Source organism: Lepus europaeus, chromosome 5 (assembly GCF_033115175.1).
Source record: "Lepus europaeus isolate LE1 chromosome 5, mLepTim1.pri, whole genome shotgun sequence".
In the NCBI taxonomy this organism is placed as follows: Eukaryota; Metazoa; Chordata; class Mammalia; order Lagomorpha; family Leporidae; genus Lepus; species Lepus europaeus.
Window position 1 is genome coordinate 7,733,834 of NC_084831.1, and position 69,205 is coordinate 7,803,038.

At 58.3% G+C, this 69,205-nt stretch overlaps 1 protein-coding gene across 1 annotated transcript; it reads left to right on the forward strand.

Moving 5' to 3' along the window:
* Nucleotides 1-17,648: 17,648 nt before the first annotated feature.
* Nucleotides 17,649-47,772, forward strand: DISP3 (dispatched RND transporter family member 3). The gene is made up of 20 exons (XM_062193087.1): nucleotides 17,649-18,684; nucleotides 19,134-19,353; nucleotides 31,577-31,713; nucleotides 32,504-32,638; nucleotides 33,056-33,216; nucleotides 34,247-34,386; nucleotides 35,851-35,999; nucleotides 36,174-36,335; nucleotides 37,275-37,436; nucleotides 38,963-39,076; nucleotides 39,622-39,758; nucleotides 40,402-40,586; nucleotides 42,063-42,193; nucleotides 42,273-42,445; nucleotides 43,154-43,280; nucleotides 43,660-43,805; nucleotides 45,470-45,629; nucleotides 46,078-46,191; nucleotides 46,569-46,735; nucleotides 47,410-47,772. The coding sequence occupies exons 1-20, from the start codon at nucleotides 17,649-17,651 to the stop codon at nucleotides 47,770-47,772; spliced, it is 4,119 nt and encodes a 1,372-aa protein (XP_062049071.1).
* Nucleotides 47,773-69,205: the final 21,433 nt, after the last annotated feature.

Consider the following 69,205-nt stretch of genomic DNA (forward strand, 5'->3'; position numbering starts at 1 on the left):
CTTGTCCTCCAGCACCGCCCTCCATTCAGTCTTGATCTGTCCAGCTGTCCATCCGAGGCCTGGACCTGACCCAGTCTCTGCTCAGGGGGAGCCGACTTCGTTCTCCCAGCCTTGCCTCCTCGGCTGTGGGCCCCTGACCCCTTGCCCTCCTCCCCCGATGCTTCAGCAACTTCTGCCTCCCTGCTCGATCTTCCCCAAGGGGCCAGGAACCTGGGGGTGCAGGGTTCTGCACAAGCCCCCGACCCCTGGAGCTTTGGAGGATCTGATGCCCACACACTGCCTGCCCTTTCACACCTCTCCCGCTGTTCCCAGACCCTTCATAAATTCGGTGCAGAGACAGGGCCTCAGCAAGATGTTGTGGACAGAGCCCTAGACTAGAAGTGGGGAGGCTAGATTCTAGTCTCAGTTTGACCACAGGCTCCCAGAGTCCCTTGGGCTAACCGCTTCCGTCTCTGAGCCTCGGGCTTCCCATCTATAAAAGGACAGAGCTGGGGCCAGGGCTGTGGTATAGGGAGTTGAGCCACCGTCTGCAGCAGTGCTGGCGTCCCGTAGGGGTGCCAGTTCACGTCTCGGCTGCTCAACTTCGCATCCAGCGCCCTGCTAATACATCTGGGAAAGCAGCAGAGGATGGCCCAAGTGCTTGGGCCGCTGCACCCGTATGGGAGACCCGGACAGAGTTCCAGGTTCCTGGCTGTAGCCTAGCCCAGCCCCAGGAGTTACAACCATTTGGGGAGTGAACCAGCAACTGGAAGATATCTCTCTCCCTCTCTCTCTATAAATATCTATCTATCTCTGTTTTCCTCTATCTCTCTGTAACTCTGCCTTTCAAATAAAATAAAATTTTTTAAAAAGGACAGGAGTAGCTGGGGCCACATTTAGGTCCCCTTCTTGCCCTAATAATTTGAAATATTGACTCTCTACTGAGTCTCTTGGGTTGGGGGGAGGGGGCTGAAAACCACAGTTCTAACCCCAGAGGTTGTGATACCTTTCCCTCTCCTTAGAGCATCCATCACGGGAAAACCATCCTGTCTGCCCCTGAGTGAGAGATGTGCACATGATTTCCTTCACAGGAATGTACATGCAAGTCGTTTGCTGGCTTAAGGTCAGACCACTGAAGTACAGTCTCCATGGGGGTTGGCGCTGGCTCAGTTAGCAACTGAAGTCGTCTGCGTGAAGCGCCAGTTCTTGCTGGTAGACGCTTCGTGAGTGAATGAAGAGTAGAGGCTGAAACCTGGGTCTCCTGATCCACAGATCCTTGGCATTATGGGTCCTCTGACAGTTTACACCTGCTGCCCGTATCCGCATTAGCCCTGCGTGCACCTGCCATCCAAAGGCACCTAGGACTGAGTTAAGGAGTCAGACCCCGGGCTGGTTATAGATGACCACAGGGAGTAGAGGGGCTTGGCAATCAGTCCCAAGCCCCTGCGACTGAACTGGGTAGACTGCCTGTGAGCAATCGGTTGCTAGCCGGCTTCTGTGGCTGGGGAGGGGGAGGAGGAGGGGGAGGGGAGGGGAATGGGGAGAAGGAGACAGCCGTCACCAGCACAGCCTCTTCTCCCAGCCCCCGGAGCTGGGGCCAGCAAAAGCAGTCCTCCAAGTGAGGTGCTGAAGATGAGGTGGCTTCCCTAGCGTAAGCAGCGAGCTCCCTGTGGGTCGGGAAAGCAGGCACCCAAAAACGGCGGCCGTGGCAGGTTTGCTACCGGTCCTGCTGGTGCCGTTAATGATCTTAGCCTTTTTTTAGTGGGAAGCTAAGATCAGCCCCTTGGGTTCCATTCCCCCTCTTTGAAATTGTTTCCCTGCTCGAACCCCTGTTGAACCCCTCACCCCACCCGAATATGGGGAGTTCTACTAGGGGCTGGGACACTGAGGCCGGGCCGGCCATCGTGGTCCGTCCTAGCCAAGAGAGGGCTTGTCCCTGGATATGCTTGTCTCCCATCCTTCCCTGACCTGGGAAGGGCGGGTGGCAAGTCTGGCACAAAACCCTTCCAAGCTGTATTCCAATGCGCCAAAGCCCAGGGAAAATAAATTAAGAGAGCAGTGTCAGCCCGAAATAGGAACATGCACCAAGTTCCAAATATGCATGTTTTCCAGAAGTCGCATTTCACGGGCAGGCAGTGCAGCTCATGCTCCAGCGACTCGACAAAGGCCAGAGGCAGGAACACGGCCGGGACTGGTGCAGGGACGGGGCCAGAGCCTCCTGCCGTGAGTGCGCTCCCTGGCTGGCCACAGGGAGAGCAGACGGCCGGCCAGACTCTCGCTCTGCACCAGCTGGGAAGTCCTCCGCTGGGAGGAGGGCCATGAATCTGTGTCTGTGTTTGTCCAGGCTCTTTGGAAATGGGCTGGTGGCCTCAGGTGCTCTCGGCCCTACAGTGGGAGGCGGGTGAGAACAATGCCAATCATTTTAGCTGCCGTTTGTTGAATACCTACCATGTGCAGGAGGACAAGGATCTGCTGGGATGGTCTCACCGCAGCCTCACAGCCGTCAGCCTCACAGCATGCCGGTTGTGGGTCTCACTTAATATATGGGCCAACCAAGGTCCAGAGGTGGGAAGGCACTTGTCCAAGGTCACACAGTTGGAAGAGCTCAAGTGGGGATCAGATCTTGATCTAAATGATGCAGAAGCCCCCGTTTTGCCCACTACCTGCATTGTATTTACCTGTTCATTCAGTCAATAATATTTTTGCCCAAAAAAATTATGTGATGATTTTCAAAAGGGTCTAGATCCTTCTGCCAGCTGGGCCAGGGTGAGAGGCAGGGCTGCTCCCCACCTCGACCTCTGTCCCCAACCAGCAGAGCCTGGTCGTGTCTCCTGGGAGAGGGCCTCGGGCAGGAGCTCCCCTGTGAAGCCTGGGCCGTGAACAACCCCTAACTGTCTAAGAGGCCAGGGCTGCAGAGCTGTGAGCTGCCCAGTGCCACACAGCATGTTGGTGGCAAAGCCGGAGTCTCAGAGTCCCATGAGTGTGTGGGAGGCATCCAGACGGCACCGGGGGAGGAGCAGAGCCAATGCAGGCAGAAAACCTAACAACTCCCATCAGAGCACAGAGACAAAAGGCCGCTGCTGCCACGGTGCTGTCCTCTCCGGCTCCCCCTGACATCACGCCTGCCCCATCTCCACCTGTTCATCATGAGCGATCACCATCACAGAGGCGGAGCCTCTAGCGCGTGCCAGGCACGTGCTGGGTTCTCTGTACCTTAACTGATGTGATCCACGTGGCCGCCCTGGAGGTGACCATCCCTATTCCATTTCACTGAGGCCAGAGAGGTGGAGACACCTGCTCCAGGCCACACAGCCAGTAAAGAAGCAGATGGAGCCAAGCAGAGCCGCTGCTAGCAGGTGCACCCTGGGGGTGAGACAAGGGACAGTTTGGAACAAAGCCTGGGGGTGGGGGAGGTGCTGTGGGCAGCCCCAGGATGATTTCTGTCACAGCTCCGGGCCCTGTCACACTGACGGGCACTCGGGCAGGCAGCAGCTGTGGCTCTGCCGAAACCTGAAGGAAGGAAGCCAAGTGTGGTGTCCCGTACCAGTGCCCAGAGGACATTCTCGGCGTGGAGGACCCGGGGAGCCCAGGGGAGGGAAGCCCCTGGAGCGGGCACCGGTGCACGGGGAGCCCCTGCGTGGCCCAGTTCTGCTAGCTCCACCCCCTTCCCTCTTCTTCTCCCTCTGTGGAATGGGCCAGGAGCCTGAGCAGTTTGGAAATGGCTGCAGGGTAGCAGCTTAGGGTCTTGGTGTATATGCAGTGAACTTGGCAATGGCCGCAAAGAGGCAGGGACGACAGGAAATGTCCTCGTTGGCCGTGGCTGCCGGCAGGTGCTATCCAGGCCCCTCCCAGAGGACGGTCCTAGGAGACGGCGGCCAGAGGCTTACTCTTCCGGCTCCTAGCATCGGCCTGAGCAGCCCTGGGTGCCAGGAGTCTGGCTGTGAAGTACAGGAGTCTCCTCTGTCGTTGTGGGGCTCACCACGCCCCCACCCCACCCCGATGGCTGACCCGAGTCTCCCGCTGGAAGGCACGGAGGCCCCCTGTGGCCTCTGGGGCTGAGAGGACGTGATCCGGGCCTGCGAATGTTTTCCATGCTCCGTACTCTCCCCCTGCCCCGCCACCCGCACAGCTGGGCACTGTCCCAGCTTGATGTCTTGGAGGGAGGAGGAGACCATCCGCCCAGCCATCTGCTCCAGGCGTCCGACACCTACCCTGGCACCTGGACACTTCGTCCTTGGCCAGCCCGTGGTCATGGAGGAGACGCGGCTGCCAGCTGGAAGCTGTTGAACACCTCGCTCCTTTCCTCTCCTGGCTGGCAGATTAAGCGGGGCTGAGGGTGGGGAAGGCCGTGGCCACTGGTGTTCCCAGGATGCTGGGGGAGGAGACTGTGTTGCTCCCATGGTCCAGTGCTTTGCCGTCTGCTGGAGAATCGCTCGTGGTGTTGGCAGCGGGCGGCGTGCAGGCCCATCACCCGAAGGCAGTGATGATCATAACGGTCGCCGAGCTCGCATTGTCTACTACCTGCGGGCACTGGACTTAGCTATGAATATTAACTCATTGCCTCCTCACACCTGCCCAGTGAGGGGGACGAGAAACATGAGACACAGACGGACGGAGCTGCTTGCTAGGAGGTCCCGGAGCTGGTTTCAGCCCGAGCCAGCTGCCCACAGGTGTCGGAGTCCAACCACCCCACGGCGATTAGGGCCCACGCTGCGGCCTCTCCGTGGATTGGATTTGGGTCATTAAGGATGACTGGGAGTGAAGCCTGGTACCTTTGGGTCCTCCAGGATTCTGGCTGTGATCAGTGCCCCTGGACTCAGGGACCGGGTGACCAGGGCTGACCCGACAGTCTGCTTTTCCACTGTGCAGATGTGGGCAGCAGCTGGCAGACTGGCAAGACTTTGCGGGCTCTCGTCCAGCTGTTTCCCCTTTGAGTCCTCGTGGACACAGCTGGGACTTGCATCCCCCTGGGCGCGGCTGTGGGCGGGAAATTCCCAGCTGGCGAGAGGCTTGCCAGCACGTCATCTTGTGACTTCACCGCGGCGGAATGTCGGTTTTGCTTCCTCCCTGTGGTCCTGGCCCCAGGGACATCAGGCTAAGCCAGAGAGAAAGCGGGCTTTGGGAAGCTGGGCAAGGCCGGGCTGGCTGTTGCAGGTGCCCTGCGAGGGGACCTGCCTTCCCGCCCTGGGGGCCCGGAGACTCTGAGCAGATGTCCCAGACTCGCAGAGCCGGAAGCTTGCCTGCCAGCCGAGGGGCATTCTTGGGCGTTAGTGACATGAGAATGAACTGGGATGAGAAGGATCAGGGAGCCTCCGGGAGGAAGGGAGTTCAGACATCTCCGAGTGATGTCTGATGATTTAAGCCCGCGTCCTCATTTTATACAGCGAGCGCCAACAAGTGAATGAGGTAAGGCCACCGATGAGCGAATAAATGAATTAGTGAGCGGGCTGAGGGACGGCGACAGTCACAGCTTTGATCTGGAAGGGCCTGACCCCACTGCTGCGAAGGGGGGAGTCCTGTTCTCGTCCCCTTCCCCCTCCCCCGACGCAGGAGGAGCCCTGGAGCCAGCCCTGCTCTTTAGGCGAGGCCTGTGGGTCTGGGAAGCCCGGGGCACCTCCCTTCCTGGGGAGATGTGGGGAGGCTGCAGCCAAGCACGGGTGTGCCCAGCTCTGGTGCCCTGAGGGTGTTTATTGGTCGTTGCCGGGGGTGAGGGGGTAGCTGCCCTCGCCACCATCACCAGCTTTGCCGGGGGCAGCATTGAAAGGGAGCAGTCGGCTGCATTCCTCCCCCAACTGCCTAAAAGCCCAAGTCCATTCTTTGTGTCCCTGCACATCTGCTCTCGGACCACAGCGCTGGCCCAGGGTGGGGAGGGGCAGCAGCCCCCTTGGCTCAGGGTGAGGGAGAGGTGGTCTGAGCCCTGACCTTGCCCTCTCGCTGCACACCTCTGGTCACGGAGTTTCTCCCCAATGCAGTCCCGGGTTCTGAGAAATCTGCAGCCTCCTTCACCTTCCCGGCAGGCTCGCCCTAGCCCTGGACCACCCCCATCTTCTCTCCTGCCTCACTCCTGTGTCCTGGCCCGTGGGGGCCTCCAGAGGACAGAATGGGAGGCACCAGAAAGCTTGTGGGGTCCAGCTGCCCGTTTGACAGAAGGGTAACTTGAGGCTCAGGAAGGAGAGAAAACTGCCAAAGATCACAAGCAAACAGGGGGCCGAACCTCGCACTGTAGAGAGGGAGAGACCCTGTGCCCGTCGAGCAGGATTGGGGAACAGCAGAGGTTCTGGGATTCTGGAACCCAGGGAGCGTGCCTGGGACTCCCCTGGCATCTGGGGCTGGGAGCAGCAGTTTGTGGTCCCTAGAGCCCTGTGCCTCCAAGGTATTTTATGAGAAGGGCAGCTCAGGTGCATCTAGGGGGAGAGGGGAGATTGAGGAACCACTCCTATGAGCTGGCCAGCCTGACCCTGACTCCTGGCTCCATAGGCTGACCCCAGGGGGCCAGTGTCACACTCCCCATCCTGGCTGAGGGATGGACTAATACCCCCTCCCCACTGCCCATGGCTGATCTGTCAGTCAGCAGGGTAGCCAGGAAGTCCCGCCCCAGACCTGTGCAGGTGCTGCAGGGGTTTCCACCTGGGCATCTGGGAGAGGGGGAGATGGAATGTCAGCCCCTGACATGTCCGCCCCCCTTCCCAACCCGGGCCCACTGTGCCAGTCTCCGCCGTGCCCAGACCGTGGCTGGCATGGCTCAGGGACTGAGTGTGCACGCGTGTGCACACTAGCGGGGGTTGGGAGAGCTGACTAGGGCTCTGAAGGTTTTCAGACATGTGAGACTCAAATAAAATCTCACATAGTGAGAAGAGTGCTGAGCTTATCAGAAACCAAGTTCAAATAAATCCCTTTACTTCAGCTTCAGTTTTCTTGTTTGCAAATTGGAAATAATTCATAGGAGGAGAAAACCTCCAGGAAAATGATCTGCGGGCTGGAAGTGGCTGCCGGGATCGGTCTCCTGCCGTCCGATCAAGGACGGGGGCACACGGCTCCGACCAACTCCTTGCTGTGTGCCTTGCTCTGATGCTGCCTCCTGAGCCCTCCACAAATCCAGCCAGCAGGGGCTGGGGGAGCCCCTCACCTCGAGGGACACAGATTCGCCCTAAGGGTCTCACTTTCCGGGCAGTGGCGGTGGGGGCACAGCCGCCTCCCAGAGCGCCGTCCGGCCGCAGCAGACACAGCACTTGCCGGATGTGCCTTTCCATCTTCCAGCTTCCGATTTGCCCCCAAGCTCCTCTGGGTGGGCTGGGACTGTGGGTGCACGGTTGGTGGGCTGGGTGTGTGGGCTGGCGGTGAGGGAGGGGTATCAGTCTCCAAGGCCCTCCCCAGAGCTAGGAACTGGCACGGGGCCACCCACTGTGCCCCAGCAAGGCTGGTAGTCCTGCTGGGTGCTGGCTCTGCCTCCGCACTTGGGTCACAACTGGGCACCAGCGGATCCAGAGGCTGCCTCTTCCCACCAGCCGGCTGGCAGGTGAGAGCTGCCTCTCCGGAGACGTCTGCTGACTTGTTCTGGGTCACACCGCAGCCCAGTGGCAGGACAGGTCCCTAAGCCCAACCCCTCAGGCCACTTCTGCTGCCCTAGGCACCCCATCCCTTGCTTCTCCCACCCCCCTTGCCCCTGAGCTTGAGCTCCCGGGAAGAGCTGTCTGGAGTGGAGAAGGAAGGGGAATCGCTCCACGTGTTTGTTAATCGGGTCTCAGAGAGAAGCGAGGGCTCTGAGCTCATCGGCCAGGAAAGAATCTAACTTGGCTTTTCTGGCCATGGTCATTGGGCATATATTTGGGGGATCTTTTTATTTTTTTTTATTAACCCAGCAGTCTGGGGCCCAGAAGTGGCCCCCTGGGGGCTCCAGGCTCGGCAGCTGCAGTCTCCAGCCGCAGAAGGAACTCTGGGCGGTGACCAGGATTTGGGATTAAGGGGAAGGAGGCGACAGTAGGAGGGGGCGGGGACTGGTTGGCCCAGGCAGGCTGGAAGGTTTTCAGGAACCTTCTGATCTTGAGGTCATGAGCACCTGGGAGCCTGCTCGCATCTCACGGGTTCTCTGGGTGTTGCTGTTTACTGAAGCTGCTTTGTGGGCTCCAGGAGCCACGGCTGCTGAGTCAGGGTTAGGAGGCTTGAGTTGTGCAAGGTGGAGGGCAGCTTGGGGGACTGGGGACACCCCCTTTGGCAGGAGAGCAGGGTGGCTGCAAGGACGGGCCCTGGCCGAGGCCTGCAGAGGCTCTGGTCCAGCCCCAGCCTGGAGCTGCCTTGGAGAGCTGAGGTTGGATCAGAGACGGCGTACGGAAGTGAGGCTCCTGGCACGCGCTGGAAACACAGCGGTGCTTGGTGGGTAGTGGGCCATCTGCTTGAGCCCCTGGCGAGGGGCCCGAGAGATCCCTTGGCCTTCTGTCTTCTTCCAGAGATGGCTGGCAGCTCTGGGTGGCCTGTTTGTGTCCCCTGCTCTGGTTACAACGTCCTCTTCCTGTCCCAGATGCCATCATTTCTTCCTTCCCAATGGCTGAAGGAAAAGATGCTGCAAAAAGTCCTGGCCAGAGATCCAAGGGCTGAGCCTCACATGTGAGCCTAGCGGGGAGGGGCTGGAGAGGGGCTCCCTCACCTGCTGGAGGCTGAGCAGGGGCTTCCAGAGAGTGGCCCTTGACCCCCTGCGTCAGGTCACCTAGGGAGGCTCCTGGGCCCCGCGCCCTGAGGATCTGCTCTGGCATCTGCATTTTAAACGAATGTATCTGGTGACTCAGTTCATGTTCTAACCCAGGGATGTTTGGTAGAGAGGAGAGGCGTCTGCTGTGGCCAATGTATCTGCCTGCCCCCAAGCAGGGGCACCATCTGGGGGGCCCTGGCCACTTGGGAAGTGCATAAGAATCACACAGGCAGCCAGGGCTGTGGTGTGGTGGGTGAGGCCGCCACCTGTAGTGCCAGCATCCCATATGGGCGCCAGTTCGAGTCCCAGCTGCTCCACTTCCCATCCAGCTCTCTGCTGTGGCCTGGGAAAGCAGTGGAAGATGAACCAAGTCCTTGGGCCCCTGCACCCATGTGGGAGACCCTGAGAGCTCCTGTCTCCTGGCTTCAGATCGGTGCAGCTCCTGGCTTCAGATCCGAGCAGCTCCTGCCATTGTGGCCACTTGGGGAGTGAACCAGTGGATGAAAGATCTCTCCCCCCCACCCCACCTCTGCCTCTGCCTCTGCCTCTCTATGACTCTGCCTTTCAAATAAATAAGTAAATCTTAAATAAATAAATAAATAAAAGAATCATATAGCCCCCCGGGGGGGGGGTCGTGTCTCCATCCCCATCTTATAAATACAGAAACTAAGACTTGTCCAACGCCCCTGGCTGGAGGCAGGGCTGGGATCTGAATGCGGACTACCCGGCTACACAGGCCGTGCTTAGCTCACCCCTGCCCTGACTCCGGCCCCGCTTGTCCCTGGTGTCCCTCTTAGTGTTGGGAGGACCAGATCTGCCCCCCTGAGCCCCCAAAGGGAAGTGACAGTGGTTGTTGCACCCGTTAATGTGGAGTGCCTCTGGTGCCAGCCAGGCCGCCCCCGGGTGATCTACTGCCCGGAGCACAGCTTGTTTGCCTGATATATATCGAGCTGTTGGGTTTACGAGTCAGCGCCCTGCGTTTCCTCACCAGCTGTCAGCCGGGGGAGGCCGGCCGTTCTTCATGCGCTGCGTCGCTGCAGCCCGCCCTCCCCTGAGAGATGCGGGGCTTGAACAGGCTCAGCGCAGAGCTCCCCTCCTCTCCCCCTCCCCCAGCTACACAGAAGCCCAGGTTTTTCTTTGCAGAGAGAACTGGTCACTTGCATCTGTCCAAGTTCCCTGCTTTCAAATTGAGCGCAGGATGGTGTTTCGCGGCGGGGGGCGGGGGGCGGATCTCATGGGGAGGGGGTGCTGGTGCCTACTTCAGCTGCGGCCAGGCAAGCCAGGTTCCCCGGAGGCTGGGCTGTGGAGAGGGACTTAGGGTCTTCTGTGGAGGAAGGACCCAGACAAGTGCCATACCCTGTCCTCTCTGGGTTCGAGAGCATTTCTGTTCTGTTGCCATTCTCATTTGAGATTCTGGATAGGACTTGAGACTTTTTCTTTTTCAAGGCAGAGTTACAGAGAGGGACAGGCAGAAGCAGAGAGAAAGAGAGGTCTTCCATCTGCTAGTTTATTCCCCAAATGGCCGCAATGGCCAGGGCTGAGCCAGGCTGAAGCCAGAAGCCAGGAGCTTCATCCTAGTCTCCCACGTGAGTGCAGGGGCCCAAGCACTTGGGGCATCTTCAGCTGCTTTCCCGGCACATTAGCAAGGGGCTGGACAGGAAGTGGAGCAACCGGCACCTGTATGGGATGCCGGTGCTGCAGGCAGCAGCTTTGCCTGCTCCACAGCGCCAGCCCGACTTGACACTGCTAGAGAGAAGGTTGGGAAAGGCTTTGGGGGAGGCTCCCTGCTTCACTCCCCAATTTCTCTCTGGGATGCTGCATGCCCCCAAATCATCAGGATTTTCCAAAAATACAGAACCAAGAGGATCTGTCATCTGTCTCCATCTACCTGTCTACCTATCCATCCATCCATCCGTCCATCCATCCTGGAGCTGAGAAGTTCCAAGACATGCATTCTGCAGGCTGATGACCCTGGGGAGCCAATGTTCAAGTTCAAGTCTGAAGGCCTGAGAACCCAGGAGCCAAAGGCCCAAAGCTGCAGTCCGACAGCCAACAGGCTCCAGGTCCGGACAGAGCCAGTGTTTCAGCTGGGTCCGAGAGCCAGAAAAGACTCCCGCCCGGCCATGCAGTCAGTGGGAAGCGCTCTCTCTTACTCACCTTTCTGTTCTGTCCAAAACGCGAGGCCCAGTCTGTTAGGACTGTCCCTGTGCTTTCCTCAGTCTGCTGAGCCAGATGTTAACCTCTGGAAGCTCGCACAGACACACCCAGGGTCACCTCTGGCCCCACAAGCTGACACTTGAAGGAAGGCCAAGCTTCTGAGGGTGGCAGGGACATCCGTCATCTCCTGCCCCGAGTTGTCATTCGCTGCAAGCAGGATTGCCAGGACCGAGTGATTCCAGGTCTTGGGGAGGGGTGGGGGGTGCCAGCTTGCTAAAGAGCAAGCAGTGTTGGCATCAGTGCGTGTTGGCATCTTGGTTCTCAAGAGCTGTCCGGCTTGGCAAAGGGAGTCTGGGCTTTGGGGAGTAGGCCTGAGGGTGAACTCTAGATGAGTCCCTCATCAGCTGTGTGACCACCAAGAAGCTACTCAGCCCCTCTGATTTGTGTTTTCTTCTGTGAAATGGGATTGCTCGTCATGCCTTCCTTGTGGGGCTGCGAACAGAACACTGGGCACTCGGTAGTCAGAGCTGATTGTTGTGATTCTCGTAACCGGTGTCAGAGTTCCTGCACTGAGCCAGCTGGGCTTTTGGCCCTGTGTGCATGGATTTTTTTTAAAGATTTATTTATTTACTTGAAAGTCAGAGTTACACAGAGAGAGAAGGAGAGGAAGAGAGAGAGAGAGAGGGAGGGAGGTCTTCCATCCACTGGTTCACTCCCTAGATGCCGCAATGGCCAGAGCTGAGCTGATCCAAAACCAGGAGCCAGGAGCTTCTTCCAGGTCTCCCACGTGGGTGCAGGGGCTCAAGGGCTTGGGCCATCTTCCACTGCTTTCCCAGGCCACAGCAGAGAGCCGGATAGGAAGTGGAGCAGCCAGGACTCAAACCGGCGCCCATATGGGATGCCGGCACTGCAGGTGGCAGCCTTACCTGCTACGCCACAGCGCTGGCCCCTGTGTATGGATTTTGCATCCGTTTTACCAGCATACCCCAATGCCTCTGCAGCTCTTCAGCTGTGGGCGCAGCTTGTTCTCCAGCGGCTCTGGGACCTGGGTGACGGGGGCACGGCCAGGGCTCGGGAGGGTGATGGATGCAGAGAAGATGGAGAATCAGGGTTTAGGACGAGGAAGCCCAGAGGGGCCCGGGCCCGCGTCCCTTCCCCCCTTCTCTGCCTCAGATGAGCAGAGTTCACCGCAGGAGCAGCCTCGTGGCCCCGTCTGCATTCCAGGGCTCAGTGAAGCCTTCAGCTGAGAACAGTGCGTGGCGAACTCCTGCCCAGGTCGCTCAACCCCGGGTAAGAGAACCAAAGAGCCCGAGACACGCAGGGCCCAGCGCCGAGCCAGGGAGCAAAAGGAAAGACCTGCTCAGGTCCTGATTGCCGTTAAATTGTACATGCACATTTGTGTTTTGAGTCTAATCTGCATGTCGAATGTGGGGTTTTTAAATTTATTTATTTATTTTTTTGACAGGCAGAGTGGACAGTGAGAGAGAGAGAGAGAGAAAAGTCTTCCTTTTTCATTGGTTCACCCCCCAGTGGCTGCTGCGGCCGGTGCACCGCGCTGATCCGAAGCCAGGAGCCAGGTGCTTCCTCCTGGTCTCCCATGCGAGTGCAGGGCCCAAGCACTTGGGCCATCCTCTACTGAACTCTCAGGCCACAGCAGAGAGCTGGACTGAAAGAGGAGCAACCGGGACAGAATCTGGTGCCCCGACGGGGACTAGAACCCGGTGTGCCGGCACTGCAGGCAGAGGATTAGCCTATTGAGCCATGGTGCCGGCCATTGATTATGTTTTAGTAGCCTGGCTGGGATCGGGGAATGAAGAAGGAAGGGTTATGGCACCCTTCTCCCAACAGGGCCGCAGGGAGGCCTGGCCTGGTGCCCCGTCCCTGGGCATGCCTGGGAGAAAAGCAAGGCCTGGCAGGGGCGGGGTGGTGTCAGCACCACCTCCCACCAGAGACCCTTCTGTCCAGGTGGGGAGGTCTGCATGGTTTGTCACCTGAAGAATGCCCCTTCCCCTTGCCCTCAGCAACAGCTGTCATGTTTTGGCTCTCTGGGTCCACACGCTGTCTCCTCCAGGCCAGGTTGTGTCCTAGGGCTGTCACCCCCCCAACCTGGTGATGGCACAGAATGAAAGTTCCATCCGGAGTCCAGGCCTTGCCCCCGTGAATACAACGTGGGTGTCATGACTCTACACCTTGCCGGGTCTCAGCCCCCCTGTGGGGAAAATGAACGTGTTGGGCCTCAGGGAGGCTCTGGGGTCCCATCTGGGTCCAATGGGCCATGACCCGCTTCCTGCTCATTTAAAGAACCCTCTTGGCCGGCGTGGTGGGGCAGTGGGTTTAGACACCGCCTGCAAAGCCGGCATCTCTTATCAACACTGGTTTGGGTCCTGGCTACTCCATTTCTGATCCAGCTTCCTGCTAATGCACCTGGGAAAGCAGTAGGATGCCTGGATAGAGCGAGACTCCTGGCTTTGGCCTGGCCTGGCCCCGCTATTGCAGTCATTTGGGGAGTGGGCCAGCAGATGAAAGGTCTCTCTCTCTCTCTCTCTCTCTCTCTCTCTTTGCCTTTCAAATAAATAAAATATTTTTAAATAAAAGGACCCCTCTCCCCATCCCAGGGGAATAGGAAACTCTGCACTCACTCACCCCTGGGCATGGCCAGCTCCCTCCGTCCCAGGTCCATCTGCTGCTTCCTGGGCTGGAGTCCTCTCTCCTTGGTGTCTCTCCCTGAGTCAGAGCTCCTCCCATGCCTATTATAGTAACTCCTCCAAGACTGCAAGGCTGTTAGCAAATCCCTTCCACACTTAGTACACGCGTTCTATTTTTAAATAACATTTATTTCTGATTCTAAAAGTAAAGCTGTACCTGATCACTGCAGAAAACTAGGAAACAGAAAGAGAAAATCAGAATCACCCATCACCTCCCGAGCAGAGGTAGCGCACGATTAATGGGCTTTTAAGATTTTTTCCTTTCCTGTTTCAAAGTTGGGATTCTGCTGTAGGAAAGCTTTGGGCTGCCCCAAGTCCAGGCTGGACCGGGGTGAGGGTCTCCCTTTGGAGGCTCTCCAGGCTCTGCTGTTGCCTTTCTGGAGGCTGCCTTTCCCAAGAGGAGGAAACCCCTGCTCCATGGATCTGTGTGCACCTTGGTTCCTGGGCCCGGGGAGGCCCAGAGTTTAAATGTTGACTGTGTTTGTGTGTGTGCAAGTCTGTGTGTGTGCCTGCATGTGTATGTCTGTGTGTGTCTGCATGTGTGTGCATGTCTCTGTGTGTGCGTGTCTGCATGTCTCTGTGCGTGTCTGTGTGCGTTCATGTCTCTGTGTGTGTATGTGTGTGCATGTCTGTGTGTGTATGCATGTGTGTGCGTGTCTCTCTGTGTGTGCCTGCATGTGTGTGCATGTCTGTGTGTGTGCATGTCTCTGTGTGTGTCTCTGTGTGTGCGTGTCTGTGTGTGTGCGTGTCTGTGTCTGTGTGTGTGCATGTGTGTGTGTGCGTGCGCGAGGCGGGGGCAGTGGTCACTGAAGAGACCACACTGAGCCCGTCTGAATGGGCACCGTGAAGGTGAGCTCAGAGTCCCCTGCGATCACGCTCCTACCCAGGGGCACGAAATGCCAGGAACCTCCAGAGCCTCCTGTGTGCCCTTCCCCAGCGTGGCCTGTGCTCCGCGCTAAGCCAGCCAATTCCCATGGCCTGAGAAAGACAGCAACCTTCCCGCCCGCTGTGGAGGTGCCTGTGGAGGCTGTGCTGCCGACCTCCCACCCCGCCAGCCGTCCTCATCGTGACGGTGGGGACTCCAGACCGTGCCTCCTGTCCTGCCCTTCATGCTGGGAAGTGGAAATGCCTAGGTGTCCGGGATGTCACGACTGGAGGGACACAGGCCCCAAGAGGGAGGGGACAGACCCAGCCCACAGGGAATCAGTGGCAGAGCCACACGCCAGCCTGGTGTGGTCTCCCACGTGACAGTCCTCATCTTAGGGGCAGGCATGGGGATGCGCACAGGGCATGGTGGACCGAGAACGCCTCCCGTCTACTGGCTGCCTTGTCCACCTCAGCGTCTCCCAGCGCCTGCCTGCGCCGTGCCCTGTGTGTGTTTCTTGGTGTCTGACTTCCTTTCTGTCCAGGAGAACGTTCCAGCGAATCGCTAACCCAAGTCCCCCAGAGCTTCCTTCCTTCCTTCCTTCCTTCCTTCCACAAACACCTGCTAAGCCCTGACCCCCACGCCTCCCCCGGAGTATTCAGGCCACAGGAACTCAGCAGGGCACGGGATAGCCAAGTCCCTGCTCCCCTGGCGCTCACGTCTGCCCGGCTATGGGGCTCTCCCTGGAAGGTGGAGTGGCTGTGTCCGATTCTCAGTCTCTCAACCCAGCAAATGTCATCTGTAGGGCATGGGGTCACATCAGTGGAACAGGGCTCCCCTCCCCCAATGCGGGGCTGGAGGACAGGACAGGGCACCTGGAGGCGGGCTTAGATTATCCATGGTATCTGGCCCCCAACCGGGAACACCGGGAGGCCCTAGTTACTGGATGCCCAGGGACTGGGACTTCCTGCATGTGGTCATCACGTGATCGACGCTGGCCGTCTGCCAGCCTCTGCCGGGACCCCTGCGTGTGAATGCTGTGCGTGAGTGTTCGCTCGGGCTTCCTCCCAGGACGAGTGTCCCAAGAGAGCCAGACGCAAGGTGCTAGGCTCAGTGCAAGGTCCCTGCCAGCCCCCGCCCACCCAGATGGAACTCGGAGGTGACTTCTCCGTGGGAGGAGCAGCGGAATCCCATCTGAGATCACCATGGGTGAGACTGTCCGAGCTGCTGGAACACACAGCCTGGCCCTGGGTCTTTCGGGCGCTCACGGCCTGCGCGGGAAGTAGAGGGCAGCAAAGCAGTGGTTGTCGCTCGTACAGCACTTACCCTGCAGCACGGGTACCCCCAACAACAACCTGTGGGGGGGTACCGCTATCCTCACTCTGCAGACGGGAAGACAGAGGCTCAGGAAGTCACGCTGCCTGCCCTAAGTCATAGGAGGGGATTTGTACCCAAGTCTCGTCTGCCTTCCAAGCCATAGCTCGTAACACTGTTACAGGCCTCTTTCTCTATGTAATTTGTATCCCCAGGCAAAGTGTGCTGAGGGTAGAGAGAAGCTTAGGCAGCTGGGAGTTTAGACCTGGGAAGGCTTGGCAGGGCTGACATTTGAGCAGCGCCTTGAGAGAGGAGTTGGGTTTGGACATCCGGGGAAGGAGGTGGCATTCCTGGTGCAGCAGCAGCAATGGGCAGAGGGGCCCCCATCATGCTGGCCACTGCCCTCCCCACAAAGGGGCTGAGGTGAGGGGTGGGGAGCGGGAGGGACAGACCTGGTCCCCCGGAGAGCAGAAGTGGCCCTGCCACTGTCCATCCATCCCACCCCCATCAACTTCCTCCTCCTGCAGCTGGGAGGGGGCAGAGGCTCGCGCCACCCCCTCTCACCCTGCACCTGCGGACTTGGGCTGTCCCTCAGGAGCGGGGTGAGCTTGAGCTGAGCCCCGGGGACTTAGTGTACCCCTGCAGGCTGTGCGCTCGCTTGAGGGCATCCCCAGTAGGAAGCTGGATTATCTCGGCCACAGGTGCCTTGCCTGTTACAGGTGCCTATGACACCCCTCCCAAGCCTCTCTCCGTGCACCCCTCCTCTCACACCCACCCCAGGGCCCCCCTCAGTCTCTGGCCTTTAGTCTCCATACGTGCATCTCCGTCTCTCGTCTCCCACTGTCTTCTCGGTAACTCTCCCGCCGCCGCCCGCCTCTGTCTCCAGTCTCTCCTCCCTCCTCCTCACCCTCTCTTCCTCCCTTTCTCTTGCACCGACGGCGGCGGCCTCGTCTCTGCCCGGACAGACCGTCTAATTGAAATGGAGCACTCCAGGGAATGCTGAAAGCTAAGGCAGCATTAATTAGCCAGCGCCGGCATAATTAGCTTCCTCCTTGCACGGCCCAGCCTCTAACTAGATAATGAGTCTCCCTCCGTCCACACAGAGGGCAGGCGGGACAAGGACAGGCTATGCCGGGGATGCCGGGAGGCCTCCTGCCTTTGGGCCACGCTGCCGGCCCCCTCCACTGCCCAGCCCTGCCCTCGGCTGCCGGGCCGCCCTGCTGAAGCCGCAGGAGGCAGATGTGTGGCCCTGCCCGTGCCCAGAGCTGCTGCCGGAGCTGCATATTAATGCTCTGAGCCGGTGAACAGCGGCTGCAGCTGCCGCATCTCCGGGTGGGGGGGGGGGCAGGGAGCGCTCCAGAGAGCTCCCAGGGAAAGCCAGGATAGCCCCCCGCCCCGGGGGCAATGGCCGAGCTCCCGAGCAAGCCTGCTCATGCCACGGTTCCCAGGTGGTGGCGACGGCACTGCCCCGCCGCGGGGTGCGCCCACCTCGGACCGCGTGACTGTGCGAGCCGGGCCGGCCGCCGCCTCTGTGCGGCGAGGACCTGGAGTTCAGAGAGGCTGGCTCACTGCCTGGTTGATGCTCAGGGCCTGATTCCAGGGAGCGCCGCCCGGCCCTTGCACCCCGATGCTCCCTGAAGGCACAGCAAAAACTGGGAAGTCGCGTGTAGTTCAAATTCCCCTCGAATCCCCCGAGCGCCTCTCGCGTGGTCCCCCTTCCTGACGGCTTTCAGAGCCGAGAGCTCACGGGGAGAGGCAATAAGGCGGCCGGACAGCAGGTGCGCGTGCGGCTCAGCCCAGGCGCGTTCAACGTGTGTCCCTGGTACACTTCCGTAGCACATCCGTGTCCACTCACGGGCGCGCAGGGTCGGAGCCCAGGGCCGGAGGGGGCGCCTCGGGGCCCCGTGCTCCCGTCTAGCCCGTGGCTCTCGCTCTCCCGCAGGCTATGGACTCGGAGGATGACCCCCTGCTGCAGGACGTGTGGCCGGAGGAGGAGCAGGAGGAGGAGGAAGCACCCGGCGGGGGCTGCAGGGGGTCCCGGGGGCCGGGGCCCCGAGCCGGGGCCGGCGGGCAGGGCTGCTGGCGCCGCTGGGCCTTGCCCTCCCGGCCCCCGGCCTCGGGCTTCTGGAGCACCCTGGGCTGGGCCTTCACCAACCCGTGCTGCGCGGGGCTGGTGCTCTTCCTGGGCTGCAGCATCCCCATGGCGCTGTCCGCGTTCATGTTCCTCTACTACCCGCCGCTGGACATCGACATCTCCTACAACGCCTTCGAGATCCGCAACCACGAGGCCTCGCAGCGCTTCGACGCCCTCGCCTTGGCGCTCAAGTCCCAGTTCGGCTCCTGGGGGCGCAGCCGGCGGGACCTGGCCGACTTCACCTCCGAGGCGCTGCAGCACCTCATCTCCGAGCAGCTGCAGCAGCTGCACCTGGGCAACCGCTCGCGGCCCGCAGCCAGAGCCCCGCGCGCCGCTGCAGCCAATCGGAGCGGGCGTCTTCGGCGCGAGGCCCCGCCCCCGGCAGGTCTGGCAGCCAACCAGAGTGAAGCCTCGCAGAACGCGGGACCCGAAAAGAATGGGCGGCGCCAGCCCAGCGCCCCGCCCCCTGCAGGGACCGCGGCCAATCAGAGCCGCCCGCGCCGGGGCGCGTCGCGCTGGGACTACTCGCGTGCGTCTGTGAGCGCCAACACCCAGACGCATGCGCACTGGCGCATCGAGCTCATCTTCCTGGCGCGCGGCGACGCCGAGCGCAACATTTTCACCAGCGAGCGGCTGGTCACGATCCACGAGATCGAGCGCAAGATCATGGACCACCCGGGCTTCCGGGAGTTCTGCTGGAAGCCGCACGAGGTGCTCAAGGACCTGCCGCTCGGCTCCTACTCCTACTGCTCGCCGCCCAGCTCGCTCATGACGTACTTCTTCCCCACCGAGCGCGGCGGCAAGATCTACTACGACGGCATGGGCCAGGACCTGGCCGACATCCGCGGTGAGCAGGGCCTCGCCCTCCCTGAGCCCAGAGCGAAGGGAGCGGTGCTGGGTGGGGGGCTGGAGGCTGGTCCCGGGGGAGCGGGGGCGAGACCCGGGCTGAGGGGACACCAGGAGGGGCTCGGGCCTGGTAAGTCAGGCCGGGGGCCAGGGGCCTGGGGCCGGACCGGGGGGCGCCCTGTGAGAGGAGGGGCAGAACCCCGCGGGGCGCCACCCACGGAGACCGTGCAGGTGGATCTGGGCCTGGAGACACCCCCCAGGTCACCAGGAGCGGGGTATAAACGTGGGGTACGCCGCCTGAGCCCTGGCTCTGTCCCTCTCAGTAGGGACCCTTCCAGGCAGCCCGAGGAGGGTGTCCTAGCCCCTCGGGGTGAGGGGTGCAGAAGTCTGCTGGTCACGGGCCTGCTGAGCTCCGTGGGCACCGCCCCTCCCCCTCGGCCACCCCTGCAGGCTCCCTGGAGCTGGCCATGACGCACCCCGAGTTCTACTGGTACGTGGACGAGGGCCTCTCCGCGGACAATCTCAAGAGCTCCCTCCTGCGCAGCGAGATCCTCTTTGGAGCGCCCCTGCCCAACTACTACTCAGTGGATGACCGCTGGGAGGAGCAACGGGCCAAGTTCCAGAGCTTCGTGGTCACCTACGTGGCCATGCTGGCCAAGCAGTCCACCAGGTAGGAGGAGGAGCCACACGCCTGCGCCTACCGGGAAGGCACTGTCAGGCCAGGGGACCGGTGTCCAGGTGCCTCCTGCTCGTGAACCCCGGGTCTCCTCCCGACGGTTCTTCCCCAGGAAATATTTCTTCCCAAGTCAGGGGCAGAGCAAGATGTGTCCTTGCTGTCACTCTGACGAGAGACAGGCCTGTTTTCTTGGTCAGTTTGACAGCTGTGGGGAGGTAGGGCGTCCTAGAACTTTCTGGAAAGAGTTCTGGTCAGAGAATAAGGACTTCCTCCCTGCCCCTAACGCCCAGGGGGACAGTGGGCAAGTCACTGCCTCTCTGGACATCACTGTCCGTACTGGTGAAATGGGAGCCATGGTTGCTGCTACCCTGTGCCATCCTTAGGAAGGGGCACGCAGACAGACGTGAGCGTTCTTTGGAGGGGCAGGTGCGTTGGGATGCTGTGTCCAGGACGCAGGGCACCTGTCCTGCTAGGCAGTAACTCCAGGTGGCCGCCCTGACAGGCCAGCCCCCCGCACAGGAGGAGCATTATACGTGGTGGGCACACATGCACACACACACATATACACACAGACACACAGACGCACACAGACACACACAGAGATACACACACAGACACACAGACACACACATATATACACACAGATACACACAGAGACACAGAGACACACACATATACACACAGACACATAGAGACACACACATATACACACACAGACACAGATACACACAGAGACATACACACAGAGACACAGACACACACATATACAGACACAGACACACTTAGACACACAGATACACACAGACACACAGATACACACACAGACACAGATACAGACACACACACAGATACACACATACACACACATATATACACAGACACACAGACGCACACACAGAGACACACACACAGATATACACAGAGACATACACACAGAGACACAGACACACACACACAGACACACACATATACAGACGTAGACACACATAGACACAGGTACACAGACACACAGATACACACAGACACACAGACACACAGATACACACACACATACACACACATACAGACACATAGACACACACACAGACACACAAGCCACTCTTCCCCTTCTCCTACCCTGGAGCTGCATGGAAGTGGAGGCAGCCTGGACCCCTGTAGACTTGGCTGTAGCACCTTCTTGGAGATCATAAAATAGTTTTGATTATTCCGTTATTGGTTACCCAAGAGATGGCAGCGTGCACCTTGGCTTCTTGCAGAACACTAAATGTGTCACTGTTGCCGCTTTCCTGGCGACACTGGGATTGGAGGACGCACTTGCTGCGGCTACTTCGCTTCCGTCTTTGGCGTTTGTTGCGTGCATTTTCTTCCCAGTACCTTGGAAGGCCCATAAGACGCCGCAGTGCGTCTGTGTTACTTACATTCTTCACGGGTTTATTTTTTCTGTTCTTCATTGTTTTCTGCAGTTTCAGTCCCTCCAGGGCAACTGTTTTAAGATTCTAAGATGCCATTCCATTTCCCCTGGCTTGTGCCATTTCTGTAGGAAAGTCAGCTGTACGTCCTTCCTGTTACTCTTAAATGGCTCTGTTTCCCCTCTGGTGTGAGGGTTTCTCTGTGTCTGGGGTTTCTCCAGTCTCACTGAGGGATTTGCCAGGCGGTTTTCTTGTATTTGTTCTGCTTGGTGTCACACGGCTCCTAGAACCTTGGGTCGATGTGGTCATCGGTTTGGGGACTTCCTGGGTGTCACCGGCTCCTCGCCCCGCCCCTCCCAGCACTGTCGCTCTGGGCCGTGGAGATCTTCCCTCTGACTGCCACGGGTCTGCAGCACTCTCCAGGCTTAGAGGCTGAGCTCCCGAATTCAAAAGCCCGAAGTCGTCTGAAATGTTCCAGACCTGAGACTTCGTTTCTGAGAACCACCATGCTGCTCGAAGTTTCGGATTTTGGAACATTTTGGATTTCAGACTTTTGGATTAGGGATGCTTGGCTGGTAACATCCAGGAAGATATTCTAAAATCAGAAAAACTTGTGAATCTGAAGTACTGCGAACACTCAAATCAGGGGCATTTTTTTCTGGCCCTTGGTTTGGATGTTTCAGTTCACTGGTCCTGTCTTCTGCGGTATCTAATCTGCCGCTTAACATCTGTAGAGTTTTTCATGTTAATGTTCTGTTTTTCAGTTGATAATTTCCCTTTAATTCCTTGTTGTATATTAAAATTGCTGAAATTCTTTATCTTATTTATTTTTTCCACAGTCGCCTTTTTTTCTCTTTTTTCTTCTTAAACATGCAAGGGTACTTCAAAAACTTCACAGGAAGTAGAATTAAAAGATAAGTTTATTTTGGTGCAAAAAAAATGCTTGAAATCCAAACGTCTTTTTTTTGTAATACATGTTTTTCCGTGAACTTGATGAAGACCCGTTGCATACATGGATTTGAAAATGTTGCACCAAGTTAACTTTTATCTTTAATTCCACCTTTCCTTGCACTTTGGAAGCATTCTCCTCCTAATTGTAGTTCTCGCAAAGCTCTTATCAGCTGCTTCTCTGGATCACCCGTGTGTCTGTGTCTGTGGTCGGTTCTTTCACTTGCTGTTTGGCCACGTGCTTCTGCCCGTGAGTAGTCCGATGATCGTTCTGTATAAAAACCACAGGTGCAGGGGATGCTCCTTCTTCCAGAGGAAGTTTATCCTCCCTCCGCTGGGCGGATCACCTTCAGCCATCCGTGACTGCCCCAGGTCAAGGCCCTGCGGAGTCTGTCTCGCGTGCCCTCTGTTCCCTGGGACCCCACAGAGAGCCTGTGTATTCACAGAGTCCCTTCCCTTCCCCTGACAGCTTCCAAGCTCTAATATTTCTTTGGTAAAGATTTTATATATTTGAAATCCAGAGAGAGAGCGAGCAAGCTCTAGTGTGCACACACAAGCACGATCTTTCATTTGCTCATTCACTCCCCAGATGGCCGCAATGGTGGGGGCTGGGGCAGGCCCACGTCAGGATCTCAGAACACAATCCAGGTCTGCCATGTGGTTGCCAGGGGCCCACACACTTGGCCATCCTCCTCTGCTTTTCCCAGGCCATCAGCAGGGAGCTGGGTTGGGAGCCTCAAAGCAGGGAGCTGGCGTTGTGGTGCTAGTTGGCTTCCCAGCTGCTCCACTTCCAATCAAGCTTGGGCCCTGCACCCACATGGGAGACCCCAAAGAAGCTCCTGATTCTGGTCTGACCCAACCCTGGCCTTTGTGGCCATCTGGAGAGTGAACCAGCAGATGGAAGATATTTCTCTGTCTCTCTGTCTCTCTCTCTCTCTCTCTCTCTCTCCCCCCTGTTTCACTCTCCCCTTCTTTCTTTAACTCTGACTTTCAAATAAATAAATAAATTTTTCTTAATAAATGGGATGCCAGGGTTGTAACTGTTAAACCAAATGCCAGCCCTCCAGACTCTAATCTTTGTCTCTCAGAGCTGCTTTTTTAAAAAAGAAAAAGAAAAATCCTTCCCGTCTGCTTTTCTCTGAGGCTCTCTGCTAGGGTTTGTTGCCTCGTGTGCCTGCAGAAGCGGAGGGGGACACTGACCAGGGCTGCCAGTCCCTGCCCGAGCTCTGCTGATGGGTCCGTTCCCAGCCAAGGATTTCAGGCACGTACCGCCGGGGGCAAAACAGCCGCAGATGGGCGGCTGGCCGTGCCGGGTTCTGCCCTTTGTGGTGTCCGTCCTCTGGGGTCATTGCTTCAGCTGCTCGGCCATCGTTGGGCAGGGGAGTCCTGAATTCTGCAGGACTTTCTGGTCCAGTCGCCTGTAAATCCACAGCTACTGCATCCAGGGGTTCAGCCACTGTTCTGTGGCTCTGGCACCTGGAACCCATCCCTGGGGTCCTGAGGGACAGCTGTACTCTAGGCAAGGACGCTTCTCCTTTCTCCTCGAGAGTCAAAGTCAAGACCTGTTGTCTCTTTATAGCCAGCAAATAGGACAGACCCTGGAGCCCAGAAGACGCTCCGCAAGTGTGAGCGATTGAACAAGCGGTCTAACTTGGCAGATTTTGTTCTAATGTCAGGGCGGTTGGCCCATTTAACTCGAGGTAGGTAAGGCAGAGGGCTTTCCTACTTGGCTTTCACATGTCCCGTTTGTGTTTCAGTAGCAACTTTATTGAAGTATAATTGACGTGTAGCCAACTGCATTTATAATCTGGTGGGCTTAGGAAGGTGAACAAGCTTGCCCCTCGTAACTGGTGCTGCCTGCCTCCCCACCCCACTCTGGGGAAGCACTCACTGTTTTCTCTCCGTTCTATGAGTTTTCATTTTCTGGAGTTTTAGGCACATGGCATCCTCTAGTATATACCTCCTTGGCTGGCCTGTTTCATTGCATAATGATTTTGAGTTGTGCCCACGTTACCGCGTCTACCCATAGTTCCCTCTTTGCAAATGCTGAGTGGGTGGTGTTCTGTTGTCTGGAGAGCCATGTTTTGTTCTTCCACTCACCTGTGGATGGATGATTGGATTGTGTCCGGGTTTGGCTACTACAGATAGGGCTGCTGGGAGCATTTGTACATAGGCCTGTGTATGGACATAGACTTTTCACTTAGGTCGATGCCAAGGGTAAAGTGACTGTATCATATGGCATTAACTTTATCAGGAGCTACCAAACTGTTTTCCAAATTGGCTTTGCCATCTTTTGTCCCTATCAGTGCATGAGAATTCTAATTCTTCCACGTCCTCCCAGGCATTTGATATGGTCAGTTTTAAGAATTTTAGCTACTCTGATAGCTGTGTCGTGGCATCTCACCGTAGTTTTAATTCGCATTTACCCAGTTGCTGGTAATAGTGGGCATTTTTTATGTGGTTATTTGGTATCTATCTTCTTTGATGAGCAGATTTTTTTTTAATCCATTGTATTGTATACTTCATTTGTTTTTAAATTTTTATTGACTTCAGAGAGAGAGCTTTTATCTGCTGGTTCTTTTCACCAAGTGCCCGCAATGGACAGTGCTGGGCCAGGCTGAAACAGAGCCGGGCATTCAGTCCGGGTCTCCCACGTGGGTGGCAGGAACCCGATTACCTGAGCCGTCGCTGCTGCCTCCCAGGGTCTGCATGAGCAGGGAGCTGGAGTTGGGAGCTATAGGTGGGAATTGAACTCACGCCCTCCAGGATGGGTCTCAGAGTCCTAACTGGTGTCAGAGCTGTTAGGCCAAACATTCACCCCTACGCAGATCTCTTGCCCATTTTATAATTGGATTTTTAAAAAAGATTTTATTCATTTTATTTGAGAGGTAGAGTTACAGACAGAAAGAGGGAGAGACAGAGAGAAAAGGTCTTCCATCCACTGGTTCACTCTCCAAATGGCCACCATGGCTGGAGCTTCTTCCTGGTCTCCCACGTGGCTGCAGGGGCCCAAGGATTTGGGCCATTCTCTGCTGTTTTCCCAGGTGCATTAACAGTGAGCTGGATCAGAACTGGAGCAGCATGGACTCGAACCAGTGTCCACATGGGATTCCAGCACTGTAGGTCAGGGCTTTAACCTGCTGCGCCACTGCGCCAGCCCCATGCCCCCTGTCTTGATCACAGTAGCTTTATACTAAGTTGAAATCAGGTAGTGTTAGGCTGGCACCGTGGCTCACTTGGCTAATCCTCCACCTGCAGTGCTGGCACCCCGGGTTCTAGTCCTGGTTGGGGCACCGGGTACTAGTCCCGGTTGCTCCTCTTCTAGTCCAGCTCTCTGCTGTGGCCTGGGAGTGCAGTGGAGGATGGCCCAAGTGCTTGGGCCCCTGCACCCACATGGGAGACTGGAAGTACCCGGCTCCTGGCTTCGGATCAGCACCGCAGCGGCCGTAGCAGCCATTAGGGGAGTGAACCAACAGAAGGAAGACCTTTTTCTCTCTGTCTCTCTCTCACTGTCTAACTCTGCCTGGCCAAAAAAAAATCAGGTACTGTTAGTACTCCAACCTTGCTCCCCCTTTTCAAAGTTGTTTTAATTATTCTGGGCCCTTTGCATTTCCATATGAGTTTTAGGGTCATTTCATCCATTTCTACCAAAAATGAAAGGCTGCTGTGATTGTGTTGAGTTTGAGGAGGAGTGACATCTTGCCGTTGTGGGCTAGGCCCGTGGACACGATGTGTCTGGACATCTCTTGTCAGACTTAGCCCTGGGTAGTTCATACTTCCATGCTGAGCTACATGGTGCTTTAAAATTTCCTTTTCCAATTGTCAGTTACCTGTAGATACAAATATACTTGATTTTGTGGTCTGTAACCTTGCTAAACTAACTTATTAGTTCTGGTAGATTTTTGTTTTTTAGATTTGTATTTTTTCATTGTTTTTTACATTGGATTTACTTAGCTAGTCATGTCTTCTACTAATAAAGACAGTTCTTTCCTTCTAATTTGGATTTTTAAATTTCTTTTTCTTGCCTGATTGCGCTGGCTGATGCCAGTACAATACAGAGTGGAAGTGATGAAGGTGATGGAGGTGATGGAGGTACGGAGGCAATGGAGGTGAGGAGGTGATGGAGGCGATGGAAGTGATGGAGGTGATGGAGGTATGGAGCAATGGAGGTGAGGAGGTGATGGAGGCGATGGAGGTGATGGAGGTGATGGAGGTGATTGAGGTGATCGAGGTGATGGAGGTGATGAAGGTGATGGGGGTGATGGAGGCGATGAATGTGATGGAGGTGATGGAGGTGAGGAGGCAATGGAGGTGATGAAGGTGATGGGGGTGATGGAGGCAATGAATGTGATGGAGGCGATGGAGGTGAGGAGGCGATGGAGGTGAGGAGGTGAGGAGGCGATGGAGCTGAGGAGGTGATGGAGGCGATGGAGGTGAGGAGGCGATGGAGCTGAGGAGGTGAGGAGGCGATGGAGGTGAGGAGGTGATGGAGGCGATGGAGGTGATGGAGGCGATGGAGGTGAGGAGGTGAGGAGGTGAGGAGGCGATGGAGGTGAGGAGGTGATGGAGGCGATGGAGGTGATGGAGGTGTATGCCCCTGTCCTTTTCCCGGCAGAGTATGTAGGGTTTTGTAGGTGTCCTTATCAGGTTAAGGAATTTCCTTCCCTTCCTAATTTGCTGGTAGTTTTTTAAAAATTATTTATAAATAATGCATTTTTCAAATGGTTTTTCTGCATCTAAAAAAATTTATTGGGTGGGTAGGGTGGGAAGAATCACTGTGTTCCTAAAGTTTTATTTAGGAAATGCATGAAGTTTGTATACCTTAAGTAAAAATTTTCTGGGAAAAGATTTATCTTAAAATGGAGGATGACACTGATTGAGCTGTTCATTTCTCTGGTGAGCCACCTCTGGTCATGGTTGTTACCTTTCTCATGTAGTGTTGGATTCTTTTTGTCTCTCATGATAGACATCTGCCTGTACTTTTTTTGTAAGAGCCTTGTCTGACTTGATATTGATGGTCCTGGCGTTGTAGAATTAGTTAGGAAACAGTGTCTTCCTCTGTGTTCTGGAGAGTTTGTATACAGCTGGTATTATTTCTTCCCTAAAAGGTTGGTAGAATTTGCCTGTGGAATTGTCTGGGCCTGTTGTTTTCTTTATGGGAAGATTTCTAACTACAAATTCAATCATGTTAAGGTTTTTTTTTTTTAAGACTTTTTAGTTATTTATTTGAGAGATAGCATTACAGAGAAAGGGAGAGACAGAGTGACTGATCTTCCATCCACTGGTTCACTCCTTAAAAGGCTGCAGTGGCCTGAACTGAGCCAATCTGAAGCCAGGAGCTAGGAGCTTCCACCAGGTCTCTCCCACACAGGTGCAGGGGCCCCAGCAGCTGGGCCATCTTCTGCTGCTTTCCCAGGCCGTAGCAGGGAGCTGGATCAGTAACAGAGCAGCTGGGACGTGAACCAGCGTCCATGTGGGATGCTGGCGCCACAGTGGAGGCTCAGCCCTCGGCTCCGCAGCGCCAGCGCCAGTTATTTATCTCCTTCATGAGCTTTGGTGGCTTGAGTCTTTCATAGAACTTGTCCTGTATCTTGTCACATTTGTTGTTGTAAAGTGATTCATAATATTCCCTTATTCTCTGTTTGGTATTTGTAGAAACTGTAGTGATGTCACCTCTCTCGTAGGAGTATTCCTTCCTTTTTGTCCATGATCAGTCTGGCTGTCAGCTTAACTGACCTTGAACTTTCGCTCTCATCGATTTTCTGTTTCCTTGATTTCTGCTCTGATCTTTATTATTGCCTTTCTTCTGCTTACTTTGCATTTAAGTTTCTTTTGTTCTACTTCCTTAAAATAGAAGCCGAAGTCTTTGATTTAAAATTTTTCTTCTTTTCTTTTTTTTTTTTAAAGATTTATTTATTTATTTGAAGGTCAGAGTTACAGAGAGAAGGAGAGGAAGAGAGAGAGAGTGAGAGAGAGAGAGAGCAAGAAAGAGAGAGAGGTCTTCCATCTGCTGGTTCACTCTCCAAATGGCCACAATGGCTAGAGCTGTGCCAATCCGAAGTCAGGAGCCAGGAGCTTCTTCCAGGTCTCCCATACAGGTGCAGGGGCCCAAGGACTTGGGCCATCTTCTACTGTTTTCCCAAGCCATAGCAGAGAGCTGGATCAGAAGTGGACCAGCCGGGACTTGAACCATATGGGATGCTGGCACTGCAGGCGGCGGCTTTACCTACTACACCACAGTGCCGGCCCCTTTCTTCTTTTCTAATGTATGTGTTTCATACTACAGAATTCCCTTCACTACTAACTATTTTAGCATATCTCACAAATTTTGCTATGTTGTGTTTTCATTTTCATTCAGTTAAAATATTTTTATTTTTCCTTTTTTAAAGATTTTATTTCATTTCTTTGCAAGGCAAAGTGACAGAGGAAGAGATAGAGGGAAAGGGAGCGTCCATCCACTGGTTCACTCCCCAAATGGCCACAACGACCAGGGCTGACCAGGCTGAATCCAGGAGCTGGGACTCCTTCTGAGTCTCCCATGTGGGTGGCAGGGACCCCAGGACTTGAGCCACCTTCTGCTCTTTTCTTCACGTTAGCATGAAGCTGGATTGGAATCGGAGCAGCCGGGATTCGAACTGGTGCTCTGACGTGAGATGCCCGCGTTGCAAGTGGGGTCTTAGCTCAGTGCACCCCAGTGCCAGCCACTCTCTGTTTCTTATGTTGATCTGTTTTGGCCAGTGTTATTTCATTTCATTTCCAGATATTTGGGGATTTTCCAGATAGCTTTTGGTTGCTGACTTTTAATGTAATCCCATTGTGGAAGGAGAACGTGCCTTTTGTGACTTGAGTCCTCTCCAATGTGTTAAGTTTTGCTTTCCAGTCCAGGGGACAGACGGACGGTCTGCTGGAGGCTCCCGTGTGCTTGGGAAGACGCGGCCTCTCTGTCGCTGGTGGAGCGTTCTGTGTTGCTAATTAGATCCAGGGTGGTCCTTGTGTTGTTCAGGTCTTCTCTGTCCTTACTGATTTTCTGTCTAGTTGTTTTAGCATCTACTGCAAAGGGGCTATTGACGCGCCCAGCTGTGTCTGTGGGTTGATGTATTTCTTTTTTTCAGCCCTTCAGTTTTTGTCCTGTCGCTGGCTCCAAGAACACGGAGGGTTCCTGACGCCTGAGGAACCAGCCCCTTCGTTGTTCTGAAAGTATCTCTCTATCTCTGGCGCTGTTCTTTGTCTTGGGGTTTACTTCATTTGCTCCTGACGTAGCCACTTTCTTTTGATCCCTGTTAGCACGGTGGATCTTTTTCCGTCTCTTCACTTTTAACCTATTTCTGTCTTTGAAATGGTTTTTTTTGTTTTGTTTTGTAGGCAGCTAGATCTGGACTTTTTAAGTCTACCTGAGAGTTTCTGCCTTTGATCTGGTGTGCGTGAGCCATCCACACTTAATGTGATTATCAACACGCCCGCGCCGCCTGTCTCACCCTGTCCCGTGTGTTCTCTGCTCGCCTTCCCTCCCTTGCCTTCTTGCGGGTGAGTGGAGTGTTTTCAGCGGCTCCATTTTTCCTCTCTGTTGGCTTTCTGGCTGCAGCTCTGTATTCAGTGGCAGCTTTGTGTCGTGCAGCACTTCCTTCTCACACTGTGTCTCCGGTGGCGTCACCGCCTCCTGTCGAAGGGCCTTGCAGTCGCACCCCCCCTTTCTCTGCCCTTACGCTGTGTCCATCATCGGTTTTATCTGTAGGTATATTGTAAGCCGCACACTGCATTTTTAGTGTTTTTGTTTAAATGGTCAGTTATCTTTTGAAGACTTAAATAAACAGGAAGAAAATTGTATGTGTTTATTCTTGTCACTTTCATTTCCAGTGTTTTCTGTTCCTTTGTACAGATCCATTTTTTCTGTATGTTATCATTTTTCTTCTGCCTGGAAGACTATTTTTTTTTAAGATTTATGTATTTTACTTGAAAGGCAGAGTTACTGAGAGACAGAAAGAGAGGTCTTCTGGCCAGTGCCGCAGCTCACTAGGCTAATCTTCTGCCTGCGGCATCGGCACCCCAGGTTCTAGTCCTGGTTGGGGCACCGGATTCTGTCCCAGCTGCTCCTCTTCCAGTCCAGCTCTCTGCTGTGGCCTGGGAAGGTCATGGAGGATGGTCCAAGTGCTTGGGCCCTGCACCCACATGGGAGACCAGGAGGAAGTACTTGGCTCCTGGCTTCAGATTGGTGCAGCGTGCCAGCCGTGGCGGCCATTTAGGGGGTGAACCAACGGAAGGAAGACCTTTCTCACTGTCTCTCTCTCTCTCTCTCACTGTCTCTCTCTCTCTCACTGTCTAACTCTGCCTGTCCAAAAAAAAAAGAAAGAAAGAAAGAAAAGAAAAGAGAGGTCTTCCATCCACTGGTTCACTCCTCAGATGGCTACAACAGCCAGAGCTGGGCTAGTCTGAAGTTAGGAACTTTTTCCAGGTCTCCCATGTGGTAACAGGGCCCAAGGACTTGGGCGATCTTCTGCTGATTTCCCAGGCACATTAGCAGGGAGCTGGATCGGAAATGGAGCAGCCAAGACACGAACCAGTGCCCACATGGGGTGCCGGTGCCACAGGCAGTGGCTTATCCTGCTGCACCACAGCGCCGGCCCCGGAAGACTAACATCTTTTCCAGTGTGGGTACCAGAGATTGTTTCATCTGCTGGGTATAGAAGTGGGCTTTGCTTCCCCTCACCCGGCTTCCAAAAGAGGCCCGTTGTCCTCCTGGCCTTCGTCCCTCTGTGTAGGATGGGTCATCTCACTCGGCTGGCCCTCAAGATTTTCTTCTTGTCAGTGGTTTTGAGCAGTTTAATTATGATGTGCGTTGTGATTTTATTCCTGTCTCTCTCCTTGGGCTTTGTTGCTGAGTGTCTGATTAATGAGCTTAGGAATTAGCAAGTGGGGAAGCTCTTCAGCCTCGCTGGGGAGTCTCACAACCCACAGATCGGGCTGTGCTCAGCCCAGAGCCCCCCAGGGCCGCGATCCTGGGTCACCATGGGCCCTTCTTGTCCCTCTTCTCCCAGGGACCATCTTCTGCTGTCTGATGTTCAGTCGCCTTTCACATTTTTTCTCATATGATTGTAGGTGCTAGGCGGTGAGTAAATCGCAGACTGCACCTCGGCCAAAGCAGGTTTCACTCTCGCTGATGTGTTAGAACACAGTTGAGCGGGTGGCTGTTTAGCCTAGTGGCTAGGATGCCTGGGTTCAGTTCTCGTCTCTGGTTTTGGACGCCAGCTTCCGGCTAATGCAGCCCCTGAGAGGCAGTAGTGATGGCTCAGGTAACCCCAGGGGAGGCCTGGGTTGTGTTCCTGCTCCTGGCTTCAGCCCTAGCCCTGGGCCAGCCCTGTCTGGCATTTGGGGAGTGAACCAGCAGACGGTAACTCTGTGTCTTTCTGTCTGTCTCTCTTGCTCTCAAATGAATAAATAAATTTTTAAACCCACTGTTTGACCAGCCTGATTATGTTTTCCTTACTAAAAATAACTTGCGTTAAGCACACACTAGGTAGAAGTGCAAAACTGCACATCAGGAAGCCAGTTGGAGTTTAGAATTTTTGCCGTGGGTAATTGAGAATCGGAGGGTGACGTAGAACCCAGCCATGACGATGGCTGTCTGCGTGGAGCGTGGCTCCCGGCTTTGGGCATGCGTTTGAGCTGCCTGGGAGATTTAAAGCCACTGTGCGCTCAGCCTCGCCCAGAAATTCCGATCTCACTCGCCTGGAGTCTGATTTTATTTGGCCTGCACGTCAGGACGTATGGCGCCCCCGGGGGATTCTGACTTGCAGCCCAGGTAAAGAGCCACTGGTGGACCGGGTGTCCTCCCGTGTCTCCTGTTTCCCGGCCCCCCTCCCCAGCAAGGTCCAGGTGCTGTACGGGGGCACGGACCTGTTTGACTACGAGGTGCGCAGGACCTTCAACAACGACATGCTCCTGGCTTTCATCAGCAGCAGCTGCATCGCCGCCCTGGTCTACGTCCTCACCTCCTGCTCAGGTAGGCCCGCCTGGAGCCAGCCCGCGTCCCCGCCCGCAGGTGCCCCCAGCACGCCGCAATGGGACTCCGCAGAACGCCGGAGAAGCCTGGGTAGACCTGGGGCGTGGGCTGGCTCCGAAATCGTCTTCCAACCCCAGCAACAGGCAGGAGGTCCAGGCAGAGGGCCAGGGGCAAGTTGGACCATGCCCGGGGCCCCACCCTCAGGACCTCACACAGTTCCACCTGTGACCTGTGACCGTCTCTCCCCCACGATCACCCAGATCACCTCGTGCTGGGGAGTCTGGGGCGCTGGGCTCTCCCTTACAGATGATTCCAAGACCAATTCGTGGCCCCAGGTCGGCTGCCCGTCTGCCCCCAGTGCCTCCCCGGGCACACAAGCTGCTTCTCACTAGTCCGTGTTGCCCAAGTGAGCAGGAGATGTTAACCCCTCCAGAAGTGCAGAAGGCGCCCACTCATCCATGCTGCCAGTTGTCACCAGGTGACCCCTGTGTGCCAGGCTGTGTAAGGTGGCAGGGCCCTGGGCGAACCTCACAGACCCCCTGGGGACCTCTAGCGTGGGGTCAGACCCTAAATACGTAGAGTGCAGAGTTCTCTTACTGAGGAAGATAGCCGCTCAGGCCTCCTGCCCATCCTTGTTGGCGTGGAGGGTCGAGACCGGGCACGCCTCCTCCCATGCCACAGACAGACAGGCTGCTGAAGGCACCTGGTAGGGAGGACGGAGGCGGGACCAGCCGAGCTCAGAGACGCGAACGGACTGTGTGGTCACAAGGGACCCCCTCTGCCCCTCCAGTGTTCCTGTCCTTCTTTGGGATCGCCAGCATCGGCCTCAGCTGCCTGGTGGCGCTCTTCCTGTACCACGTGGTCTTTGGCATCCAGTACTTGGGCATCCTCAACGGGGTGGCGGCCTTTGTGATAGTGGGCATTGGTGAGTGGGCTTCGTGGCCGGGCCGTGGGCCTCCCACTTGGGAGCTCTGCCCACCTTGGGCCTAAGAGCGTGAGGTGTGGGGGCGGGGGGTGGAAAGTGAGTGTGTGTGGGGGGGTGCTTGGTCCATGGAGCGTGGAGAGAGCAGAAATGCCCTGAATGAAGGCGAGGGTGGTGGGGCGCTGAGGAGCTGTGAGGAGGAGGCTAGGATTTGGAAGGAGGGGTGGGGTGGCAGCAAGGACCCTGGGGGCAGGGCTTGGGCTCTGGTGGGTGGCCCAAGCTCCGGGCTGAGACGCAGGACTCCCTGGGGCCTGGCCTCTCAGGAGGGCCACAGAGTAGGTCTGGGCATAGCTTGGGCCTGACCCTGAGGGCAGCAGAATGATCCCGACTGCGCTCCGGGCCTGGGGCTCCCTCCTGTAGGTGTGGACGATGTCTTTGTGTTCATCAACACCTACCGCCAGGCCACACACCTGGAAGACCCGCAGCTGCGCATGATCCACACCATCCAGACGGCGGGCAAGGCCACCTTCTTCACCTCCCTGACCACGGCCGCCGCCTATGCAGCCAACGTCTTCTCCCAGGTGGGAGGCCCACCCCTCCGGCCCTGGCCTCTCCCTCCCACACACACCCCGCCCGTCTCTGCTTCCCACCCGCCCCCTTTGTGGCTGCACAGCCCTGGCTCGAGGTACTTGCTAAGTCTCTAGATCCTGTTTTCATTGCTAATCACCATTGTCCAAAGTTAACAAGTGGGAAAACGAGTACAAACTGTGTGTGTATGTGTGTGTATCAGTTGAAGAGACAGAGAGAGAATCCCCAAATGCTCACAGTATCCATGAGTGGCCTGAGTTAAGCCAGGAGCCAGGAACTCCATCCGGGCCTCCCGTGTGGGTGGCAGGGACTCAGTTACTTGAGCCATCGCCCTTGCCTCCCAGAGTCCGTTATGGAACCTGGCACTCCAATGTGGGAAGCACCGTCTTAACCTGTGTCAGCTGCTAGGCCAGATGCCCACCCCGACAGTGTTTGTCACTGATGGTCATTCGCAGTAACCCCACTTCCGCCCGAAAGGACACTTGAAACTCCTGAGGGGAGGGTGCTGTGGCGCAGCAGGTGAAGCCACTGCTTGGGACACCACCTCCTATCTCAGTGCTGGTTCAAGTCCCAGTTGTTCCACTTCAGATTCAGCTCCCTGCTCGTGCAGACCCTGGGAGGCAGCGGGTGATGGCTCCTGTGCATGGCCCCTACCGCCTGCGTGGGAGACCTGGATGGAGTTCCGGGTTCCTGGCTTCAAGTCTTCAGCCTGACCCAGCCCTGTTTGTTGCACTGTTGTAGGCATTTGGCTGGTGAACCAGCACTTGTTTGCTCACTCTCTCTTTGCCTTTCAAAAAAAATCAAGCTTCGTGGAGCTCTGGGCGTGGGCTGCAGAGAGACCAGAGCCTCTGCTCTCTGGGGAGACCCTTCCTCCACTGCTCTGCCTCCTGGCCCAGCCTGGCATCCAGAGTCTCCCCAGGCCAGGGGCTGGCATCCCAATGGCCTGGGCATCTGTGTCCTGCCTCCTCTGGGCATGTCTCCAGCCTGACCAGCCCCGTACTCCTGCCACTTCCCCATCTCCAGATCCCAGCCGTGCATGACTTCGGCCTGTTCATGTCGCTCATCGTGTCCTGCTGCTGGCTGGCCGTGCTCTTTACCATGCCCGCGGCCCTGGGCCTCTGGAGCCTTTACCTGGCACCGCTGGAGAGCTCCTGCCAGACCAGGTGAGCCGGGCGTCGTCCTCCTCTTCATACGCAGCCACGACGGCCTTCGGGGGCCACTCAGCACACCACCCTCTCTTCCCAAAGCCTTTGGGGTTCTTTAGTGAACACCTTGCTTATGCCCAGCCTTGGGCTAGGCAGGGGGACCCGGGAAGGAGGAGACCCATGTCCCCAGCCCTAGCCATTGTGCCCACTGCTGTGTGCCAGGAAGTAACGGCACTTTTGTGGGAGACCTTAGCTCACTGCAACCACCCCAGCCCCCTAGGAGCTGGCTCCTCTTATTATGCCCATTTTACAGATGAGACAAGCAGGGCTCGGGGGCGTCGGGCAGCTTTCTCAAGGTTGCCCACTTAGTAGGCAGCAGAGCCAGGATTGAGATCCAAGAAAGCTGACTCACACCCCACGCTCATTGTTCCGCTTCTCTTCGTGGAGGAGGTGCAATGAGCAGGTGCAGAGGGACAGGCGGTCCAGACGAGGGGTTGGGGGCTCATGGGCCTGGCAGCTGGGGAAGATTGCGGGCAGGAAGGGGACACTGAGCGAAACGGGCCCGTGGCTGCCTGGGGCTGAGGGTGTTGAGCAAGCGAAGGTCTCGGGGCTTGGGGCAGGGCATGCCGAGGTCTTGGGGCCATGACTGTTACCTGACTGAGAACAGGAGGGCCTCACAGGAGATGGGACCTGGGCCTGGGGTGGACTCCACAGTGCCCCCCCACTCCCACCCTGTCCCTTCGGGGCTGCCGTGTGCAGTGGTGCAGGTTGGGTACTGCACGGGAGGCCCTGGCTGAGGCACGGCTGTCTGCACTGGGGACACAGGTTGGACCGTGTCTACGGCAGCCTCAGGACATGGGAGTCAGGTGTCTTCAGAAAGGGCACCTTTGTCCACTGTCTGGGGAAGTCCCAGCCTCAGCGGCGCCCTCCCCAGTGACCTTCCTGGGCGCCGTGGCCCTCCCAGCTGCTCAGACGCGGGCTCCAACCTCAGCCTCTGCCCTTAGCCTCTCCGGGTCTCGGTTCCCTTTGCTGAAGATGGGTGTGGTCCCTGTGCAGGAGTCCCGTGTGCACTCAGCAGAGTAGCGCACAGGGCTCTTAGCGCCCGGCACCAGCCTTCACGAGTCAGCGGGGGGATTGTTGTCCTCGGGAAGGCCTTGTCTCCCCCACATCCGATCCATGCCCACTGAAGCCCCAGCCACGGGCTTGCTCCCCTGCTGGCTTTCTCCCTAGGCCACAGGCCACAGCAGGATGTCCCCTGCGTGGTCCCCTTGAAGCTTGGGCCACCAGGTGTGGCTGTCCCCTCTCCCTGGGGAGGGCCTGCTATCCCCATTTGTCTCCCTAGAAGGCCCCATGGTGGATGGCACTAGAAAGAAATCAGGTCCCCAGCTCCCAGAAGTCTCTGAGGCCCATCCTGTAAGAGCTGCGTCACACCAGAGGTGGTCTCTGGCCTCCGGGGCTCACCCCAGCCCGCTCTCTCCATAGCTGCCACCAGAAGTGCGGCCACAGGAGCTCCCTGCACTTCCCTGGGGACGTGTTTGCCACTCCCGAGCGGGGCGGAGGCAGCCCCGCCCAGGGTCCCATACCCTACCTGGACGACGACATCCCCTTGCTGAATGTGGAGGAGGAGCAAGGTGAGCGCTGGCACAGGCCCTGGGCCTGCCCCTGCCGGGCGAGTAACCTCTGCCATAGGGTTCCCCTGCAGGGCTGGGTGGGGATGGCCCGTGGGTGCCTGTTCCAGCACGAGGGCCTCCTGGAGAGGGTGAGGGCAGGGTGGGCCATGGCAGAGCATCACTGTGCCCTGACAGTGTCGCTGGAGCTCGGCGATGTGTCCCTGGTGTCTGTGCCTCCTGTGGGCCTGCAGCCTCCCCCCGACAGGGGCAGCCGGGGCCACCTCATCCTACAGCTGCAGGAGCTGCTGCACCACTGGGTGCTGTGGTCAGCCGTCAAGAGCCGCTGGGTGATTGTGGGTAAGTGGGCTCCTCTCCAGTGCTCGGGGTAGGGGCTGACTCCCCCCACGGCCATGCAGGCGGTGGGATCCCGCCCCTCCCACAGAGTCCCTTGCCCTCTCAGCCTCACTTCTTCCCGCACAGATGCAGCTGGTCCCACAATAACTTGCTTACTGAGCACCTACCATGTGGCCGCCGTCATGCTGGCCAAGACAGCGGAGTCTTCGTGCTTGGCTCTGGAGTGAGACCAGCTTGGCTGAGGCTTTGTGTGCTGGTTTTGACCTATTTAAGAGGCAGAGAGAAAGCTCCTATCCGCTAGTCCACTGCCCAGATGCCTGCAGCGGCCAGGGCTGGGCCAGAGGCAGGAGCTGGGAGCTCAGTCCAGGTCTTCTATGTGGGCGGCAAGAACCCCACTACTTGAACCATCGCTGCTGCCTCCCAGGCTCTGGATCAGCAGCAAGCGGAGTCAGGAGTGGGAACCAGGAATCAAACCCAGACCCTCTAGCGTCATAACCACTGGGCTCAACGCCCACCCCAGCTTGGCCGCGTTTGAACCCTGGTTCTGCCATGTTGCCACTGCGTGGCCTGGGCTGCTGGTGAGCCTGTGCCCCTAACACCCGAATGAGGCAGCCAAGGAAGGCAGCAGCCACGCAGGTCGTGGCCTTGTGCATGGCGTGCAGAGTGCCCCACAGGCCTGAAGGGCCGTCAGCCTCTCCCTTCCACGGCGCCTTGGAGGGCTGTGCTGTCAAGTGCGTGTGCCGCTCCTTACAAACTACTCGGCGCTTGGAGTGCCAGCTGGGCCATGGCTCGGTCAGATCCAAGCGACACCACACGTCCCAGCCTGCCCCAGCCTGGAAGAGCTGTCCCTAGCTCACGCCACCCGCAGTGTCACCCCTAGTGAGAGTGCTCTTGCCCAGGCGTGGGGCCGGCCCCGCCTAGCGCGGTGTCCTTTCCTCGCAGGGCTCTTCGTCTCCATCCTCATCCTCTCCCTAGTGTTCGCCAGCCGGCTCCGCCCCGCCAGCCGGGCGCCGCTGCTCTTCCGGCCCGACACCAACATCCAGGTGCTGCTGGACCTCAAGTACAACCTGAGCGCCGAGGGCATCTCGTGCATCACCTGCTCAGGTGAGGCCCCCGGCCCTCTCTGGTGCCCAGGTCTCAGGCTCTCAGCCTTGGACTTGTAAGACCTGGGCTCCCCATCGCCGTGTGGCCTCAGGAACATCCTTCCTGCTTCTAAGCTTCCGTGTCCCCACGTCTCATAGAACAAACACCTCCTGGGTGCTGGCCGTGCACTGGCTCTGGCGGTGTCTGTGGGCAGAACATCAGACTTCGTCCAGCTCAGGGAGGCCACATCCCAGCGCTGGGAGTGAGCCGTTGTCAGGGAGACGTGGGCGTAGGCCGAGGAGCATGGTGCCTCGGAAGGCGTCTTGGAGGAGGTGAGGTCTGAGGCAAGGCTGGAAGTGTGGGAAGGAGTTAGGCCACGGGGTGGAGGGCTGGGGTAGGGGAGGGAAGGGGAGGAGTCCAGGCAGGAGCCGGCCTGCAGTGAGGAGTCTGGGTTCTGTCCTGTCGCTGGAAACTGGGGTGAGGGTGGGGCTAGGCCACAATTGAGTCCCTGGGTGCCAGGTGGAGTGGTGCCGTGGGGGACCGGGGCCAGCGAGCCAACAGTGGCAGAGGAGCCGGGGCTTTTAGGCGATTTCCACAGGACTTGGTGGTGGAGCAGGTGCCAGGGTGAGCAAGGAAAGCAGTGGGAGCTGTCGCCCTGCCGTGTGGTGTCGTCCAGCCGCTGACTTTGGGCACAGGGAGCCTGGGGTCAGGGGTGGGGCCACACAGCACGCCTAGGGCAGCGAGAGAGCAAATGGGAGGCCGTTGAGTGAGAGCCTCCAGCTCACGGGAGAGGCTCCGCCGACCGCAGTAACTGCTCCCATTTAATTAGGGCGGTGTTCAGATGAACCTGGCCCTCCCTTCGGTCACGACATTCGCCAAGTGCGTGGTAATTGACCGTAGCGCAGAGAGGTGCCCCGAGAGTCCCTCGTGGATCGGAGCCAGCGCCAGCCACGTGCCCAGCTCCTCTCCCCCACGTGTGGGCACAGGCTCTGGCCCCAGCACCTCTGCTGCACAAGGCCTCCGCCTGCCCCAGGACCTCAGCCCCACTGTGGCCCCAAGGCCCCCAGCCAGGCCCAGCCCCTGCACCTCTTCTCTCTCTGAACTGGCTCTTAGAGGGACCTCTTGGTGAACTCTGGGAAGGGCAGAAATGCAGGCTCCCAGGGGGCCCTGCGGGTCACGGTCACGTGCTGTGCAGGTCACTCACGCCCTGAACCTCTGCTTTGCCTTCTATCAAAAGGTGAATGATAATGACCTGGGATGACAGTGAGCTCTCTCTGTTAAACACACACGCTAAGCCACGCTGCTTGAGGCAGGGCCAGATGGGAGCCGCCAGGCCTGCCTGCGGTCAGTCCCACTCCTCTACCACGTGTGGCCAACTGCAGGAGCCGCGACGACCTCGAGCTGAATCCTCAGCCTGTGGCAGGGAGGGGGGTGGGTCGGAAGAGCGAGACCACCCTCCCCGCCCCCTCCACTCCCGCGCCAGTCGCTGATCTCAGCCTCCGGGGCCGGCCGGGGAGGCCCTGCTGTGGCTGATGGAGCGGGGACAGGTCTGTTCCAGGAGAAGCCCCGCAGCCTGCAGAACAACATCCGGACCTCCCTGGAGAAGAAGAAGCGAGGCCCGGGAGTTCCCTGGGCCGGCCGGCCTGAGGCCGCCCCACAGGGTCAGTGCTGGGTCAGTGCTGGGTCAGGAGCTCCTCCCCGGTGCTGGGGGGTGGACGCCTGCGCAGGGAGCAGGTGGAACTCATCCTTGAGTGTCCTGTGGGGCACTCGGGGCCCTCAGCCACCAGCCCAGCAGCTCCCCCGGGCCAGGACAGCCTGGCCTGTGGAGTGCCCAGGGTGGGGCAGAGGCGGGGCCGTCCTGAGCCCTGCAAGCTGGCACTGCTTGTGGCGGGGCCCTGAGGGAATGGAACCCCCAAGGCAGTGCCCTCTGTCCTTACCGCCTCGTGGTGCCAGCACCCGTCCTCCCCAGTGTCCCCACCAGCAGCAGCCCCGCCACTCACACCACAGACTCCCGTCCCCAGCACATCTTCCCAGCATCCCTGCCACCTGTGCTGCCCGCCCTGCCGTGACCATCTCCGTCTCCCTCCAGCTGTGTAGAGAGGGCCAGGGCCAGGCTGGGGCTCAGCTGCTCGGGATCAGGGCTGGGGCGGTCTGCCCCAGGGCCCAGGGAGGCCGGTTGCAGTGACCGCCCCTTGCTTGTCCCTAGATGCCCCAGGCACCGTGTACGTCTCCAGAGTGAAGAGCAAAGGCCACCCTGCTGTCTACAGGCTCTCCCTCAACGCCAGCCTGCCCGCCCCCTGGCAGGCGGTGTCCTCCGGGGATGGAGAGGTGCCCTCCTTCCAGGTGAGCCTGGGCTGCTGTGCGCTGAGCCACAGCCACGGGGAGGGGTCCTCCGGGAAGCAGGGGCTTTGAGGACGAGGCTGCTCCGGGCAGATCAATGTCCCCACCCCCACTTCCCGCAGCCAGGCCTGTGGCGGGGACCTGCAGGGTGAGCCGCCATGGGCTCCCGGCTCAGCAGGCCTCAGTCTGAGTCCGAGACAGCTCTGTCTTTGGGGAGATGACTTAACCCCTCTGCTGTGACGTGGGGGTGAAGGAGGCAGCGGCAGCTCCTGGCCGGCTGGTGGCCGCCCTTCTCGTTTGCCACCCCGTGCCTCGCATGTGGCCCTGGCGTGGCACCAGCCTGAGAACCACAGCCCTGCCCAGCCTCTGTGCCTTGCTGGCAGGGACCGTGCCCGTGGCGCTTGCCGCCCCCTCAGGACCCGGCCCAGTGCCTGGCACAGAGTAGACACTTTGCCTCCCAGAGAGGCAGGGAAGGATTGGTTCAGCTTTCAGGCTCAAACCCAGGCCCCCTGAGCCTCTGCCCAGGGCTCTGTCCCCCACTCCGGGGCTGGGACAGGCGAGGAGGGAGGGGACGGCCCCCGAGGTCGGGCCTGCCGAGGCAGCCTCCCCGAGTCACGTGTCTTGTCTCTGTCAACCCACTGCTTAGGTGTATAGAGCGCCTTTCGGTAACTTCACCAGGAAGCTGACCGCTTGTATGTCTACAGTAGGGCTGCTCCAGGCGGCGAGCCCCTCCCGCAAGTGGATGGTGACAACCTTGGCCTGTGACACCAAGCGGGGCTGGAAGTTTGACTTCAGCTTCTACGTGGCCGCCAAGGAGCAGCAGCACACGCGGTAATGAAGCCAGTGCCCTCCCCTCGCTGTCCTGTGCCTGGGCTCTGTCTCATGGGAGATGCCAGCAGGCACCTCCAAGACATCCCTGTTCAGGTCAGATGCTTCTCTGCCCAGGACTGGGGAGCGGGGAACTTTGGCTAAGGGACCAGGCCTGGAATTTGCCCCCAACTCACCATTACTGATGTCCCTCCTGATGGCTGTGGAGGGGTCACAGGGGCCCTCTTGCTGCTCCTTAAGTGAATGCTCACCTCAGGGCCTTTGCACATGCTGTCCTCTGCCCAGCAGGCCCTTGCCCATCTCCTCATGTGGTTGACTTCTCAAGATTCAGGTCTCTAATTGGTTGGGCCGTCCCTGAGCTCCCGCCCAGTCTCCGCACGCCTCACCCACAATCCCCCCGGCCCCAGCATTGCTGAGTTCTTGCTGATCTGCGCTGTTCTCTGCCTCTTCTCACACGTCCGCCTCCTGCAGTGGCCCTTAACTGTGTCCATGCTAAGCCCCAGGCACAGCGAGGGCTCAGTCAGTGCTCGCTGAATGAATGAATGAACGAATGAGGACACTCTGTTCTCCGCCAACGCCCTTATCTACTCTGAATGTGAACTCATTCAGAAAATGCGAGGTGAGGGCTGCGGGCGGCTGCACACTCAGCCCCTGCCTAGTGCCAGGCAGGACGGAGGTGGACTTGTACACAGGAGGCTGCACTCTGCATCCTGGGACCCCCAGGCCGGCCGCAGCGTCTCTTCCCACCTTTATCCCCATGTCATGGACTTTCCTCTCTGCTCCTGTCCAAGGAGCCATGCTGGCAAGTCTGCCCCCTCCCCCCATCCCCTCGCTGATTGGACAAGCACCGAGCGCTGACTGCTGTGCTGTGCTGTGCTGGGGCTGGGGACGGTGGGGAGCGAGGCAGACATGGCTCCCGCCCCCGAGCTGTCTAGCAGGAGACAGGCTGCGACCAGGCAAAGGGCGATGTCAAAACAGACGGGGACATGTGCTCAGAAAGAGGCCGCCCGGCGCTCAGGGCCCTGCCGAGTCCTGCCCTGTGAGACGCGGGGACGTTGGCCCCTGGCGGAGGTGGCGTCAGGGTATTAAGCTGAGCACTGCGTGGGGAGGAGGGGTGCGGTTTGGAGGCGGGGGTCTGGGGGTTCCCCTGAGCTGCATCAGGCGCAGAGGGCAGCAAACGGCTTCAGCGTGGAACCCTTGCTTCGGACACCACCTTGGCTGTCCCGGTGCAGCCAGGCTGGGGGCTTGAGCAGGGACCACCACTGCTGACCGAGGGGCCCTGCCTGTCCCCAGAGGCCGCTTTGGAAGCTGCTGGGCTCCTCTGCCCCTCCCTCTCCTGCCACCTGCAGAGAGACAGACCAGGAGCTCGGTGCTGGCAGGGGCGGGCCTAGAGCAGCCTGCAGACCCCTGTGCCTGGACACGGCTGCACTGGCCCCCCTGACCCCGACCCCGGCCTCCTGGCCTCCCTTGCCTCCACAGGAAGCTGTACTTCGCTCAGTCCCACAGGCCCCCGTTCCACGGCCGCGTGTGCCTGGCCCCTCCCGGCTGCCTGCTCAGCTCCAGCCCCGACGGGCCCACCAAAGGCTTCTTCTATGTCCCTAGTGAGAAAGGTACCTGTGGGGGACACGTGGTGGGGGACCTTGGGAGCCGGGGCCCCACCTTCCCTGACAGCTCTGACTCCTCCTGTAGCGCCCAAGGCCCGGCTCTCGGCCACCTTCGGCTTCAACCCCTGCGTGAACACGGGCTGCGGGAAGCCAGCGGTGCGGCCACTTGTGGACACAGGGGCCATGGTCTTTGTGGTCTTTGGTATTATCGGCATCAACCGCACACGGCAGGTGGACAACCATGTCATCGGGGACCCGGTAGGCTGCCGGGCCCGCTCAGGGCTGGTGCCCGAGGGCTTGCCTGCCCAGCTGCACACGTGCCCGCCTGGCTCTCGGTGGCTCAGCCAGTCCAGACGGGACCCCATGAGGTTGACCCTTTAGAGTTGCCCTGAACCCAGGAACATTTGGGGGCCCAGGCTGGCAGTCTCGGGTGCGCCTTGGAGATGGGAGAGACACAAGCAGGTGAACCTCTGCCTCTCCCGCAGCCCTGGCTGCCAGCTGCAGCCGTGGTGCTTGTGAGGCCTCCCTCCCTGCCCCAAGGGGCACAGCTTGGAAGGTGCCTGCTGGGCTGGGACTGCGCCTGGCACAGAACGGGTGCCGAGGGGGGGGGGGCTCAGTGGGCAGGTGCACCACAGAGCCACCAGGCTGGGCGCCAGGCACAGCAGACAGGGCCTGAGTCGGGCAGGGTGGGGGTGGGGAGGGGGTCTGCAGAGCGAGTCTGAGAGTTTGGAGCAGGGTAGCAGGGAGGGCACAGGGTAGCAGGGAGGGCACGGGGCAGCTGTGGATGTGGGGAGCAAGCCAACTGCAGGTGAGAACACTGTGGGGGAAGCGGGGTGGGCGCTGCCAGAGGCAGAGGTGCTGGTAGGGCCGGGGTGACCGGGGCTAGGGCCACTGAGGGTGGGTGGTCCGTGGTGAAGTCCTCGTCTCACTGAGTGGCCCTGGCCTGCTTGTGTCTCCTTGGGAAAGGGCAGTGTCGTCTACGATGGCAGCTTTGACCTCTTCAAAGAAATCGGACACCTGTGTCGCCTGTGCAAAGCCATCGCCGGCAACTCGGAGCTGGTGAAGCCGGGCGGGGCCCAGTGCCTGCCGTCAGGTGCGCGGGCTCCGGGCCAGGTGGGAGGGACTGCCGTGCCGACCTGCTCACACGTTTGCGGACACAAGTCTGCACTTGAGCGTGTCTGCATGGGTAGGGGACAGGCTTGTGCCTGAGTGGGACTTGGCGCGGTGGTCACTGGGGGCGGGGGGCAGCAGGAGCTTTTGTAAAGTTGGGGGTGAGGCTGGGGTGGGGGCTGGCCGAGGCCTGGCCAGGGTTGTCCCCAGGAGGCCCAAGGTGTCAGTGTCCACCCCACTGGCAGATGGGCACGGCGGGCTTCCCAGTGCCAGTGCCAGTGCCAGCAGGTGAGTGCGTGTGCACGGGTATGGTGGGCTAGCGCTGAGCCCCTGCCCACTCCTCTCTGGCCTCTCCCCCACAGGCTACAGCATCTCCTCCTTCCTGCAGATGTTGCACCCGGAGTGCAAGGAGCTGCCCGAGCCCAACCTGCTGCCGGGGCAGCTGTCGCACGGGGCCATGGGCGTCAGGGAGGGCCGTGTGCAGTGGATCTCCATGGCCTTCGAGTCGGTGAGCCCGGGCACCCGCTGGCCCCGCATGGTGCTTGCCTCCAGGGTCGCACCCCGCAGGGGGACACTGAGGCCCAGAGAGGTGGAGAGGTTTGCCCGTGGTCACGTGGTTAGTGAGTGTCAGTGTCCAGCGCTAAACCAGGCCGCCTACCTGCTGAGGGGAGCTGTGCCCTTGCAGCCCACCGGTGCCAGCCAGCACCACTTCTGCTCCCACCCACCGCCCTCCGCCCCCGGGTCCAGGGTTCGTGTCATGTTTTAGTCTCAGGGGTTAGAGGGGCTGCAGGAGTCCAGGATGGCCCCCTCTGCCACTGTGGAAGGCTGGGGTCTGGGCCATGGAGCCTGGTGGGGCTCCCCCAGGTGGCCAGGGGAGGGCAGGCTGGAGGCCAGGGACTGGCCGTCCCGCCCATCCCCCCTCCATGGTCGCCTGTTGTGCTTTCGGGCTCTACACTGCACACACGGACACGCACACGCACGCCTCCCTGACCAGGGCCTCCAGGCGGCCCCCGCCCTGGCCCCTGGCTCCCAGGCTTGGCAGAGCTTCCTTCCTGCTGCCTCTGCTGGGTGGCCAGTCCTGGAGCAAATCTGTAGCAGGGGCAGAGGTCCCGGCCCCAGAAGCTGTGGAGACCCCGCGGCTATGAGAGCAAGCTCGGGACAGCACTGGGGAGTGAGGAAAATGGGCCGGCTCCCGTGGGGGCGCCACTGCCTGGCCTGGGCTCCAGCATCCGTGTCCCTGCTGCACCAGCACCAGGACCGCCGGCCCCAGCCACGAGGGCCCAGGCCTTCACAGACGCGGCCGGAGCTCAGGCAGCCTGGCCGGCTTGTTTATAAACCCCGTGCAGCACACACAGGAAAGAGCTGCATCTCCACCACTGTCACACACGCAGCTCAGGGCCTGACCCCAGCCACACCTGTCACCCTGCAGGGCGCTGCCACCTCCCTCCCTGCACCTGTGCCCCCGCCTGCCACCCAGCCTGGCCTCAGCGTCTGCTCTTCTGTTTCACAGTCCTGCTGGGAGGGTCCTGTTGCACTTGGCAGAGCGGACCTTGGTCCGAGTGGCTGCCTCTTTCAGGCCCAAGCCCCAGGTCCTGGCCAGGCTCAGCCTCCCGCCGGGTGTCCCTGCTCACGCTGACCCCGCGACCTCTCAGATGCGCACATGGGCATGGACAGGCTGCGTGCTGGGTTATGCTCAGTGAGAGCAGCATTGGGTCAGTGAGAGAACACAGAAGAAAGCTCCGGAGCGAGACAAGTGCCTGTCACCTCCAGGGCGGGGGTGGGCGCTGACCCAGGTGGGCTGCTCATGCCTTCTGTGGGGGCTGGGTGGCCAGGCAGAGATGAACCGTGATGGGGAGCATGACGGAGGAGCCCGAGCAGGCTTGAAAGCTGAGGAGCTGGCTGTGCAGGCCCGGGCCGGCCTGTGAAGAGGGTGGGACACGGGGGCACAGGGGTTCCGGGAGCTGGAGGTGGTGGCCTGTGTAGAGGGTGGGACACGGGGGCACAGGGGTTCTGGGAGCTGGAGGTGGTGGCCCTGGGAAAGGACAGGGAGGTGGCTGCCCACAGCCTGGCAGAGCCACACGCTGCCCCCAGAGGCCGATGGGAGCTCACTCTGGTGGGAGGGGCGAGCAGGCCACAGCCCCCGCCTGCCTCACCAGCTCGTGTCGCCCACAGACCACGTACAAGGGCAAGTCCTCCTTCCAGACGTACTCGGACTACCTGCGCTGGGAGAGCTTCCTGGAGCAGCAGCTGCAGGCCTTCCCCGAGGGCTCAGCCCTGCGCCGCGGCTTCCAGACCTGCGAGCACTGGAAGCAAATCTTCATGGAGATCATAGGCAAGCAGGGGCGGGGCTGGGCGCGCTGCTCGTCTTCTCCGTCCGGGCCAAGGGCCCTGGGAAGCCAGGGTGACACAGTAGCCAGGGCGCCCCTCAGTGGCCAGGGGTGGGTCCTGCCCTGCCTGGGGCACCTGGTCACCCTCTCTGATCTTGACTTTGACCCTCTAAAGTGTGAGTGTTGTGGCCCTCGGGGCAGCTGCATTGTGAGCCCTTCTAGTGCCAGGCCCTGTGCTGAGGGCCCAGCCATGCTGGCTCCTAAACTCCCTTGGGGTAGGTCCAGCTGGTACCCCCGGTTTACAGATGAAGAAATGAAGGCCAGAGAGGTCAGGTAGCTTGCCCAGAGTGGCACAGCTGGTAGCCCAGCCTGGCCAGCCATGCAGCCGCAGGAACCCCTTATCTGTGGGCTGGGTAGTTGCAGCCACCTGAGCCCCTCCCCTCCCCCCTGCAGGAGTGCAGAGCGCGCTGTACGGCCTGGTGCTCTCCCTGCTCATCTGTGTGGCAGCTGTGGCCGTGTTCACCACTCACATCCTGCTCCTGCTGCCCGTGCTCCTGAGCATCCTGGGTACGTGGGTGACGGGGCATGGCGGCGGCAGGGACAGGGACAGGCAGGGTGCCTGGAGGCTCCAGCCCACAAGTCTCCCCAGAGAAGGCTTCCCGGCCACCCTAGCTGGCAGGAAGGCACTGCGCTTGGTGCTGTGGTGACAGTGGCTCCTAGGACGGCACCCATAGGCTGGTGTTCCCGAGAGAAGCCAGCCCCAGCCACCCCCTCCCCCAGCAGTGTTAGCTTGGTGACTTGTTGCCACACCTGTCCCCTCTCTGTGGCCCTGGTCTTGCCTGTCCCTCCTGACACCTGAAGTGGGGCAGGACCCAGAATTCCTGCTCCCCAGGGTCCTCCAGGGCGGTGCAGGTGGGGCTGGGACTCAGACCCTCGTCCCGCAGGCATCGTGTGCCTGGTGGTGACCATCATGTACTGGAGCGGCTGGGAGATGGGCGCTGTGGAGGCCATCTCCCTGTCCATTCTGGTCGGCTCCTCGGTGGACTACTGCGTCCACCTGGTCGAAGGCTACCTGCTGGCTGGAGAGAATCTGCCCCTGCACCAGGATGAGGTGAGCCCCAGCCTGCCCCCATGATTCTCCTCCTGCCTCTGCGCAGCTTGGGGGACCCCCAAAACAACCGGACACCCCAGTAGCCGGCCAAGGTCCCAGGGCCTCAGACTCTAAGGGCAGCTGGGCCCTCGCAGCTCCATGCACACTCCCCAGCCTCAGTCTCCCCAGGTGAGCTAAGAGGGAGGGGGTGGGGCCAGGCAAGAGGATGACCGCGGAGGCTCCCTGCTCAGGCCCCCTCGGCCTCTGTGCCCTTCTGCAGCCCTGGGAGCAGGGGCTCACTGTGGCGGCTGAGGCAGCTGCGCCAAGGCCACAGCGCCTCCCCTCTGCCTGCTGCTGCTGTCCTAGTGCCCGGGCCAGCCCTGCGGCCGCCAGGGTTGCTTTGCCTTCTTTCCTAGTTGGCACTGGTGTGAGGATAACTCCCAAATCTAAAAATTGTGTCAGTTACACGTGTAGCTTGCTTTGGGTCAAAAGAACAAAATCAGTGCCCTCAGGGCTCCCACCTCGCAGACCCACGTGCAAACTCCCCGGTCCCTGTGACCAGAGCTGCCTTACCTCGCACGGCCGCGCCCCTGCGCCCCAGCCCTGCGGTCACCCACTGACAGCGGGAGCCGGGGCCGCTGGCGCAGGGCCGACCAGGACGCCAGCCCCAGCGCTCGCTCTCGCTCTGGCCGCAGGACGCGGGCGCGCAGCGCCAGTGGCGGACGCTGGAGGCCGTGCGGCACGTGGGCGTGGCCATCGTCTCCAGCGCACTGACCACGGTCATCGCCACCGTGCCGCTCTTCTTCTGCATCATCGCGCCCTTCGCCAAGTTTGGCAAGATCGTGGCGCTCAACACGGCCGTGTCCATCCTCTACACGCTCACAGTCAGCACGGCGCTGCTCGGCGTCATGGCGCCCGGCTCCTTCACGCGCACCAGGACCTCCTTCCTCAAGGCGCTGGGTGCCGTGCTGCTGGCGGGGGCCCTGGGCCTGGGCGCCTGCCTCGTGCTCCTGCGCAGCGGCTACAAGATCCCCCTGCCCAGCGGAGCCTCCCTCTAGCCCGCGCGGGGCCTCTGTGTGCCGGGAGCGGCGCCAGCAGTCCACGCTGCGCGCTGTCCACGCTGCGGCCTTCCTCGGGCGCCAGGCCCCACCCCGGGGGCTGGGCCTCTGCACTGCTCTCTTCCCGTCGTCACTGCGGGCTCACGCCCTCACCTGGCCTGGGTGTCCCCACCTGCCCACGGAAACTGAAACGCAAGACGCGGAGACTGCCCGCGGGCCTGGGTCTCCCTCCGCGCCTGCGCAGGAAGGGCGGGCCTCACCCAGGCCCTTCAGTGCCTGGCCGCAGACGACAGGGACCCAACTTTGGGTTCTGCATGTCCTACCCAGGACCCAGCCTCTGGGGCTCCTCGAAGAACCCCCCTGGGAGCTGTGGGGCCCCAGCGCAGCCTGCTTCACAGACCCAAGCCCCCATCTCCATGACCCAGCTCTGAGGGTGCGTGGGGTGGCCCGTGCCTGCCGCCTGCTCACAGCAGATGGTTCCTAATAAAGTGCGGTGACACTGCTGCGCCGCGTGAACACGGGCACTTGGACTGGCGTCGGCGCCACCACGCTCGCGAGGACTGCCTGCAGTCCGTCAGAGCCCGGGACCTGGAAGGAGGTGGGGTGGGTGGAGGGTGCCGGCCCTCCGGGAACAAGGGCCGGAGCGCTCGGGGCACCGAGCGGGAGCTGAGGCACTTGGGGCCACCTTCAGACGCCTGATGCGCCAGGCACTGGCTATTCTGGGGGGGCAGGGGGACATTTTATTTATTTGTTACTAGAGAGGCAGAGAGCTTTTCTGTCTGCTGGTTCACACCCCGGATGCAACAGCCAGGGCTGGGGCAGTCCGGGTCCCCCGTGTGGGTGGCAGGGCCCCAAGTCCTTGAGCTGCCACCACTGCCTGCTGGGGCACATTAGCAGGGAGCTGGAGTCGGGAAGCAGAATCCAGGCCCTGCCCCATGGGTGCAGGCAGCCAGCGATAACCCTGGCACAAGCACTCGTCTAAAGTCTGGTCTGTGGCCAAAGCACCCAGTCTGTGTGACTTTGTTGACAGCTCAGAAACTGAGCAAACCCAGAGACCCATGTCAGCCACTGCTGCCCGCGCCCCGTCTGCACCAGGGAGGGTGGGGGCGGAGATGGGGTTCCTGCACGATGACCGCGCAGTGCTCTGTGCCGGGCGTGCACCCGGGGAGGGGCCACAGCTGTGCAGCTCTGCCTCGCAGCCCCGGCCCCAGCTTGGGGATTGCTTTCCCGCCGTCAGGGCTCAGACCCGGCTCAGTCCCGGTCAGTCTGTATCCAGCTTCACCAAGCGTGGGCTGGGGGTCGGAGCAGCGCTTCAGACACACTTCGGGACATCCGCGTCCCACACGGAGAGCCTGAATTTGAGCCCCAGGCTCCTTTCTGATTGCAGCTTCCTGCCAATGCACACCGTGGGAGGCAGCAGGTGATGGCTCCGTCGCCTGGGTCCCTGCCACTCCCATGGGAGACCTGGATTGAATCGCGGGCTCCTGTGCAGCCAGTCGTGGCTGTTGAAGGCATTTGGGGAATGAACTGTGTGGCGTGAACCATGTGGCGTGTGGCGCCATCACTCTGGTCCCGGCAGGAGACATCGCAATGGAGCATCGTCCTGCGACACGGGGGTCCCCTGAGTGTTGTGGCCCAGGGGAAGGGCCAGCCCCTGGGCACACAGCCCTCTGGCAGCCCTTAGATGGGAGAGGCCGCCTCGGCAGGGGGTGTCCTGTGCCAGGTGCCCACAGCTGCAGAGGGGTGGTGCTCCCTGCAGGAGGCCAGGTGGGCGGGGCGGGGGAGGGGACACCCCAGAAGGTGCCTAGAAAAAGTCCTTGTCCTGACACCTTCCCAATGACCTGGTTTTGATGTGGAGGTGGGTTCATCTGCATGAATTTGCATGCAAACCAAGGGAGCCATTCCCTTCGCCCCTCCTCTTGCTTTTAAGGCGAAGCTCCTCTGCCTCCCCATCTCTACCTGCCTCTCTTTTCAGGGTGCCTGGAGGGTGGCAGGTAGGGCGAAGGGGGCCAGGCTGTGCCCCTGCCACCTCCCCCCACAGTGGCTGGGGCGCCCGGGCACCCATGCGGCTCTGCTGGGACCTGCGTGATGCTCCTGCGGGTTGGGTTCCCAGTCCAGGGTTGAGCATCCTGGGAAAAGAGCAGGCAGCACGTTGTCTTCAGGCCAGCTCACCCTGGGGGCGGCCTTCTCAGCTGCACAGCTGTTTGGCCTCAGAACTCACCTGTCCTTGTCCCCTGGGGCCCTGCAGGATGCCTGATCCGTCTGCGTCCCAGGGGCGAGGGCCAGGACAAGGCTGGGGGAGGGTGTGGGTCACAACGTAGGCGTTCTGGGGAATGGGGGCCACACTGCTGGCTGCTTCCTTGCCTGCAAATGCACCCCCCTTCGTTGTGCTTGTGACCGTGGGGGCCATGGGTCCCAGAAGCCCTGACCGCCATGGATACGACCTTGACCGACCTGTGCTACTGATGCGCAGCTCCTGGTCTTAGAGCCGTCACGTGTTGATGAGATGCCCTTGGTTGGCTCGGGCACGGCGGTCGGCCTGAGCTCTGAGGATACACAGGCAGAGCGGGGCGACGGCCGAGGACTGTCACCTGCCACCTGCCACCTGTCATCTGCCACCTGTCACGTGTCACCTGCCACCTGCCACCTGCCACCTGCCGGAGCCCAAGCTCCTCCCCCTTCCCATGGAGGCCAGCAGCCCTCGTGGACAGCCAGCCTTCCCGGGGTGCCTGCGGCCCACGTGCTCTGCATGCCTTCCCAACTCTCTCAGCAGCAAGGACTTGAACCCTTTTCACTGCTGGGGGAACGGGAGCGCTGCGACATGAGCTCTGTGTGTGTCTCCTTCCCGAGCTGACAGTGAACCTGAGAAAGGGCAGGGCTGTGCCCACCCTCTTCTGCCCAAAGAAGCCAGGTTTTGCCCTGGGCAGCAGGGGCGGGGAGGTCGGAAGATGGGGATACAACCGGAGGATTTAAAAAGCCCAAGACCATTTTATGCCTGTCTGATTGGGAAACACCCGTGCATCTGCCCACCGCTCTGTCCGAGGCTCTGGGGAAGCGGGCGCTCTGCACTGCCGGTGGGAGTGCGGGCTGGCTCTTGCGCGCAGGAGAACCCAGAGGCAGCTCTTACGTTACCATCACCCTGGCCTTCCAATTCAGCAGCTGTGCCTCTGAGAACTGAGCCCGGCCAGCACGAGGACAGGCGCCGCCAACATCCGTCAGCACCTCCGTTGCACACAGCAGGCTGTCCTGCAGCTGTCGAGGAAGCTGGAGCCACATTGCATGTGCCTGTGTGGGAAAATCACCAACGCACACGAGATGGGGAAGAACAGATTGCAAAGCCGTGTGGGAAATAGAAAGGCACTAGATTATGGGTGCAAAAAACAGACAAGAGAGAAGTATGTTCATTTGTGCGTGTGTATGCAGAGGGAGTCTGGGGGAAACTGGCACGGTGGTTCCCGAGCATGGTGCCAGGTGGATGGTAGAGATGCAGGAGACTGGCCTTAAAGACCTTTGCACTCTGGGGGCTGGGCTGCAGGAATGTGTCACCCACATGACTTCTGCAAGCAGGAGAGAGGAGGCTGTCATTTGCTCCTTAGAAAGCTCACTCTGGCTGCAGGGCTGAGGGTGGAAGGAGGCAGGGAGAGCAGTGAGAAGGAGAGAAGGGACCCTCCCCCAGCCCCCATCACAGGCGGCATCAAGCATCAGCCAAAGGGCACGGCATGGCGTGCACGCCCGTCCTCTCTGAGCCATGGGGCTGGAGTCTCGGCATGATCAGGGCGGGGCATGGCAGCTGAGGGAGGCTGGAGTTGGCCAGGCAGCCACAGAAATCATCCTGTCTCTGTCAACTCCACGGATCGGACAAGGCCTGTGCCCAGCCTTAGCCTGTTTGCTCACCCATCGTGCACAGCGGCCGGGTTTACCAGCAGCGCCTGCTGTGCCGTCGCTGCCATCCCACTCGAGATGGCGTCCATGTGCCTGGAGTTACAAAACACGGCAATCAGCAGGGGATGCTGAACGGCTCGTGAAAAACTCCATCTAAAAATGAGTATTTTGGTGTAAGACAATTTGAAATTCACGCAGATGAGGCATCTTCAAAGGGCTTCTGGAAAAGGCCTATTATGAAAAAAACCATTAATTTCCAATTTTTGCATAGAAATAAACTTACCTTTTTAGAACGATTTATTTGATAGCCAGGGAAAGAGAGCTCCTATCCACCAGTATGTGCCCCAAACACCTGAAATGGTTGGGGCTGGGACAAGCCAAAGCCAGGAGCTGGAAACTCCATCCGGGTCTCCTGTGTGGGTGGCAGGACCCGTCACCTGAGCCGTCGCTGCTGCCTCCCGGGGGCCACATTTGCCAGGAAGCCGCTCAGAAGCGGGAGCAGGGACCAGGCCCTCCAAAACAGGAAGTGGGCCTCTTAACCACCAGCCCAAACATCTGCCTGTAAAAGTGGATTCTGTTTTTCCTTTTAAAGATTTATTTATTTATTTGAAAGTCAAAGTTACACAGAGAGAGAAGGAGAGGCAGAGCCAGAGAGAGAGGTCTTTCATCTGCTGGTTCACTCCCCAGGTGGCCGCAATGGTCGGAGCTGTGCTGATCCAAAGCCAGGAGCCAGGAGCTTCTTCTGGGTCTCCCCCGTGGGTACAGGGGCCTAAGGACTTGGGTCATCTTCTCCTGCTCTCCCAGGCCATAGCAGAGAGCTGGATCGGAAGTGGAGCAGCTGGGTCTCGAACTGGTGCCCATATGGGATGCTGGCACTGCAGGCAGCAGCCTTACCTGCTGCGCCACAGCGCCGGCCCCCGATGTGTATTCTAATTTCGTATGCCACGGACTTTTTGAAGTGCCTGCATGGACCAGGCTTTCCCATCCTGGTGCTGTTGGGTCTGGCAGAGTGACTTCCACTGTGCACTGGGTTGTGACAAGAGTGAAGCAAGAGAAGGAATGGAACCGGCTTGGCCTGGGGCCTCCCCTCCACGAGAAGGTCGCGCACTGGTCCCCGGCGATGGAGGGACACGTGGAGCCTCCGGGAGCCCACCTGCGGTCTGAGCCAAGCCCAGCGGCTCCTAGCCCAGATGGGCTGACTCCAGCTGGAGCCGGCAGGTGGTCGCTCTTGGCAGCCACTATGCGTGGGGAGGCTCGGTGCAGCCAGCGGCGCCCAGGGAACGAAGCTGGACACTCTGCAGCCTTCCAGGCCCTGCCGGGGCTCACAACCTTTCTGCTTGCAGCTCGTGCCCCTGCCTCTCCTGTGCTGCTCAGGCCTCGGCCGAACCTCAGGCCTCGGTTCCTGACGCGTGCAGAGCTGAGCTGACCTCCAGGGCTGCTCCTGCCTGGACTCCTCCTGTCCCTGCTGTCCCCACCTCCGGAGCTGCTCTTTATCCTTTGAGACCCAGCTTTCTCCAGGAAGCTGTCGCGGGTGTCCCAGGTCTGGGATGTGTCCACCCAGCGCTTGGTACTTGGTTTGCCTGCCGCTTGGCTCTCTCCCCCCACTAGGGGGCGCTCCGTGAAGGCAAAGATGGAACCCCTCAGTCCTGGCCTTACGGTCCACTCACTGTGAATAGCAATTGACCTCCAATGTTTTGTCCCCCTTCAAATCTCAGTCTACCTGCCTGTAGAATTGGAATGATCTCATCAGAGCTAGGCCAGGCCCTCGCCTTGCTTCGCCGCTGGGGGAGAAGTCAGCAGGTGCCCTTTACTCTCCGGGAGCCTCTGCCCAGGGCCTCCTGGTTTCCCAGCCACCTCCCCGGCTTCTTCTCCAAGGCTGGTCAGCAGTGTCCTGCACACGTGTGCCTGTCGTGGGCGCTCTTTGTCCTGCTCCAGCTTCCGACCCAGCTGGCCTCACTGTCACTCTTCTCAGCCTGTCTTGTCTCGTTGGTGACAATAGGCAGCATTGGGGACAGGGGAGCGAGAGAGAGGGAGGGAGGCTGGGGTGTAATTGAGTTCCTTCCACGTACCTACTCCCACCCAGCTCACAGCACCGCCAGCACCCATGCTGGCAAGAAGGGACGCCCCCACCTTTCCAAGGAGGAAGTGACTCACTCCCCTTTGCCCGGCATGGATTCAAAGTCAGGCCCGCTGGCTCCGAGGTCGGTTCCCACAGGGAGCAGTGACCTGTGGTGCATCAGCGGTGAGACGGCATCGTGGGGACAGAGGCTTTGATCCACTATTACGACAGAAGGGAGACTCTGCTGACCGCGAGTGGCTGTCACGTTCCCAATCGCACGGGCTCCTCGCAACTTTGCAAGGCAGGTACGGCACAGAGCAGGAAACCGAGAGTCAGGAAGGCACAGTGGCTTCTCCTGGGGATCACTGAGTTCCAGAGGTGCCACCCAGGGCACTTGGGCAGAACCTGAGAGCTTAGGGACACATCCTGTCCCCGGGGTGTGGCAATCAGACGTCAGCCTCCCTGGGTCCCGCCTGCAGCTGTGTGACCTTGGGTAAGCCACTCAACCTCTCTGAGGCTGGGGGTGTCAGTCCTCAGCTTGATAAACCGATTTGAGATCCAGTGGCTTGGGGGCCGGGCGCTGTGGCACGGGAGGCAAAGCCTCTGCCTGCGGCACCACTTGGGACACCCACATCCCGGGTTGGAGTGCAGGGTCTGAGTTCCACCTCTGCTCCAGGCCAGCTTCCCTGCACCCTTGGAGGCAACGGGTGACAGCTCGAGCATGTGAGTCCCTGTCATCACCACGTGGGAAATCCGGCTGGAGTTCTGGGATCCTGGCTTCAGACGGGCCCAGCCCTGGCTGTTACAGACTCCGTGTATCTGCGCCTTTCAAACACAATGAAAATTAATTAATTAGGACGGGAAGGCCAGCACACATCCGCTGTGTTCTGGTGATGTCCGTCACAGGTCAGCCCTGATTCCAGGGACGGGGAAACGGGCTCCATCTCCTAACGGGAGGAACTTCCCAGTGTGGGGCAGAGCAGTGGGGATACGAGGGAGGGAGCAGTGAGGGCCACGGCTGCAAACAATGGACGACTTGCCGTTCCTTCATCCGTGCAATGGGCCAGTGCCAGACAGAGCACAGCACCCAGTGAGAGCTCCCGCAATGCGAGTGATACGCGACAACCTGCACCCCAGGGGGCACGGGAACATGGACTAAAAGATGATACACTCAGGGCCGCCACTGGCGATGCTGGCATCCCGTGTGGGCACCAAGTTCGAGTCCCAGCTGCTCCGCTTCCGACCCAGCTCCCTTGTTAATGCACCTGGAGAGCCGGTGATGACCCAGGTACTTGGGCCCCTGCCCAAATCGGCTCCCGCAGGTGTTTGGGGAGTGAACGGTGGACAGAAGATTTCTTTCTCTCCATCTCTCCCTGTCTCTCTTCCTTTCATGTGAAGAACAATTTTTTTAAAAATATGCTAAGTTTATTTTGGTGCCACACATTTGGGAATCCATGCATAATTTTCCGTAAGATGCACTCCCTGGGGGTTTTTGAGGGCAGCCTCCCTGTCCACCGTGGAGCTCCAGTGTCGTGCACGGTGCCGATTATGGACAGCAGCTCAGGAAGAACCTGAGGATTGGGAGTCCCTGCCTGCCTGCCAGCAAGGGCCGCCCGCGTGCCAGTCACACCTGAAACACCGGCCTCGTCCACTGCATTTGCTGCCGACAGACACCTCCTGGGCCCTCACCCACTCTGAGCTCACTCGGGCCTGTGCCCGCCTCCCGTTCCAGACAGGAAGTGACCCACAGAAAAGAGGGCACGGCCACCTCCCCCAGGCAGAGCCAGCTCCAGGCAGGTCGGCTCCTCGGGCTCTCTGTGCAGCTGTCGCGATGCAGGGGGGAGGGTGTAGGGCACAAGCCTCTGTCCTAATTGTCCCAATGCTAGAGACCTCTGGGCAGCTGCCAGGTCACAGGCGCAGACCTCGAGACGGGTGATCGGGCTTCGTGCTAGAGGAGGAGAGCCGGCGAGGTGCGCGGCGAGGAAGGGCGCACGTGCACGAGTGCCAACCCCGAATGCAATTCATAACCGAGAGATCTGGTGTGGCATTCAGCTAAATTAACCATTTACAGATAATTCACAATGCTCATGCCATTAAGCAAATGCACTTTAAATTGATTTCAAATTAGTGGGCTAATGATTTCCTCCAGGACCAGTCTCCGCCAGCCCCCAGTGCAGGGTTGTTAATAAGAGGTAGGTGTGTTCTAACAGCCTCTTCTTTCCATAATTGAGGCCATAATTGAACTTGAGGTCATTTCCAAGGACCCCATTGATCCGCATAGAGCAGGAAAGTGCTGACGGGGACCATCCGGGGGCCAGAGCGGGGCGGGGCCAGGGTGCAGGGAGATTCCTGCGGCCATGGCAGGTTCAAGGCCATCTTCTGCCCGACCCGCAGGCAGCCTTGACGGCTGAAGGGGGGGATTAACTGACCTTGAAACCTGGAAGGGTTTCCATTGCCAGTCCTGGAGGCTGGCTCAGAGCTCCGTGAAGGCAGGCGAGGATCTAGGTGACCCCGAAATGTTCCCAGGGCCCCAGGAGAACTCTGCACCCTCTCTTCTTCACATGCCCTGCCTGTGTTAGGGGACGTGAGGGGGCTGGGTCTTGTCTTCACCCAATAAAGAATGCAGAGCTGAGGCAGAGAGCAGTGGCGAGCAAGGTAATGAGGTTTAATGGGGTCCAGGGCGTCCAGAACAGATGGCCACCTCTCCAGGCGAGTCTGGGAGCCCAGGCGGGCAGCTCAGGAGAGAACTCAGAGAGCTGAGTGCCAGGGCGTATACAGGAGTGGGGCCAGTGCTTCCCGCCGGTCTCCCTCTCCCCTCCCCTTCTCCTGGACAAAGGGTTTGCTGGGTGAATTGCCCCTCAGGCTTTATTGCCCAGTGCTGTCAGACTAGGTCGCCCACCTGGCACCGGGCAGCAGAGTCCCCCAGGGTGCTTTCCTTAGGGTGAGCCTAGGACCACCTGTAAGTTATCGGGGTGTGGCCAGGACTTGGTCGTAAAAATACTGGGCAGCTTCTGCAGGTGCTTGGTTTTCGTCTCCCACACAGGAGCTGACTTCTAACTTCCTACCTAACACCTGCACCCAGACTCTCAGGCCAAGGGAAGCTGAGACAGGATACCCCACAAATGTGTTCCCTGCCACCTCTTGGTCTTAAGTTCCAAGTCCTTTAACCCCCAGCCCAGCCAAGAGCTCCCCTGACGCCAACCCAGAAAGGCAGGGGGGAGGGCCAAGAGCCCCCTGCTCTCACCTCACGAAGCACAAAAGCGGCCCTTATCCCCTGCTGCCCCGACACCCACCCACCCAGGGGCGTGAGAGCCAGGGCTGTCTCAGGAGGACACAGGGCCCTCCTCTGACTCCACAGCAGCCACTGTGGCTGCTCCGAATCCAGAGATCTCCTCTCCAAAGGGCACGGCAGAGAGGAGGAGTCGGGAGAAGAGGAAGCCGAGGGGGAGAAAGCGAGACCCAAAGGAAAGGAAGAAGGAGGCCGGAGACCTAGTGGGGAGAGATAGACGGGAAAGGCAGTGAGACACGTGCATGAGAGAGAGAGAGAGAGGGAGAGAGAGAGAGAGAGAGGGAGAGAGAGAGGTGGATTTCACGGGGGAGCTAGTGCGTACGCCCCCATGTCAGAGAGTGGCGCGGTGTGAAGAGGTGCTGGGGCCTCTTTAACACTGCCCAAACTTCAGCCCCTAAACCCTGTACAATCTGGGGAAAGGTGAGAAGGGAGAACAAAGGAGAAGGAACTGGCTCTCTGCCCTGCTGCTTGCCCCCTCCTGTGTCCGGAGCATAAAGCCCCTGGCACTTGTCTTGTTTTGTTTTTGCCTTTGAGTATCTGGAGCCCCTGGGACTCTGCATGGGCACTGGGGGTGGGGGGCAGACCACGCCCCCAGCTCTCCTTGGCATGCCGCAGCCTGGAGTGTGGAGGAAGAAGAGGGCATTACCCATCCCCAACCCTGCACCACCTCTTTTAGATTCCGTTGCAGAGTCTGGCATCGCGATAGCCAGAGAAGAAAAGGGAGAGAGGAGACTGCAGGCGGAGGTTAGCAGGGAGCAGTCACCGAGTCGATGCCGATCAATCAAGCCCCCGGCAGAACTCTGAAGCACAATTATTGAAACAGAGCCCCTCCCCAGGACACCTTCCTCATTGATCCAGAGAACAGAAAAGACAAAACCAGGAAGGATTGAATAGTTTTTCAAAAAACGACCGTCAGTGGATACACCTGTTAGTGGAGATGGTGGAACAGAGCTTCTCGTTTTCCCACAAGAAAGAATTCAGGTGTGAGATGGACAGGCGTGGTCAGCGAGGTGGCGAGGTTTGAAGGGGGCGGGGCACCTGTCAGAATGGATGGGCGCCTCTCCAGACAGAACTGGAGAGGGGCTTCCCAGCCCTTCAGCCTGGGGTAAGCGAGAGAACACACCTGAGAGTCCAGGCAGGTATCTCAGCAGAGAACGGAGAGCTGAGGGCTGAGCTGCACCTGACAGCTGGGCAGGCATCTCAGGAATGAGCAGAGCACCTGCTCTGTGTCCAGATGAGGGCTTAGAAGGGAATGAGGTCCAGTGCTGCCTGCATTTCTCCTTCTCCCGGACAACAGGTTTGCTGAGTGTGGAATAAGTTAAAATTCTTCCCAAGCTTTTATTACACGGTGTCATCAGGCTGAGTGTCCCACTTGGTGCTGGGCAGAGAGAGGATTCTCCTGGGGTGTGCTTCTTGGGGAAGAAGGCTGGGACCGCTAACGATGCTACTGGGGTGTGGCCAGGACTCTGAAGTGTAAAATACCGGGCTGCTTCCAAGGCACGTGTCTGAGCTGCTGCGTCTCTTTCTGTGGAGGCTTTGTTTGCCTTAGGGGCCGCTCACATGCATAAGTTAATTGTTTTTCTTTAAGATTTATTTTTTTATTTATTTGAAAGGCAGAGTGGAGAGAGAGAGAGGTCTTCCATCTACTGTTTCACTTCCCAAATGGCTGCAACAGCCAGGGCTAGGCCATGCCAAAGCCAGGAGCCAGGAGCTTCCTCTGAGTCTCCTACATGGGTGCAGAGGCCCAAACATTTGAGCTATCTTCCACTGCTTCCCAGGCACATTAGCAGGAAGCCGGATTGGAAGTGGAGTAGCCGAGACTCGAACCGGTGCCCATATGGGATGCTGATGCCACATAAGCTAATTTCTACTTTCCTACCTAACACAATTGCTTTAGAAACATATACACTATGACCCAGCAGGTACACTCCAGGGTTTATACCCAACACAAATGTGTGCTTTGTTCATAAAAAAAAAAATCTGCACAAGAATATCCACAGCTTTGCTTATAATACCCTCAAACCAACAACCCAAATGTCCAGTGAAACAGATGAACAATATGCTTTGTTCAAAAAAAAAGAGTATTATATAGCAATAAGAAAGAACAAGCTACCAAAAGGCAGTAACATGGATGAATCACCACAATGTTGAATGGAAGAAGTCAGGCTCAGAAGAATGAGTATTGAATAACCCCATTTATATGAACTTCAAGAACAAGAAAAACTAATCTGCGTAGGTTAATATCAAAAAAGTGATCACTCATGGAGCTGGAACTGTGATGTAGTGGATTAAGCCACCGCCTGCAATGCCAGCATCCAATATGAGTGCCTATTTGAGTCCCAACTGCTCCACTTCCAATCTAGCTCCCTATTGCGAGTTTGAAAAATCAATGGAAGATGGCCCAAGTTTTGGGGCCTTTGCCACCCACATGGAAGACCTGGATGGAGCTCCTGGCTCCTGACTTCAGCCTGGGCCAGCCCCAGCTGTTCAGCCATTTGGGGGAGTGAATGAGTGTATGGAAGATTCTCTCTCTCTCTCTCTCTCTCTCTCTCTCTCTCTCTCTCTCTCTTCCCTCTATCACTCTGCCTTCCAAATAAATAAAATAGATATTAAAAAACAAAAGTAGGCACACATGATGGAAGGTGCTGCTGGCTGGTGCTCGAAGCATCGGGAGTGTTGTTGTCTGGACGGCAGTTACAGTACACATCACTTTCTGTAAGGTGTGCACTGGACATTTGCATACTTTCTATGTTATACCTCCACACTTAGCAAATATTTCTAAACAGCTGCCCTGTCACCCCAAAGCGTAAGTCATCCTCAGTCACCAGGTGCCCAGAGCTTGTCCTTTGTTTTCCACCTTGAGGGCAATGGAATTCACCTGCCTGTAGGACACATGGGGAGACCCAGGCATGGGCTCCGTGGGCCCAGGTGCTGCTCCAGATGGCGTGATCTAAGCCTGGCCTGGCAAGTGTCACAGCAACTGGTGCCACGGCTCCTGTGCCCTGTGGCCTTGTTGATATGGTTCACAATCCTGAGGCTGACACACCCCCTTGGAGCTGCCAGAACCCTCAGCATCCCCCAGTCCTGCCTCTCTCCCTAGCACGGAATGGGACCTGGATAAGCATCAAGAGATGCCAGATGAGAGCGGATTTATAGCCCAGGCTTGTGAGCTCCTGAAGCTATCACTGACTGCAACAGCAGGGCATGGTGTGGCCAGGTGGCCAGGTGGCTCCTCCTCCAGTCGGGGGGGGGCGGGGCAGAAAAAGGAGGCTCAGCACCACGGACAGGGGGAATCCTCAATGAGCCTGGGTACTGGGCTGACTCTTGTTTCAGCACCACGGACAGAGACTCATGCATTCAAAGGCCGTGGAAATAGTTGGGGTTGGCAAAATGGATTTGCATGGAGCAATCTGCCCACAGTTTGCTATTCACACACAATGCTACTGCTTCCAGATTTATTTAACAAATTAGATTCTAGCAGCATAAAAATGCATGCTTGATGGAAAGATGAGTATGGAAAACACCAACACACTGCCGCCACCTTCCTCCAATCCAGGAGTTTCCTGAGGGACTCACGTGTTGGGGAGTGCCCAGGTAAAGGCAGTTTCTCACAGTTAGAGCTGCCAGTAGAGTTGGGGCCGGCGCCGTGGCGCACTAGGTTAATCTTCCACCTGCAGCGCCGGCATCCCATATGGGCGCCGGTTCTAGTCCCGGTTGCTCCTCTTCCAGTCCAGCTCTCTGCTGTGGCCCTGGAGGGCAGTGGAGGATGGCCCAAGTGCTTGAGCCCCTGCACCCATGTGGGAGACCTGGAGGAAGCACCTGGCTCCTGGCTTCGGATCAGCCCAGTTATGGCCATTTGGGGGAACGAACCAACGGAAGGAAGACCTTTTTCTCTGTCTCTCTCTCTCTTACTGTCTATAACTCTACCTATCAAATAAATAAATAAAATCTTAAAAAGAAAAGAACTGTCAGTGGAGAACATGGGTAGAACAGAATCCTTGAGATCCACCTTATTTCCCAAAACGAGACACAAAAAAACTTTTCTCTCTAAAAGGGGAGGAAGAGAAACTATTTTTAAAAGCTTTTTTTTTTTTTTTTTTTTTTTTGGACAGGCAGAGTGGACAGTGAGAGAGAGAGACAGAGAGAAAGATCTTCCTTTTTTCTGTTGGTTCACCCCCCAGTGGCCGCTGTGGCTGGTGCACTGCGCTGATCCGAAGCCAGGAGCCAGGTGCTTCTCCTGGTCTCCCATGCGGGTGCAGGGCTCAAAGACTTGGGCCATCCTCCACTGCCTTCCCGGGCCACAGCAGAGAGCTGGACTGGAAGAGGAGCAGCCGGGACAGAATCCGGCGCCCCAACCGGGACTAGAACCCGGTGTGCCAGCACCACAGGCAGAGGATTAGCCTAGTGAGCCACGGCACCAGCCAAACGCTTTCTTTAAAACATGTGCCACCATGAATCAATTTATTCTTTCAGCCCATATTTGTTGGAAGCCCACTGTGCACCAGGCGCTGAAAACAGAATGATGTGGCAAATAAGTCTCCTGCTCTCTGTGGCTTACGTTGTAGTGGGAGGGGAAGTGGTCAGCATAGCAACAACTGCCTGCCGGCTATGCAGCGAACAAGAGCATCCGCACCGCTTGTTCTAAGTGCTAGGAGACAGTCAACAGGGAATGGGTGCATGGGGACTGAGTGGCAGCTGCTTTCGCGGGGAAGGTCCAGAAGGCCTCTCCGAGGAGGTGACGTTCAAGTTGAGACTTGAGCAATGAGAGGGCATCAGATTCATGACTGCTGGGCAAAAGTGCATCCTAGGAACAGCACAGCAGCTGTGGAGCGCCGATGTGCAAACAAGCATGGCAGCAGATCCTGAGGCTGGCAAAGGGCCACTGTGCATGCAACGGGTGACAGGGGCCCAAGCACTTGGTTCGTCTTCAGCTGCTTTTCCCAGGCCATCAGCAGGGAGCTGAATTGGAACTGGAGCAGCCAGGACATGAACTGGTACCCATATGGGATGGTGGCATTGTAGGCAATGGCTTTATCTGCTACACCACAATGCTGGCCCCTATTTATTTACTGGAAATTGAAATAGAGAGAGAGAGGGAGAGAGAGAATCTCCCATCTACTCAATGGCCAGCAATAGCTAAGGCTAGGCCAGGCCAAAGCCAGGAGCCAGAAACTCCTTCTGGGTCTCCCACATGGACCACAAGAACTCAAGTACTTGAGCTGTCACCTGCTGCTTCCCAGGGTTCACATAGACAGGAAGCAGGACTGGAGGCAGAGGTGGGACTTGAACCCAGGCACTCTAACAGTGAATGCTGTAGTGCCTCAACAGTGCCATATGGGACACTGGCATTGCAGGCAGTGGCTTAATCTGCTACACCACAACACCAGCCCCTCTGTAGTTGGATTTAAAGCAAGGGACCGCCATGATCTGGTTTGGTTTTGAAACAACTTGCTTTTTTATCCACTGTGTCAATTTAACTGGGTTGCTGGGTGCCCAGGCATTTGTCAGCTGTGACTCTGCACTTGTGTTTCTGGATGAGGTCACATTTGCACCCCTAGACTGAGTCGGCAGAAGCCTTCCCTAATGTGGCTGAAGACCCGAGTAGAACATCAGGGGTGACCTCCTGTGAGTAGGAGGAAATTCTTGCTGCCCGGTTTCCTGCCAGCTGGGGCGTCAGTTGTTTCTTGAAATGAACTTGAGCTGAAACACCAGCTCTTCTGGAGTCTGGAGCCCATCAGGCTTTGGAGCTGAACACGAGCCGCACCCTCAGCCGCCTGGGTCCCCACTTGCCATCTGCAGAGCTCAGAACCTCTCGTCTCCACACTCAGGTGGATGAGCCGCCTATAACAACACATGGAGATGCATAGTGTTGGTTCTCTTGCGCTGGACTAATACAACTGCTACATGGAGAACGGACTGGGGCGGGGGAGGGGAGGCTGGGGGCTATTGCAATGGTCCACTGAGAGGTGATGGTGATGAGCACCCCTCTTCCCTCCTACCATTTGCAGTCCTATCTCCAAAATTAGGGATGAACTTCTGAGTCATTCATGCTCCCTGCCCCGGTCCCTGCCCCCGCCAGAGTGCCATACCTTTCTGGAAGGGTGTGAGAGTCTGTGCTTGGGGCCCTGTACTATGACTTAGCTACTTGCTATTGACAGAAGCAATGCATGGTGGCTTCAGAGCTAACTGGCTCACCCAGAAATGGAATTCACTGCCTGTTTGAAGTCAATTCTTCCCAAACTCTTTCAAGCCGTGAGCGTCCCCTTGGGGAGAAGAAACACATGGAGCGCTAAGTGCCCCTCACATGGTTCACCTGAGAAATGAACCCCCACCACACCAGGGGGAAGCAGGAGCCCAAGCTGACAGGACGCCCACAGGGAGACTCACACGTCAATCACGCGGTGAATAAGAGCACTGACGTAGAAGATACTGCAAGCACCGACACAATGGGGACTTTTGCTCCCAGGCCAGAGCACCCGGCAGGACCACAGAGGCTCAGTGCAGAAGCCCAGGCTCTCCCCAGCAGGACTCAGCAGCCACAGCTGCCTTGACAACCTGCACCCAGCCAGCAAGGAGGTAGACTGAACCATGGGGGGGGGGGGGTGAGGATCACTTGGCTTAACATCAGGTTGCCGATGCCTGCTTCCTTCTCACGCAGGATGTCTGGCAAATCCCTTCCTTTCCCTGGGCCTTATTCTGCTAGGTGGAAAGCAAGGAGAGTTGTGTAAAGATTTATTTTTTATTTATTTGAAAGTCAGAGAGAGAGAATCTTCTATCCACTGGTTCATTCCCCAAATGGCTGCAATAGATGGTCTGTTCCAGACCAAAAGTAGGAACTTGGAGCCTCATCTGCTTCTCCCTTGTGGGTGACAGGAGCCCAAGCTCTTGGGTCATCTTCAGGCACACAAGCAGGGAGCTGGATTGGAAGTGAAGCAACTGAGACTCGAACCCGTGCTCACACGCGATGCTGGTGTCGCAGGCTGCAGCTTAACCTGCTGTGCCACAACACCAGTCCCTAGGCAGCTTGTTGGAAATCCATGATCCCAAGCTCAAGTTTGTAAATGGCCATAGGCCCTGCATTTCCCACACGACCTTGTTTACACCCCCACCCCCAGTAGCTCCTCTGGGACTCTGAAAACACCAGTCCCCAATAAAAGGTGTGGGAAGCATGGATCATTGTGCCCATTTTTCAGGACGGGAACACTGAGACCTCACGGTCACATGGGACTATGCACAAATCTACAAACTGCTGAGCTAGAGGTTGCCCAGGTCCCATTGAGCCTCACCAGGTAGATCCTCCCGGAGGGGGCTGACACTCTGCAAGGGATGGTCAGCTCCCTCTCCAGCATCCCCCCCACCCCCGGATCCCCTGGGAACTCCCTGGCCACCATCAGAGGTGCGCCAGGGCCATGCAGATGCCTGGGCTTTGAGCTGTTGGGTTTCAGGGCCACTGCCACAGCCCAGCACACAGCCCCTTCCCCTGAGCTTGGCCCTGGAACCTGTCAGCTCATTAGCATGGGGACAGAGGGCACTCGGTGCTTTGTCCTCCTGATTTAGAAGGCGTCCCCTTCACGGCTCCTGGGCTGCGGGAGGACCTGCACCTGCCTGTGTGTGCCTGTTTGTTATGGAAATGACCACTCGCCTGTCCCTACAAATCTGCGCAGTGGAGGCTGAGCTGAGGCTGCTGGAGCCGTGAAGGCCTTTGTGCTGACATCAGAGGAACCTGCCACCCAAGGAGCTTCTGTGCTGCTCTCCAGCGCTCCGGAGTTTGCCGCGGGCCCAGCACCGCACGCAGGGTTTCGCTTTGTCTCACTCAATCCTCGCCATAGCCCTCGTCTCTGTGTTGTATGTGACATCACCAAGCGTGGGAGAGACCACAGGGACTTGGTCAAGTACCCCAGGAAAGGAAAGCAGGGACCTTTAAATACCCTCCTAGGTCATTGCCAAGATGCTTGGGTTCTTCGGGAAGTAAAACCGTGGTGGGAAGAGAGGGAGGAATGGGGGGACGTGTTCCAGTCTCCTACGTCCTCCCCAGGGGGTGTTCTGCCTCCACCCTGGGGACAGCAGCCCTTCCACAGAGTCCCTTGCTGGTACCACCATCTCCCTGTTCCTGCTCCATTGTTAAGAGTTCTTTCAATCGTGCCAGAAACATGAGAATCCTGGAATGGGGCTGGGCTGGTGGCAGATTCTGACACCACGCAGAGGCGCGAGCAAGGCTGTCAGATCTTGGTCACCCTGTCCGGCTCTCAGCTTGGAGTCTTCCCACAGCCAGACACACCCCAGCAGGCAGCCAGGAGGGTCACCAGCAGGCCAGACTCCCAGCCTCCCAAACCCACAGCTCAACAGCAGACAAGATTCCAATGTTGTGCCTGGGTCACACGTCCACCCCTGAGTAAGTCACCGTAGCCAGAGGGGTGGCATGTTCTCACGGGCCAGCATGGGCCGGGGGCCATTCCTGGGGGGCCATGCCAAGAGTGCACACATGGACTGTATTTTCCGAAGATGAGCCCCCAGTGTCTCCCAGTCCCAAAGGCTTTTCCTGCCTTGTGACACTGACTATCTGTAGGCCAGGTCTCTGGGGAGCCTGGGACACCCCAGATCTCCCCCTGCCCCCACCATGGAGTCCCCACGCATACCCTGGGGTGCGGTATCCTGAGCAGGGGAGTGGCTCCCTGAAATATCCCTGGTCTTGTTCCTGTCCCTCCTAGAGAATGGGACCTCTTGGGTCACATTCGGAACTGTCGGGGACACCCAGGACTGTTCTCCTCACCCCTGCACACAGGATGCCCCTGGATGCTCTAACTCGGGAGCTGGTGTTTGGCCTAGCAGTTAAGATGCCCACGTCACACATCCGAGTGCCCTGGGCTGAGTTCCCAGCTCCCAGCATCAGCCTAACCCAGCCCTGGCAGTTGGGGGCATTTAGGGAGTGAACAAGTGGAAGCGCTCAGTCTCTCTCCACCTCTCCAAATAAATAAATAAAGCTTGAGTCCAGTGAGCCATGGGGTCTGGGGTCCCGGGGTACGTGACGCAGAGAGGCTGCCTTGGGGGTCCCACAGCTGGAGCCTGCGCGTTTGAGACTCCATCCACCTGCACAGCTTCCTCAGCCTCGCAGGCCCAGCTCACAAGGGTCTCAGGCTTGTCTGGCCCTGGCCAGCTGTCTATAAGAAGAAATCCACTTCTTGTTTCCACAGCTTGTTGTGTGTGTGATCTGTGTCCCTGGGTCAGACAAGCTGGCAGCCAATGCACAGTGATCTTGCCTCCTTCAACCTACAGAACAAGGCCTAAGTGACACTGTCCCCACTCCTGAGCCCAATCTTAGCAACTGGCGACTTCTGCTCCTTGCCTCTGGAGACCCTCGCCCCTAGAGCCCTGGGCCCCCATTTAAGAAGGTCAAGGCTGCCATGTTGTGAGGAAGCCCAGGCTACAGGAGAGTTAAGGGAAGGCCCAGGGGAGGTCCCTGCCAGCCTCCAGCATCAGCCTGTCCCTGGCCAGGCCCTGCCAGGCCGGCCCTGATGTCTGGAAGCAGACAGAAGCCACTTCTGCTGTGCTCGACTCCTGTTCCTGACCGGCGATCTGTGAGCCTTGGAAATTGCTTGGTTTAAGGCACTGTTTTGGGGAACAATTGTATAGCAAAGAGGAACTGGAGTTGTGCTTGCAAAAGGGGAGTTAGAAGAAGGGGTTAGAAGAAGGGTGGGGACCGACCCCAGGCAAACAAGCACTGCCCCTGGGACCTGCTATGTTCATATTTTTATGTCTTTATTTACTTGGGATGGGGAGAGAGAGAGAGAATGCATCTTCCATCCACTGGTTCACACCCCAAATGCCTTCAACAACCGGGGCTAAGCCAGCCTGAAGCCAGGAGCCAAGAACTCCATCCGGGTCTCCCGCATGGGTGGCAGGGGACCAACTATTTGAGTCATCACCACTGCCTCCCAGGGTCCTCACTAGCAGGAAGCTGGAATCAGGAGCCGGAGCCAGGAGCCAGGAGCCAGGAGTGAAACCCAGGCACTCCTGTCTGGGACGTTTTTAAGGAGAGCAGCTGCCATGACCGCCAGGAGCGATGGTACAGAGACAAGGAGGTCCCAGTCCAGGCATCTGCTGACGCCTCCTGAGCTGCACTCGCCCACCTGGCCTGGCAGAGGGGGTGCACCTGCCAGTGCTTCTGTAGGTTCCCTCTGTGATCCGGCGAGCTCACAGCTCTTTTATTCGTAATCTCCCCAAGCAAGGTTTCCACGTTGCCCAACTCCAGACTTCCCTTGGTCTGTGCTATGTCCATGGCATTGGCCTTGAGCTCCCAGTCCCTTTCACCACCAGACTGCATTGACCATTTTGACCATTCCTGCAGCCCCTCCTGGCCTGTTTGCTACCCCCTGCTCCCCTGCCGGGTCCTGAGCCTGACCTGGGACCTCAGACTGCCTCTCCTCTTCTTTCCCAAGCTCCCCACTTCTTCCCACGCTTCCCAAAGCTGCCATCGACACTGTCCCCAAGGTTTTCATCTCCTCTTTCCTGAATGCTTGGAATTTTCCAGAAAGGCTTCAGTTCCTCCACCCTCAACTTCCCAGAGCCACCCCTCCCCAGGAAGATGTGAAGCTGCCCTCCCCCAGGTCCGGGAGGCTCCAAGTCCCCCACCTGCTGTGTGTCCTTTGCACTTCTGTCACTTGCGCGGTGTCGCTCAGGCCTGTCTGTGCAGGAGAGATAACAAGGCGCCCATCTCGGGGCGGTAGGAGGATTAAACAAGATAACCCTGGAGAGGGACCGTGCACTCGGATCATGTTAATGCAAATGAGACAAGCGCTTGCAAAGTTCTTGTTTCAATAAGAATCCCAACCCACAGCCAGATTTCCTTTGGCCTCTTCCGTGCTGGAGAGGAGACGGTGCCCATCACCCACGCTCAGAAGACAGGGAGCTCCACTTAAACGTTTCAGCCGGACTAATCAATGATTAGTCAGGCAATCAATCAGAATTATGGGGGATTTTTCAGTGAGAAGCATTGAGCACAGAGACATAAGCAGCTGAGAAAGCAGTGCCACGCGCACCTCTTTTGTTGGAACACTTGCCAGAGTGGGGTTTTTTGGTGCAGACCAGAATCTGTCTTCCCAGAGCTGCAGGGAGAGTGGGGAGGTTTTTGTACATCTCATCTGCTGAGACTGCTCTCAGTGGCAGTCAAAGGACCACGGTTGCAAGACCGAATATTGGAATTCTATTAGTCCACACCGAGGGAGTGCAAAACACAGCCCGAGAAGGTCCAAACGCACAACACGGAAGAGGAGCGGGTGGGAGAGTGTTGCTAAGTGAAATGTGGGCTGCTTAATAATTTCTCAGCATTTGATGGACTTATTCGAGCAGCAGAGAGAGGAGGGGAGAGAGCACACACTCCCCACCCACTGGTTCTCTCTCCAAATTCCAGGAACAGGAGCCAGGAACTCAATCAGGAACCCAACCCCCCCATCCCCACCCGTGCCACAGCTCCGGCCTCTCAGAACCCACACTAGCAGGAAGCTGGAGCCGGGCATGGGGGATGGGACGTGAACTCAGGTAATAAATCCGGTCCTTGGACGTGGGAGGCAGATGTCTTAATCACTGGGCTAAGAGCCTGCTCCACTCCCCGTGTCCGGTCATTTGTACCCGCGGCTCTCAGTCCCTGTTGGGTACCGTCACCGTTGCCGTTCTGGATGGTCAGCATCACCCTGGCTGAATGAGAGGTTGGTTAGAATCATTTCAGATTCTTCAGTTGCGCCTCTCAAACTCCGGGCAGGGGACCTGCAGTCAGAAAATCCCCCCGGCCTCCTGACCTCTCCCACTTACACCCCATCCCCACCTGCCTCTCACCCACCTCCTTCCTCCCCGCCCCCGCCCCCACGGCCAGGATCCAAGTCCTCACCTCCAGATCTCCCTGCTATTGTGTCCCTGGAATCCAAAGAGCCAGTGGGACACTAGGGCAGCCCCCCTCAGGGGGTAAGGTGAGAGAGACATAGACAGTTCTAGAAACTTCCAGGCCGGGGCACTCCCAGAGGAGTGACAAGGACCCTCTGCGGCGGGGATATCAGTTCCTCCTTCCAGCTGCGCATTCCCGACCTGACATCCATCATCTACCACCCTGAGTCCGGCCCACAGGGACCGCAGAGTCGGGCGAGTGGGGGGAGCGGGGAAGGAGACTTTGGCTCTCCCAGCCCAGGCTGCTCAGAGCCCCAGGGAAACAGCCC

Bases quoted from the DNA above. Each gene is read 5' to 3' on its own strand.
- DISP3 (XM_062193087.1), top strand. From the start codon at position 17,649: ATGGACTCGGAGGATGACCCCCTGCTGCAGGACGTGTGGCCGGAGGAG. The intron at 40,587-42,062 runs GTAATGAAGCCA...TTGCCTCCACAG, and splicing joins AAGGAGCAGCAGCACACGCG to GAAGCTGTACTTCGCTCAGT. The intron at 46,736-47,409 runs GTGAGCCCCAGC...CTCTGGCCGCAG, and splicing joins TGCCCCTGCACCAGGATGAG to GACGCGGGCGCGCAGCGCCA.